At 41.6% G+C, this 72,089-nt stretch overlaps 2 protein-coding genes across 6 annotated transcripts in view; one reads left to right on the top strand and one right to left on the bottom strand.

Moving 5' to 3' along the window:
• Positions 1-6,869, bottom strand: part of ormdl1 (ORMDL sphingolipid biosynthesis regulator 1) — a 7,280-nt gene extending 411 nt beyond the window's left edge. Inside the window, exons 1-4 of one of the 4 annotated variants that reach the window (XM_071340365.1) lie at positions 6,766-6,869; positions 1,823-2,003; positions 870-1,021; positions 1-566 (exon numbers count right to left, since the gene is read on the bottom strand). The exon at positions 1-566 is cut by the window's left edge and continues 411 nt beyond it. In XM_071340365.1, the coding sequence (XP_071196466.1) occupies positions 431-566; positions 870-1,021; positions 1,823-1,996 (462 nt within the window). In that variant the 5' untranslated portion in view covers positions 1,997-2,003; positions 6,766-6,869 and the 3' untranslated portion in view covers positions 1-430. Of the gene's footprint in view, positions 567-838; positions 1,022-1,822; positions 2,004-6,765 lie in introns of all 4 variants that reach the window. The other 3 variants (XM_071340363.1, XM_071340364.1, XM_071340366.1) reach the window with 3 other exon arrangements.
• A 4,640-nt stretch (positions 6,870-11,509) lies between these two features.
• Positions 11,510-69,764, top strand: pms1 (PMS1 homolog 1, mismatch repair system component). Of its 2 annotated transcripts, none has more exons than XM_071340361.1 (13): positions 11,510-11,595; positions 12,348-12,502; positions 16,218-16,400; positions 16,496-16,598; positions 16,719-16,882; positions 20,423-20,533; positions 28,936-29,058; positions 29,807-29,953; positions 30,488-31,302; positions 46,103-46,579; positions 47,632-47,762; positions 64,380-64,540; positions 67,024-69,764. In XM_071340361.1, the coding sequence occupies exons 2-13, from the start codon at positions 12,371-12,373 to the stop codon at positions 67,219-67,221; spliced, it is 2,745 nt and encodes a 914-aa protein (XP_071196462.1). In that variant the 5' UTR covers positions 11,510-11,595; positions 12,348-12,370; the 3' UTR covers positions 67,222-69,764. The 2 variants fall into 2 exon arrangements, with proteins under 2 accessions (XP_071196462.1, XP_071196463.1); XM_071340362.1 differs by having other exon boundaries at positions 11,516-11,640.
• The last annotated feature ends 2,325 nt before the right edge of the window (positions 69,765-72,089 follow it).

Raw genomic sequence — 72,089 nt, 5'->3', positions numbered from 1 at the left:
GGCCCCTACTTTTATGGAGAAATTATCTTTAAAAATGCATCTGATATTTCCAAGGCTTTCGGTTACGATGAGAAACATTTATTGTAACAAGGAGGAACGCAATCTTTGTGTCACTGTGTGAAGTGGGGGCAAACAAAAACAGAACAAAAAAAGCTCCACTTTTTAAACATGGGCCAGCCCAGGTCTATGTAGATAAAAAAAAAAAATTAAATATAAGTTAGTAATGCACATGGAATTATCGGCGCTCTCTATGTCTCCCACTATAGTTTAACCTGGCGTATCTAAACAATGAGTGACAATTACACATACTGTACAAAACTGCTCAGTACAAACTCCAGTGGTACAGAGTAAATAGGGTTAACTATTCATCTTGCTATGAGCCAATAGCTCCTTTGAGCGTTTGTCCAACCACTGACCCTCAACACTCAGCTTAATACTTGTTGATGCCAAAGATGCGGACTCCGTGTAGTTGTGGCAATTTGGGGATCAGCACACTCAAAAGGGAAGCAGTGTTTATGACAAAGTGTGTTGTGTCGTACTTCGTGTAGAAACTTGCAAGAAAATATCTAGGGGGAGAAACAAAATAAGACAAGTTAGCAAACATGTCAGCTAAAAAAAGCTCTGCAACATGGTCAACAGTTGGAATTTATAGGGCCGGTTTCCCCAGACACAGATTAAGCCTATCCTGGACTAAAACGCATTTTCAATGGAGAATTGAAGTGTTTTTTAGTCCAGGACTAGGATTGATCTGTGTCCGGGAAACCGTCCCATACAGTTTGCAATTATTTCTGCATTGGATGCTAAATGGGTATCTAAAGACAATGGACAAAAATGTAACCTCTTGTTCTAAATGACGGGAGGCGACGTACAAAATGATTGGGGAGATGGTGAAGAATTTTCTGGATGATGTGAACTGCACGCCGTAGTCCAACTGTTCCCAATGTGTCAGGAGCCGGGCTTTGCCTTGGTCTGGGGTCTCAAACGGAGTGCCTTTCACTGCATGCATGAAGACATACATCCCCTGCAAGACAGACACATAGTGAATGAGTCCAAATCTTGATGGCGAGAGACAGTCCACTAAGACAAGACAAACTAATCATAAAGTAGAAAATGGTGCCTGAGACTGAGGGTAGATGTTGCAGCACAACTACGTGTCCTTTTGGTTCATTTAAATGAAATATTTATTTTAATTCATTCATCCTTTCTTGGAAGGAGCTGGGATAGAATCGGAACTGTATTTATGATAAGAAGCGGAGTGCGTGTGAAATCTGCTTACTGGTGCAAAGCTGACCAAAGCCTCACAATTACCTCAACTGATACTTTATTAACTACTAGGTCATACGTGGGACATTGGAGTGAGTATGTTCTGGTTAATCACCTCCTAAGTTCCTTCACAACACTTGGCGCTGAGAACATCAGGTCATTTGAATGAGAATGCTACATTCGATGAAATAACAGGGTCTGTGAAAAGTCTTCATATACCAGCTGAACTAGCAGTTAAATGGCAAGCAAAAGATACAGTAAACAATAAGCTGTTGAACTAAAATAGCAGGATATTGTGGTTGCCTTTTAATGGCCATGATACAGAAGACTTTTCCAATATGGGGACCACAGTTAAACTTAGTGAGTTGTCATGTCAGTGACCTTGTTTCTTTATTCAACAGATTGCGCAAGGAACAATGAGAGGCCAGTGCATTGAGGAAGCAACAATTGTCTAGGCACCAACTTTGAGGGGGGGGGGGGGGGTTCCCATGAAATGGCTGAAAGAAAGAACAACAAACTGGTAATAGGTTATTAAAGCGTGAGAAGAAAAATGACTTACAAAATTGTGTATAACATTTGTGAGAGTCCACACCACAGGTACACTGAAGAAGGGTATGCTCAAGAGCACAATGTGAAGCATTCCAACACCAAGGGCATAGGTGAGCCAGATCCCTCGACTGTTCATGACCCGAGTGTTGGGGTTCACCTCACTGTGCGCTACGCCAACATTCATTTTGTTTCTGTGAACGAGAGGAGTATGAGGATTGTGTTACTGATGAATACAATTTATTCCTTTGAAAACATCACAAAAATGTGTCACTCATAAATGATCCCAACAGGGAGCCAATTACTACTGCAATACACAAAGTTCATAGCCTGCAGGTACAAGAGAGATTACGCAAATAAAATGAACATGATCTGCTTAGGCTATGTAGTACACTTTCACCTTTCTTGCACAACAATACCTCTTGCTGTTGTTCAAATCATTAAATTACGCTTTCCACAACATGACATATGTAACCTATTTGGACTTTAATTGTCTGAGAGTAGCTTTTCAGAGCATTGGTTGGCTTGAGATTGAAAGTTTGAAGTTGAGTCGTAAATTCTCAAGATTTCAAGCTCTTGATAATGGTGATGTCGAAAAACTTAACTGTGGGCAAGTAGCTATCCTTGTTTATATACCAGTATGCTTGGAATAGGGTTAGCTGGTATCGCAGCCATTTGGAGAAAGTGTGTAGCATTTTCGCTTTCAAGCATCAAAAGGGGAAACACCAACCTATTCACTTGCAAATGTCCCATGAGGGTCATGCATTCAAAAGCAGCTGCACTGAGGCTTTTCATTTGAAAAGTGCAGCAACAATGCTATGGCAGACACTTGCTTGCTCTGATGACCTTCCCACTGATTCTTATTACACTGTTAAATGGGTTCTGATCTGTTCCCTAGAGCACCAAACAATATTCCCTAAAATGTTCCCTAAAACCCGTAATATTATAAGCTAAGATGGACTCTATAAAGCACATAGTGCATTCAGAAATTATTCAGAACCCTTTACTTCTTTCAAGTTTTGTTACATTACAGCCTTGTTCTAAAATTGATTCAATTGTATTTTTTCCCCTCAATCTACACACAATACCTCATAATGACAAATCGATTACAGCCTTGATTTTTTTGAAATTTTTGCAAATGTAAAAAATAAATAAAAATGAAATCACATTTACATAGGTATTCAGACCCTTTACTCAGTACTTTGTTGAAGCACCTTAGGCAGCGATTACAGCCTTGATTGTTCTTGGGTATGACGCTACAAGCTTGGCACACCTGTATTTGGGGAGTTTCTCCCATTCTCTGCAGATCCTCTCAAGCTCTGTTAGGTTGGAAGGGGAGCATTGATGCACAGCTATTTTCAGGTCTCGCCAGAGATGTTTGATCGGGTTCAAGTCCGGGCTCTGTCTAGGCCACTCAAGAACATTCAGAGATTTGTTCCGAAGCCACTCCAGCGTTGTCTTGGCTGTGTGCTTAGGGTCGTCCTGTTGGAAGATGAACCTTCGCCCCCAGTCGGAGTTCCTTAGCGCTCTGGAGCAGGTTTTCATCAAGGATCTCTGTACATTGCTCCGTTCATCTTTCCCTCGATCCTGACTAGTCTCCCAGTCCCTGTCGCTGAAAAACATCCCCACAGCATGATGCTGCCACCACGCTTCACCGTAAGGATGGTGCCAGGTTTCCTCCAGACGTGATGCTTGGCACTCATGCCAAAGAGTTCAATCTTCGTTTCATCAGACCAGAGAATCTTGTTTCTTTAGGTGCCTTTTGGCAAACTCCAAGCGGGCTGTCGTGTATTTTACTGAGGAGTGGCTTCCGTCTGACACTCTACCATAAAGGCCTGATTGTTGGAGTGCTGCAGAGATGGTTGTCCTTCTGGAAGGTTATCCCATCCCCACAGAGGAACTCTGGAGCTCTGTCAGAGTGACCATGGGGTTCCCGGGACCAAAGCCCTTCACTCCCGATTGCTCAGTTTGGCCGGGCGGCCAGCTCTAGGAAGAGTCTTGGTGGTCCCAAACTTCTTCCAGTTAAGAATGGAGGCCACTGTGTTCTTGGGGACCTTCAATCCATTTTTTTGGTACCCTTCCCCAAATCTGTGCCGACACAATCCTGTCTCGGAGCTCTGCAGATAATTCCTTTGACCTCATGGCTTGGTTGTTGCTCTGACATGCACTGTCAACTGTGGGACTTTATATAGACAGGTGTGTGCCTTTCCAAATCATGTCCAATCAATTGAATTTACCACAGGTGGACTCCAATCAAGTTGTAGAAACAGCTCAAGGATGATCAATGGAAACAGGATGCACCTGAGCTCAATTTCAAGTCTCATAGCAAAGGGTCTGAATACTTATGTAAATAAGGTATCTGTTTATTTTTAATAGATTTGCAAAAATGTCTAAACCTGTTTTTGCTTTGTCATTATGGGGTATTGTGTGTAGATTTGAGGGGGGGATTATGTAATCCATTTTAGAATAAGGCTATAATGTAACAAAATGTGGAAAAAGTCAAGGGGTCTGAATACTTCCCAAATGCACTGCATAAAATGCTTGGAGGATTGATTGTACATTAAACTTCCTCCATTTCCATAGAAATAACAGGCATTGATGACATTGAGTGAATGTGTTCAATGTTTCTTTTGAAGGAGAGCTAACTTGTTGCCAATGATGGTTCCTAGGAATTTGTAGTCCTCCATTCGCTCAATGATCTGTCTGTTAATCTCCAGTGGTGGGGATGGTAGGTTGGTGTCTTCTGTAGTCAATGACCAGGTCTTTGGTTTTGGTTGCATTGAGGTCCAGGTAGTTCTGTATACACCACAGTAAAAACCTGTCCATTTCAGCCTGGAGGTGCCCCTCTGAGTTGCCTGCTGTGTCCATAATTACTGTGTCATCTGAATACTTGATGAACATCATCTCTGGGTCTGAGCTCCTAAAACAGGTGAGATGACGGAGCCTTGTGGTGATCCTATAAAGATGGTTCTGGACAAGCTGCAATGAGACAATTGAATCTGACCAGCTGTTCTCTATTTGTCAGAAAGGAGAGGACCCAGAGAATCAGATGTCAATTGACATTCATGTTCTGGAGCTTTTAACCCATTAAGTGAGGACTATATTAAAAGGCACTTGAGAAATCCACAAATACCATCCTGACGCATGTCTTGGGTTTCTCCAGGTTGGTGTAGACAGTGCAGTAGGGACAGAACTGCATCATCAACACCCCTGTGCCGCTTGTAAGCAAACTTGAGTGGGTTTGTATAAGAGCATACCTCCTTTTGTAGCTGAGGGAGAATCAGCCGTTCAAAGCTCTTCATCACCAAATATGTTAAAGTTACAGGGCGGTAGTCATTGTTGCAGTAGGGGTTGCTCTTGTTAGGTACTGGGTATATGGTGGATGATTTCCATATTGAGTGTTCTGCCAGAGTGCGGTTAAAAATCTCCGAAAACACCTGACAGTTGCTTATGGCAAAGCTTTAGTAGGCAACCACTAATGTTGTCTGGCCAAGGTACTTTGTCCTTTTAAATACAGCGTCTTCATCTTTTGGTTGAAGCTCAACATTTGTTACAGTGTGTGACATGTTAGATAGGTCAAGAGATCAGCTCCTTCTTTTCCATTGCAAAGTCATATTGGTCAAATCTACAAAGAATCTTGAGATTCTCTGCAAAGTCAACACAATCTTTTTATTTTGGAGCAGGGGACAGTTGGGTGTTGTTAAGGCCTGCCAGTGTTTTCACACCGCTCCAAGCACCTCTGGCTTTACCTTCCTGAAAGAGCCTTCCACCATCTCCTTGTACACTCTCTTGGCCCGATTCAGCTGTTTATTTAATTTGGATTGAATTAGTTTACCTTAAATCTTGTTGCCAGTGGTAAATGCTATTTTCTTTTCATTTAGAGTCATTTTCAGATCCTTTATGATCATGGGTTTGTTGTTAGAAAATAACTTTTAAGTTTTGGAAGCAACAATAATATCCTCACAGAATTTCTGGCCTCAAGACTTGCTCCCTCTGAACACACTCCAGTCTGCACAGTCAAAGCAGCCATCTAAGGTCTCACTGGCATCATTCTCCCATTTTCTGACCACTTTCTTAACCACATCTTCCCGTTGTAGTTTGGTGCAATAGGCTAGGATTAGATGTATTGTGATCTGCTGTACTAAGGGGTGTTTTTTTTAATCGCTTTGTACGCACTCTTTTTTTCTTTCTTTACATTTTCCATAAACATATTAAGTCTTATGTATTATAAGTATATATGTCCCTCATATTTCATCGGCGATAAACAAAATCCTTCAAATAAAAGATATTGTAGCAGTTTTGCACAGATCCATACAGCTATGGGTGCCTCCATCCGATCATGCTAACATTAGATAGCGAATTAGCACAAGTGGTGCCTAAACAAGCGCTGTAACATGGAAATATGGCCATGTGGGAACAATAACCATATAAAAAGGTGTGTATCAACTTAAATACTTTTCAAAAAAACTAAAGGTTCTCACTGATATGAAAGATAAGATCCGTATGCTTCCAAAACCGTAGCGCAAGCAATGCGTGTTACTGTTCAGACCGAGCGTCGGGGCTCTTAACAAAACGCCCCCGTACAGAAGATGCCTTCATTCAATGACTTATGTTTAATGCAATGGAACTGAGAGTCGCGATCAATGGCCAATTTCTAGTTAGCTTAGCTAGCGAAGCCGCGCTAGGTAACTACCATTACTTTCACCTTTCTTTAAGTGCCTAATGATTCAGCTGAAAACTAAGTAGCTAGCTTACGTTAGCCAACAGCCAAGCTCCAGCTACTTTCAACAAGTCAAGTGAAGTATTGTATGCTTGAAACAACACCAGTTGAATTGCTAACTTGCTAGCTAGCTATTTTTCGTGAAAATAGGAATACATAAGTCACAATATTTGCATATCAATAGTGTTATCAAATATTTTAACAAACAGTCAACACAGATATGGCCATGTACTTACTGGAGTACCTTGTTATGAATCGGTTTTTAAACGTGGCAGTAAGAACGACAGAAGGCCAAGCTCCCCTTCACTAGCGGCACAAACGATGACGTCACTTTTGAGTTGAAATTAGGAATCCTAAAATAAAATAAAAGCCAGCCTTTCAAAACATTGCAATGTGGATAACTCATTAAAAGATATTACATTTTAATCAATGTCAATTTTTTATTGTTCGTATAAGCAAATGCAAGAAACAATTATACAAATATGCTCCTAAATAAAATTAAAATAAGACCACTATCGAAAAATACAATGTTCAGATTGGTATGTTCAAAACATTGGGCTGTAGAGAAAAAACGATTCTATGTGCTGAGGTAAAAGTGGTGTTGGGAATACTTAGTTGGGTCTGTAGTATCTATATATGCAGTTCTTTCATGGGGACTGAGGTCTAAATACCCAGCAGCACTTTCTACTCCACTCACTCCATTGGTCCCAATGCAATACACTTTGGGCCTATAAATTACATATTGGCTTATAGAGAAAAAAAACTATTCTATGTGCCGAAGTAAAGGTGGGGTTGGGATTACACAGTAGGGTCTGTAGAATATATATATGGTGTTATTACTTGGGGGACTGAGGTCTAAATACCTAGCAGCACTTTCTATTCCACTCACTCCATTGGTCCCAAGCGAAACACTATGGGGCCGATTCCGACCCTTGTTAAGCAGTGCATAAATGGAACATAATTCACTTTTTATGCACTTTTCTCTATGGCCCTGATTCCGACCCGAGTTAAGCGCACGTAAATGGAACGTTATTCCCTTTTATGCACTTTTCTCTCTGAGTATTCTGCCCTTGAATTTAAGTATGAGTTATTCACCCGCTATTCATTCGTGGTGGAGATCTAAGAATTTAAGGTGTGGTGGATGTGTCTTCAGATAAGTCGTATTCTGACCTTGACTTAATACCCTCATAATTCCACCACCTTTACACGCAAGGAAACCATGAATAAGGTAGAGGGAACCATCCGGTTCCAAGTGGGAAAAGGTATCTACTTTTTTTTTCCTGATATAAATAACAGCATTCTCCATGCACCTTAAGAGCTATTGATAAGAGCTAGGTAAGTTAGTAAGGTAAAGGGGGTTGTAAATACACATAGCAATTGTTTTAGAGAATTATTCCTTATAATTTCTGGAGACGAATGGGAAACCAGCCATATGGAAGCAAATTTAAAATAATATCAACATTGCAGCCCCTTTTCCACAGTGAAATAGGCTGTAAATAGCTGTGCCGTTATTCTGAATTTTAATTGTGTGCCCTCATAATTTGCCTGGATAAAATTTGGACACCCAAGCTATAGGCTTCTGTTGGGCTGAACCTGATGAGAGGATGTATGCACATTAGAATGTTTTAATTATAGCCTATGCCCAGGCTTTTCTCTATTTTATGTGACAAATTGTATCATGTTAAATGTTAGCCACTTTCGGAAGCCACCGTCAGTAATACCCACATACATTTATAACTGTCACTTGAGTGTTTGTTTTCTTCAATTTGTAGCTTATCTTTTTGCATCATTCTATTCTATTCCATTTACCTGTCTTTGTTTAACCTGAGGGTCGCTAGCGTTAATGGATCATATTATGCTAACAGTGTGCAATAATTTGGGACATGCAGCCAATTTGAATCATTATGGAATCATTATGAAACCTGGTGCATGGTTCACAACTACACCGTTGTCATACAGTTCTATGATTAGTGACAGATAGGTTAGATTTATAGGACTATTGTTCAACCCCTATTGTACACTTTTATCCACCTTCCAATGTTCCATGGATTGAACTTGAATATGACAAAAGTCTGGATGAATTCAAACCACTGTATTTTTTATTCCTCAATATATTATAGTGTATAAAGGCTCTCCAAATATTTCCTAACCCTTAAATTTGCCTAAATAATCTACAAGATCAGAGTATTTTTAAATCTACCAGTTGGTACTGAGGCGGAGACAAAATGCATATATTTAGATGGCTTTCTTTCATTGATCCCTATATTCTGACACTGTTCTCTCAATGTATTCTAGTGTCTGTTGACAAACTTCAAATTAAAGGTACACCATATTTATAGGGATGGCTTAAGATAAATGTACTGAAAACCCTATTGAATGAAAATGCCACAAGAAAATCTGTTGGCCAGCAAGTGGGGGGTTTTCAGTGATGAATGAAATGTCTTCAGCGCTGAAGGGAACCACGCCTGCAAAGCCCGTTAAGCACCTGCATAAGGTGTCTGAATACTAACTACTGAGAAGTGCTGAGGAAAGGCGTGCATAGAAAAGGCTTACATTTCCTTAGTCGGAATCAGGCCTATAAATTACACATTGGCTGAAAAAATAAACTACTATTATATGTGCCAAAGTAAAAGTGGGGTTGGGAGTACTTAGTAGGTGCTACAGAATCTATGTATGGTATAAATGACATATATAGAAGTGCTCCTGAGTAGAATGGACCACCCCACAGGCAATGATGTAATTGTGTATGGTGAAATATGTATGTTCAATATGAAAAAAAGTACTGCATTTAAACTGATTGGCAAAATCAATGTAGGTGCAATAAATTATAGAAAATACACACACACACACACAAAAAAACATTGTGACCATTTAGGCTTGAAAAAATATACAAATGAATCACATCATATCTTATGGAAATACTTTCAATTATTCTTTGTATGATAGCTATTATAAAATATATCAGTAATTGTGCATATTTGTCATTTTATTAATTTACAACGTATACAGGTCATAACTCTTACTCTGAAGGAGTTCAAAAATCCATGACCCGGATGTACTTAGGTATCCTTGCTTCCTTCACAGTGGGGATGCAACGAACTTTCCAAACAGCCAATCACATGCCGAAGGTGTGAAGGCGCTAATTTGATCTCTTCCACCAGCAAGAATAAGGCCGTGACCTCCGCGATTTCCCTTCAAAATAAAAGTCCCGCAATGAAGATCGTAAAAAATTGATAAAAATGGTCGAATTTCATTACATTTTATGTGGAAATGTTAGCAAACTTAGAATTTTGTTTAACAATATGAAAAAAAGGGAAAAGCGAATTGCCTTTATAGCACAAATAATATTATAGCATTGATTTTATTGTTAACAGCTTTAAAAGTAATCATCCATTGCAACATCCATTTGACTTAATTGTGTGTGCAAACGCCCATTTTGATTCTTGACGATTAACTTATACATACGGCATGTGTCTACTCCAATGTTTAAACACTGTCTCAACGCTGTGCGTTACAAGGAAGACATCCTCCTCCCTCATGTGGTACCCTTCCTGCAGGCCCATCCTGACATGACCCTCCAGCATGACAATGCCACCAGCCATAATACTCGTTCTGTGCATGATTTCCTGCAAGACAGGAATGTCAGTGTTCTGCCATGGCCAGCGAAGAGCCCGGATCTCAATCCCATTGAGCACGTCTGGGACCTGTTGGATCGGAGGGTGAGGGCTAGGACCATTCCCCCCAGAAATGTCCGGGAACTTGCAGGTGCCTTGGTGGAAGAGTGGGGTAACATCTCACAGCAAGAACTGGCAAATCTGGTGCAGTCCATGAGGAGGAGATGCACTGCAGTACTTAATGCAGCTGGTGGCCACACCAGATACTGTCTGTTACTTTTGATTTTGACCCCCCCTTTGTTCAGGGACACATTATTAAATTTCTGTTAGTCACATGACTGTGGAACTTGTTCAGTTTATGTCTCAGTTGCTGAATCTTATGTTCTTACAAATATTTGCACATGTTAAGTTTGCTGAAAATAAACGCAGTTGACATTGAGAGGACTTTTGAGTTCATTTAAGAACCGCAAAATGAGCAGCACGCTCCTCTGGGTGAAACTCTGTGGATTTGGAAACTACAAGTGCACTGAGTAGAATGGAACCCCCTTTTACTGTGACAAAATGTACAGAAAATTGTGTACATGGTGCAATAAATTATAGGGGTACACACACAAAAAACATTGTTGGTGATTTAGGCTTGAAAAAAACCAACTAATCAATCACATAATATCTTATAGAAATAATTTGTATCATTCTTTGTATGATAACTATACTGAAAAAAATATAAATGCAACATGCAACTATTTCAATGATTTACTGAGTTACAGTTCATATAAGGAAATCAGTAAATTGAAATAAATTCATTAAGCCCTAATCTATGGATTTCACATGACTGGGCAGGGGGGCAGCCATGAGTGGGCCTTGAAGGGCATAGGCAACAGCTCTGGTGGATATTCCGGCAGTCAGTTTGCCAATTGCATGCTCCCTCAACTCGAGACATCAGTGGCATTGTGCTGTGATAAAACTGCACATTTTAAAGTGGTCTTTTATTGTCCCCAGCTCAAGGTGCACCTGTATAATGATCATGCTGTTCAATTAGCTTCTTCATAAGCCACACCTGTCAAGTGGATGGATTATCTTTGCAAAGGAGAAATTCTCATTAACAGGGATGTAACCAAATTTGTCCACCGAATTTGAGAGAAATACACTTTTTGTACGTATGGAACATTTCTGGGATTTTTTAATTCAGCTCATGAAACCAACACTTTACGTATTTTTGTTCAGTGTAGTATAAAATATATCGATAATTGTGCACATTTTCCATAATGTTCATCCTAACTATTATTTACTAAGTATACTGGACGGGACTCTTATTCTGAATGATTCCAAAAATTCGTGACCTGGAAATACTTAATTATTCTTGCCTGCTTTACACACTGAGCGACTTCACAGCGTCTAATTTTTTAGCACGTGTATTTGCGTTATTGTTATTGAACCAGACCGGACGCGGAGGTAGGAGACAGTTGTCTTTCAAATAAATAACTACACAGTCCACCAGTGAGTCACTATTGTGTTAAAATGTATTGTAAATGTATTAATCGTTTCGAGAGTTCATGGCTGTCAGGTAAGGTTAGTTAACTAGCTAATGTTATTCACTCAGCCAACCATGTGTATAATAATTAGCTGCAACTAAAACGAGAGTTTATATTGGACAAATTAATTTAAGTGCCCCTCCGTTCCGTTTAACATTTAGCAACAGAATCTGCGGAATGAATACACCCTTATCAGCCAACCAGTTAGCTAGCAATTGTGTTGTGAGTGACATCTCATTGCACTACAATCAAAGATTGTTATAACTAAACCAAGATAGACCACAGCCTGTCGTTACCAATTGAAATAGATGAGTCATAGTGGCAGAACAAGCAAGGAGGTGTGCAGAGCCAAGCGAGATCCTATTGGCCCGTTCTAGCATACACTGCATATTTCCGTTCGGGAACGCCTACTCGTGAAATGTGCGTGTGCAATAAGTCAATTCGACTTTACACTCCTAAACAATGTGATTTTTTAAAAAACGTTCATCGATGAAAACATTTGCAGGTTGTAGGCCAAAATCAATCTCGTTTCATCTTCTCCCACTGCCCGCCATATTTGGTAGTGGGTGGAAACGCCAAGCGGATGCTTCATATTTTATATTCCAGTGAAATATCTCTCATTGTTCTATGTGTGCTACAATGTCATATCAGTTTTTTTGCTCCGTATTGCAGGTGTCCATAAACAGTAACAAATCATGAAACAGCTGCCTGCAGACACCGTGAGGCTTCTGTCCAGCTGTCAGGTCATCACCTCTGTGGTAAACGTGGTGAAGGAGCTGCTGGAGAATTCCTTGGATGCTGGTGCCTTGAGTATTGACATTAAACTGGTAAAATATTATTTTAACCATTACTGTGGCCAGGGAAGCACATGAAAATCACTAATGGCATGTTGAAATTGTCACATTGTAAAGCACATATTTGACTTGTTTTCCCTGGTGAGAATTAGGCATACTTAAAGGGCAATTGCACCACTTATCAAATCCAATTTTCATTATCTCCAGCACAATAAGTGTCTTCATATGTGAAATGTTTTTCTACATGGGGTGGCAGGTAGCCTAGTGGTCCACAGTGTGCACAGTTCCTAAGCAGTTTTAATGAACTTTTATGACTAGAAGGAACTTTTTTAGTTTGGAACACAACCCAGCATCCCTGCCATCGCAAAATTTATGTTTACGCAATCCAAAAACAGTCCATTATAAATTGCAATCTATCATGATTTGAAAGCTTGTTCTATTGCCAACTTGACTAGCTAAGTTATAAAATACGATCTTATAGTGTTAGGCTTTCACAATGCAATTCAGAAAATAGATCGTCATTTTGGTGCACATAGAAAGGAGTTATGAGTTCATTCAGGTAGGTTTGCCGTGGTAAATTTAAAAAAAAAAAACAGGGTCATTCTGTTCAGAACAACCCAGGGTATGACACCATGTCATCTTGTAACTGTACATCAAACATAGTCTTCATAAAAGTTGACACTGTATATGACATGAGTTTGATGATTTGGAAATATGAAGTGCACATTTGGACTCATGGCTTGCTTTTATGACATCAAAGCAGTATTTATTATAATATTCAACGTCTCATCTGTCAAAATACACAGTCATCTTAATTTACAGCATTTCATTCTTGCAGACAACAAAAAATTTGCAAAAATTCCTAGGAGGGATGGGGGTAACTTCTTGTTGCTCGCAGTGTTCAAATTCAGAACGGCTGTCAGTCAACCATACAGCACTGTGAAGCGCAGAGCCAGAGCTCTGACGTCATGTATAGCATGTTACTGTACAGCCACTACGTTCCGATTTAGGAGGCTTATAATTGCCCAAATCTGCCATTTTCAAACCGTATACGAGAACGAGCGTTAAGGGTTACTCCTACCCTGCAGTTTTTTTAGTAACTTGTCTTTTTAACCACAGATCATAGAAACGTTTTCACATACAGTGCAATCGGAAAGTATTCAGACCCCTTGACTTTTTCCACATTTTGTTAAGTTACATCCTTATTCTAAAATGTATTAAATGTTTTTCCCCCCATCAATCTACACACAATACCTCGTAATGACAAAGCAAAAAACATTTTGGGGAAATTTGTGCAAATTTTTACAAAATGGAAATATAACATTTACATAAGTATTCAGACCCTTTACTAAGTACTTTCTTGAAGCACCTTAGGCTCGCTCCAGCCTCCAATCTTCTTGGGTGTGACACTACAAGCTTGGCACAAGCTCTGTAAAGCTGGATGAGGATCGTTGTTGCACAGCTACAGTACCAGTCAAAGTTTGGACACTACTCATTCAAGGGGTTTTCTTTATTTGTACTATTTTCTACATAGTAGAGTTTAGTGAAGACATCAAAACTATGAAATAACACATATGGAATCATTTAGTAAGCAAAAAAGTGTTAAACAAATCAAAATATATATTTCAGGTTCTTCACAGTAGCCACCCTTTGCCTTGATGACAGCTTTACACAGTCTTGGCATTCTCTCAACCAGCTTCATGAGGTAGTCACCTGGAATGCATTTCAATTAACAGGTGTGCCTTGTTAAAAGTTAATTTGTGGAATTTCTTTCCTTAATGCATTTGACCCAATCAGTTGTGTTGTGGAAGGTAGGGGTGGTATACAGAAGATAGCCCTATTTGGTAAAAGACCAAGTCCATATTGTGGCAAGAGCAGCTCAAATAAGCAAAGAGAAACAACGGCGCCCCGGAGCAGGTTTTCATCAAGGATCTCTCTGTACTTTGCTCTGTTCATCTTTGCCTCATCCTGACTAGTCTCCCAGTCCCTGTCGCTGAAAAACATCCCCAATGCATGATGCTGCCACCACCATGCTTCACTGTGGTGATGGGGCCAGGTTTCCTCCAGACATGACGCTTGGCATTCAGGCCAAAGAGTTCAATCTTGGTTTCAACAGACCAGCGAATCTTGTTTCTCATGTCTGAGAGTCTTTAGGTGCCTTTTGGCAAACTTCAAGCGGGCTCTCATGTGCCTTTTACTGAGGAGTGGCTTCTGTCTGGCCCTCTACCATAAAGGCATGATTGGTGGAGTGCTGCAGAGATGGTTATCCTTCTGTAAAGTTTTCTCATCTCCACAGAGGAACTCTATAGCTCTGTCAGAGTGACCATCTAGTTCTTGTTCACCTCCCTGCCAAGGCCCTTTTCCCCCTATTGCTCAGTTTGGCTTGGCGGCCAGCTCTAGGAAGAGTCTTGGTGGCTCCAAACTTCTTCCATTTAGGAGTGATGGAGGCTATTGGGTTTTTGGGGACCTTCAATGCTGCAGACATTTTTTTTGGTACCCTCCCCAAGATCTGTGCCTCGACACAATCCTGTCTCGGAGCTCTGTGGACAGTTCCTTTGACCTCATGGCTAGGTTTTTGCACTGACATTTACTGTCAACTGTGAGACTTTATTTAGACGTGTGTGTCTTTCCAAATCATGTCCAGTCAATTGAATTTACAACAGGTGGACAATCACTTTGTAGAAACAGCTCAAGGATGATCATTGGAAACAGGGTGCACCTGAGCTTAATTTTGAGTCTCATTGCAAAGGGTCTGAATACTTATGTAAATAATGTATTTCTGTTTTTTATTTTTAATACATTTGCAAAAATGTCTAAACCTGTTTTCACTTTGTCATTATGGGGTATTGAGTGTAGATTGCTGAGGAAAATAAAATATTTTATCCATTTTAGAATAAGGCTATAATGTAACAATGTGGGAAAAGTCAAGGGGTATGAGTACTTTCCGAAGGCACTGTATGTAGACAATGGTTTTGTGTTGGAGATAATGAAAATGAGGTTGAAAAGTGGCAGAATTGCCCTTTTTTTAAGGTATGATGTTTAACCTGTCATGATAAAATGAAAGTGTGTATTGCTAGCTACAGTCTCCAACTCCCAATTACTGTCTGAAATGGTTGTAGTGTACTCCTGGTCGTGTCATCTGAATTCCTAAGATATTTTCCCATTTCGAGTGGGCTCAGCTCACCTGCTCTCAGTGTGAGCTTGTTTTTCTTGGCATGGCGGAATACTTGAGTTCACTCTCATCAATGCAGTCTTTGCCCACTTCAAAGCCATTTCTTAATGAGCTGTCAGCAGTAATACTTTCTAGCAGCACAGCCAGCCTCTGAGGACATCGTGAAGCTTTTTGATTGGACTAATATTTCTAACTCTTCTCCTATATTGCCAAGAGGAAAGCAAATCCACTTATGGAGAGGAAAACATTTTCCTGGAACTGTGAACACCACATCATCAATATCAAAAGCCTCCAAGCATCTAGCACATACACCTGCCTGTATGGAAGGAAGCTATTGTTTTATTGAAGCACAATTGATCATTTTCTTGTACTTCCTCCTCTTGAATTGGAAACTAAGCTGCAGTGGACACTAAAATATTATCAGATCACCCCACAAAAGGTACTTTTAAGAACTTAGCTGTTAATAGGACACAAAACTAAATCTGCATTTGAGACTCTTTTGAAGGGACTACACTGAACTGACTTCAATTTCGTATGAACCGCATTCTCTGTTTTTTTGTTTATGTCATGTCTTAGGAGAATTATGGTTTTGATCGAATAGAAATCAGAGACAATGGCTCTGGCATCAAAGCTGCTGATACTGCTGTGATGGCTGTGCAACACTATACCTCTAAGATCTGCAGCCACGATGACCTGGAGCACCTGGCGACATATGGCTTCAGAGGAGAGGCCCTGGGCTCCATCTGCGCTGTGGCAGAGGTCAGATACATCTGTCTTTTAGACAATTCTGCTCCAAAAAGTCCAAAGTGGAACTAAGTTAGCTGTGATAGATTTGTCCCGTTGACTCCCACCAGGTAGCTGTCACGACAAAGACGTCAGAGGACGACGTCGGGACCCAATACACGCTTGACCTCACGGGAAGTGTTGTTTCCCAGAAGCCCTCTCACCTAGGGCAAGGTTTGGCTTTTTCCTTTTTACTGAAACAGACGATCCAGTCCGTCCGTTTCCAACAATATTTATTATGTATACTTGACAGAGAAATGTTATGGGTAGACATGAGCTTTGATGTCTTTTCAGGTACCACAGTCTGTGCGCTGAAGCTTTTTAAGAATCTCCCAGTGAGGAGGCAGTACTATGCCAACACGAAGAAGTGCAAGGAGGAGTTGAAGAAGGTGCAGGACCTGCTCATGGCCTATGCCATTTTAAAACCAGAGCTGAGACTCACCCTCATTCACAATAAGGTACAACTTCTTTCTCATTATTTATGAATCTTATACTTCTTACCACAAGGTGTCCTCATCTGTCTGTATATTCCATGAAACCAATCCCTGCATACCATCTCCAATAATCACTGTTTAGAGTGTTGTTAATGCTGTGTATGATTTGATACGTTAGTGGTGTCTTGATGGGACTTAAAATGGTAGATCATCTTATTTCAGGGATGTGTTTCTCTCCTTACAAACACAATTCGATACACATCTAGTTACATGGGCTCCGATACTATACAGGAACGATACTTTTAGTTTGAAATGATTGGATCTGTCTCAGCTGACTTCTGAGCTGTGTGTGTGTTTGTATGATGTAGTGTGTGAGCTGAGCCATAGGGCAGACTGAGCATCTACCACAATCAGATGAGGGGGGGGCAATTGATCTGAAATTCTCATCACCCAGTGATTAACTTGTCATATATAAGATACAATTGTTTTGAGCTAGTAATATGTCAATATTTATCTTTAGAAATGAGCAATGACATACATAGCCAATTAATATAACACAGCTTTGGATTTCACCCCTGTCACAAAAGCAAATGTTTTTGACCGTTTGGAACTTTATGGAGGAGAGCTGCTCTCTTCTCCCGTTCAGACCAGTGCAGCTCACCAAAAAATATTGCTGTCCTTGTTATGAAACAACAGTTTTACCCTGTTCATGTAATGACCGAAAACCCCCAATTAGCAATAACATGTTCAATCAGCAAGATGTGAGTTGTGTCCACCCCGGTAGCCCACACAGCTCTGCCGGTAAAAACACAATTTTCTACAGTGCATTTGGTAACAATGACCCAGCAAATTACATTGGTTGTCCCGCATTAAAGCCTATGATTTTAATATTGCGAAAGCCATTTTACATCTGAATGCTGAAGGTGCAGCACAGGTGTAGCCTACGAATATTAGAACAGGGATAGGGTAGGCCTAGCTACCTCACAGCTGCTCACGCCAATGAGTCTCCCGCACTGTGTGCACGTCTGACTTGTAGATCAGTGTCATACGCAGGTACAGTGTCTTAAGAAACTATTCATACCGCTTGACTTATTCCATATTTTGTTGTTACAGCCAGAATTCAAAATGGATTACATTTAGTTTTTTCTCACCCATCTACATACAATACCCCATAATGACAAAGTAAAAACAAGTTTCTTGACATTTGTGCAAATTTATTGAAAATGGAAAACAGAAATGTAACTGACACTGAATGAAAATATAAATGCAGCATTCAACAATTTCAAAGATTTTACTGAGTTACAGTTCATATAAGGAATCAGTCAATTGAAATAAGGTCATTAGACCATAATCTATGGATTTCACATGACTGGGAAGATAGATATGCATGTGTTGGTCACAGATGCCTTTTAAAAGGTAGGGGTGTAGATCAGAAAAACCGTTTGCATCTGGTGTGTCGTGCTGCATTGGTCACATCTCCTTTGCATAGAGTTGATCAGGCTGTTGATTGTGGCCTGATTGCCGCCTCCAACGTCATTTTAGAGAATTTGACAGTACGTCTAACCGGCATCCCAACCGCAGACCACGTGTAACCAGGATCTCCACATCCGGCTTCTTCACCTGCGGGACCGTCTGAGACCAGTCACCCGGACAGCTGATGAAACTGGGTTTGCACAGCAGAATATTTTTTGCAGAAACCGTCTCCGGGAAGCTCATCTGTGTGCTCATTGTCCTCACCAGGGTCTTGACTGCAGACCGTGTGTATGGTGTCGTGGGCAAGCGGTTTGCTGATGTCAACATTGTGAACAGTGCCCCATGGTGGCGTTGGGGCTATGGTATGGGCAGGCATAAGCTACGGACAACAAAAACAATTGCATTTTATTGATGGCAATTTAAATGCGCAGAGATACCGTGACGAGATCCTGAGGCCCACTGTTGTGCCATTCATCCGTCGCCACCACCTCCTGTTTCAGCATGATAATGCATGGCCCCATGTCACAAGGATCTGTACACAATTCCTGGAAGCTGAAAATGGCCCAGTTCTTCCATGGCCTATATACTCTCCAGGTGTGACCCAATGAGCATGTTTGGGATGCTCTGGATCAACATGTAAGACCAGTTCCCACCAATGTCCAGCAACTTCACACAGCCATTGAAGAGGAGTGGGACAACATTCCACAGGCCACAATCAACAGCCTGGTGCTGGTCCAATTTGTAAGTCGCACTGGATAAGAGCGTCTGCTAAATGACTTAAATGTAAATGGTGCACTTTATGCAAAGGATATGTCTCGCTGCATGTGGCAAATGGTGGTCACACCAGATACTGACTGGTTTTCTGATCCACGCCTCTACTTTTTTTAAGGTATCTGTGATCAACAGATGCATATCTGTATGTAAAATCCATAAATTAGGGCCTAATGAACGTATTTCAATTGACTGATTTCCTTTATATGAACTGTAACTCAATAAAATCTTTGAAATTGTTGCATGTTTAGTTTTTTAAATATATATTTTTCAGTGTGTGTGTATATTTATATTCCAGACTCTGACATTGCTCAGTCTTTTGGGGTTTGTGTGTGTTTTGTTAGGTATTACTGCACTGTTGGAGCTAGATACACTATTTGCAGATGCTCAGTGAAATGCTTTTGTATGCCGCCAATACAATTTGATTTGAGATTCAGTTTGTCAGTGTCCACTTGGAATAAAATATTAGGGTAGGGAGTCAGAGGAGTTACTCGACCGCCGTTTACTTTTCATTGAAATCACTCGGAGATCATCAAGGGAGGAGCGTGCCCCCATTTCATGGCATTAGCACTTGGGAGACATATCCCGTATCCCGAACTTTGCACTTCAGCCTGTGTTGGGTTTCATGGCTTCTCCAAGTGCTTTTTACGGGAGTGATCCGTTTACAGTCACTAAATTGCATATTTCATTGCATAGACGTGTGCTGCTGCGGGCAGCATGCTTACAGAAATCAACACCCTGGAGATGTACTCGCTGGTGGACACCAATGACAGGGCCACCCGTGGGTGTGAATGTGTTCGCTTTTTCTCCTGGACTACTTTCCTCTCATACATCTGACACGAAGGAAAATCTGAGGAATCCATGCCTCGGTGGAGGTTGCACAGTGATGAGGAAGATTGTGTAACCTTGTGGCCACTGTGGTCAACTTTCATTATGCAGTGCACATTGATCCATTGGGTTGAATAATATGCTCAGACAACATGCTGATTTGAGAATGTGAACTAGTGTCTGTTTTACAAGCTCCAAGGTGCTAGCACAGACTCGCTGATTCAGTAGAACTGCTCTCACAGTATGTGACCTGACAAATGCACCAGTGTTCACTAACTTGTTCTCGAGCCTTCCCCAAACCCCCTGGTCTGGTTCAGGTCTAGAACAGTTGACACAGTAAACCTCTCTCTTTGCTCCTCTTGTGCCGCCACACAGGTAAGGGAAGTGCTACAGGATTTGATTGGTGGTCAGCGTCTACTGTCTTGATTTCGAGATCTGGCAGGTGGTCTTTTTTTAGCCAGACTGAAAATAAGCTGCTGCGTGTTGTTGCAGGTGGTGGTGTGGCAGAAGGCCAAGGTGTCCGATCACAGGATGGCTCTCATGGCTACACTGGGGCCCAACGCTGTGGCCCACCTGCTCCCCGTCCACCATCAACAACCAGAGGTCAGTCAAACACTCACACCAGCATCACTCTGTCATGGGACTGATCCAACCAAACCTGTAATCATAGATAAAACGCTTCTGTCGTACTGCAATAATGCAATTTAACTATGCTAAATAAGTAAAAAACAGAAATTGGATATGAGTTTTACAACACTGCTTAGGACCAATGTAGTTGGCCTTACCCCAGAAACCCCCCATCTGTTTTGATTGAACCCTCTTTCGAGTGGCTATTATAATGTAGTCTCATGCACCACATGGAATTGTATCAAGCAAGGCTACACATTAGCCACAGTCAAGGGCTTAAATGTTATACCTCAGTCCTGAAATATGTGAGCAGGTGGCTGTTCTTGGAGGTGTCCACACAGAGCTTGACTTAAACATTGCTGGTTTTGCAGTACTGTCCCCTCCTGCAGTGCTCAATGGCACCAATTACTATTTTATTGACTTCTGTATCTCCCAAAAGTACACATCAGTCACTTTAAAAAACATTTGTATATTTTTTTTTTACAATAAGTGCCCTGCCTTCAAAATAGAAAAAGAGGACATGTAAAGAGCACCATTTGACTCGAATGACGTGTGATGCAAGTGGAAGGGGCAATCATGAAACGATACACCATAACTGTCTTTACAAGAAAAAGCCATTCGAACCCTTGTGACAAATGTGGCACTGAACTCAATTAGAAGAGATTGTGTGACCCGTAGTGCACGTGGCCCAGTGTCATAGAGAGACATGGCATGGCTGCGTTGGCACCCAGCCACTCGTCCTCCCACTGCCAACACCAGGTTTCCCAGAGACCCTCTTTCCATATCCTGGGTTCCACAGTGCATGGACCTTGCGCTGGATGGTGGTGGTTCAGCTGCAGAACGGACAGGTCCACTGTGTGTGTGACTGACTGCAAGTGAGAAACCCAAGAGAAATACTAGACAGCAAGCTTGGTAAATGACTGCACCAAGAACTCCTGATTTCAAGCCAGTATATGATGTTGGTTGGTTGTTCGGCAGCTACGTCTATGCCCTTTTCTCCTTGTGTGAGATTTGCTTTGTTGCTGGTAATTGAGTTGGCTATGGAGCGTTAAGTTTCTGCTTGGTCATGCTAGGTGTTGTGTGGCTGCTACCTGCCGTGCATCTCTCGGCTAATGTGGCCCGACAGATACGGAGCACAAGTTCCTTTTCCTTGTTTGCTTTGTTGTTATTTTTCAGCAGGACTCTGGGTCCTAGTTATGAGAAGGACCGTTGGCCTTTGTCCACCCGGTAGCAATGAAAGAACACTTATTGGCTCCCCCTTCATTTGCCGAAGCTTAGCGATCACGGAATCCAGTTCAAAGATTCCACACGCAATTCTGGAAAGTTGATGTAGGGGCCATGCCTTTTGTGGAACAAAATGTGACGCTCATTTTGGCAACGTGACAACACACAACCATGCCCTTTGGTGCAAAGGTACCATTGGTGCTCCCATAACTTATTAGATAATGAGCAGAACAAGAGGAAACCACATGTACACTACAGTTCAAAAGTTTGGGTTCACTTAGAAATGTCCTTGTTTTTGAAAGAACTTTTTTTGTCCATTAAAATAACATAAAATTGATCAGAAATACAGTGTAGACATTGTTAATGTTGTAAATGACTACGGTATTGTAGCTGGAAACGACAGATTTGATTTTTTAATGGAATATCTACATAGGCGCACAGAGGCCCATTATCAGCAACCATCACTCCTGTGTTCCAATGGCATTTTGTGTTAGCTAATCCAAGTTTAGCATTTTAAAAGGCTAATTGATCATTAGAAAACCCTTTTGCAATTATGTTAGCACAGCTGAAAACTGTTGTGCTGATTTTTAAAGAAGCAATAACACTGGCCTTCTTCAGACTAGTTGAGTATCTGGAGCATCAGCATTTGTGGGTTCGATTACAGGCTCAAAATGGCCAGAAACAAATAACTTTCTTCTGAAACTCGTCAATCTATTCTTGTTCTGGGATGCTGGCCTTCTAGGCAGAGTTGCAAAGAAAAAGCCATATCTCAGACTGGCCAATAAAAATAAAAGATTAAGATGGGCAAAAGAACAGACACTGGACAGAGGAACTCTGCCTAGAAAGCCAGCATGCTGAAGTCGCCTTTTCACTGTTGACGTTGAGACTGGTGTTTTGTGGGTACTATTTAATGAAGCTGCCAGTTGAGGACTTGTGAGGCGTCTGTTTCTCAAACTAGACACTAATGTACTTGTCCTCTTGCTCAGTTATGCTCCGGGGCCTCCCACTCCTCTTTCTGTTCTGGTTAGAGACAGTTTGCTCTGTTCTGTGAAGGGAGTAGTACACAGCGTTGTATGAGATCTTCAGTTTCTTGGCAATTTCTCACATGGAATAGCCTTCATTTCTCAGAACAAGAATAGACTGACGAGTTTCAGAAGAAAGTTATTTGTTTCTGGCCATTTTGAGCCTGTAATTGAACCCACAAATGCTGATGCCCCAGATACTCAACTAGTCTAAAGAAGGCCAGTTTTATTGCTTCTTTTAATCAGGGCATTTTTCAGCTGTGCTAACATAATTACAAAAGGGTTTTCTAATGATCAATTTTTGTTTTTACAATGCTAAATGTGGATTAGCTAACACAACGTGCCATTGGAACACGGGAGTGATGGTTGCTGATAATGGGCCTATGTATATATTCCATTAATAATCCGCCGTTTCCAGCTACAATAGTCATTTACAACATTAACAATGTCTACACTGTATTTCTGATCAATTTGATGTTATTTTAATGGACAGTAAGTGCTTTTCCTTCAAAAACAAGGACATTTCTAAGTGACCCCAAACTTGTGAAAGGTAGTGTACGTGCAAATCCTCAAACAGCGTTGCATCGATGAACTGGCTTTTCATTTACTATGTGTTAAGTTATGAGAAGTTTTGCGTTGCTCATTTAAAATGATCAGTGTGCCAATCTAAAACCAAAACAATGTGTCCCTGGAACTACATCTTCCATGTGTGAGGATAGTGTGTTCTTTTGTTTTGTGGTACCGCATTACATATAGCCCAGCTACATCGATAGCTTTGCAATAACATTAGCCTTAGGTCTGGCTCATGAAACTCATTATCCAGATAAGGAAATGTTTTTGTCTACCAATTTTGTTTTTTTCTCTCAACATTCTTAGAATGTCCTATAGACCCACCCTTTTAATTTATGCGGTGCGAGGTCTGCTTGAGTAATCAGTCATTAGCCAGGGAGAGATGATCACTCATCGGGTAGGACACCAAGCCAAGATGTGTTCCAGTTCCGCGCTCATGGGTGTGACACGTGAAGATGTGTGCAGACAGACTGGGGAACACAGCCAGGCCTGCTGCTCAGGTCACCTGAGAAAAGTTTGACTCAATCTTAGGACCCTGGCCTGTGTCAATCCTAGGACCTCTGTTTTTCAGATTTAGGTAGGTTGTCTTGCAGATTTCATATCTCAGACAGGTCTCACTTGGTTTGTTTAGTTATTTTCCTTTAACTTTGGTGCCTACTAATATAAGTATTTCATCATCTTTGGCAAGACATTTTTTGACATTTTGTATAAAAATATACTCGCGGTCACTCCTTGATTGAGTGGACGCATCAAGAGTTTTTTTTTCAGGAGGCTTAGCTGCAAGTGTGTCAACGAGTATCTGCGGGGAACCTGGGTCAGTTTTGTTTCTGTACTGCTTTTGTAATTACAAGAGCGGGGTCCTGTGGCAGTGAACACTGCTGCCAATGAGGCCCAGATTACCTCTACACGACTCAGCCTCGAATAATCAAGCTCATTTATGGCCAGGTAGTCAGTGGGCAGGATCACCTGCATCACAGTAATTGACAAATATTTTAATGGGAAAGTATATGTAATATACATGGCTGTTGTCAAGGTTTCAATGCCAGTAATTAGAGTTAGTTTAAACTCCAATTATATGGCCCTAATGCTTGTCAACTGCGGAGCTTGTTATTTTAGAATTGTTTGCCTGAGTTATGCAGTACACAGTGGATAATTTGAGTAATTTGGAGCTGGTTCTCTTTTCACCAACACTTTTGTCTATCACATGCCGCCAACAGAAATTGTTTCCTAGAATTAAGAATCTTGGAAACAGCAGTTTGATGTCATTGGTTGTCCAAACAGTTTTCAAGTGTGAACACGTGTGATGTTTCTGTTGAAAAAAAACATGTGAATCCTTAAAGGGATATTTTACCCAAATTACATAAGGACTTTGGTTTCCTTACCCTGTAAGCAGTCTATGGACCAGGTATGGCAGCAATCCATGCTTTTGTTTAGTTTCCCTTAGCACTGTTTCCGCTTTCTAATGTTTTAGCATTTGTGGCAAAAATCCCATTCAAGTCATGGGACCGATATGGGCATTTTTCAAGCATTATGTCCAAATCATCCGAAATTATCTAAAATTGATTGTGAAGCTCAACAAAGGCACTTAGATGATTTGAACATGTGAGAAAATGTTAATATCAGTCCCATGACTTGAATGGGATTTGTGCCACAAATGCCAAAAAGTTAGCATATGGAAACCGTGCCAGGGGAACTAAACCAAAGTATGGATTGCTGTCATGCCTTGTTCATAGACAAAGGAAACCAATATGTAATTTGGCTGAACTATCCCTTTAAAGATGTGAAATCGTTAAGGATCCGGCATGAATCGTTTTGATAGTGTACTTTTTGAAATCTCAAAGTCCCTGAGACTAGATTGTTCAAAGACTTGGTTTGAAGTTATTTTTAAGATTTTGGCGAGAGATGTATAACATTCTAATGTTGGGTAACTGATTTTTGGTTCGAAAACACTAATGTAAGCTGTATTTGTTTTTGCCCTAGCACTACACTGCTGATTCAAGTAATCAACAAGCTTTGATTATTTGAATCGGCTGTGTAGTGCTAGGGCAAAAACCAAAACGTGCTGGGAAGTGCTGGCCTAGGTAAACAAAAAAAGCATAGACTACTGTCTCTCCTTGTCCATAGAAGGAAACAAATAAGTATGTTTTTAATTTGGGTGAACTGTACCTTTTTTTTATTTTACCTTATTTTTACATGGTATTTAAATTACAGATGCATTGTAAGTACAGTATCGGTACATATTGTTACAAATTTTACAAAAAGCATGTTTGTTACATAGCTGCTGTAGTTAATGCGTACATCACATCATGAGGATGATGATGATAGAAAAACAAATTAAATGAGTACTACTAACAGATTTAAATTACTTTTGCCCAAGGGATCCATGGAATATGTTTAAACTGTGTAATACAATGTACTATTACTCATCTACAATTTATGTTCATATCACTGGCCAACATGGGCCTGGGAGGCTCAGAGATATTGGTATCCACAGTACTCCACCAATTATATATTTTTCAACTCAGTACTATAAATGCACTGTAATATAACCTTTAAAACAGCAATCTTTTCTGCCTCATGGCAAAATGTGTAGAATTGCAGGATATTAACTTGAAAAATGCAACATTTTCTTTGCGATGCTGAGGCTAGCATTTGTAAGTGTTATTAACCCAGGGGGCGAGACTTGGTTCGTCCAACCGTGCACTGCAGACGTTATAGTAAAACTCCTCTTTGAGCTGGGCGATATATTGAGTTAATTAGATTGTATTAAAACAAATTTGAATGAATGTTCCAAATGCCTGTATCGCAAGAATCTAGTAATTTTTTTTCTACTTCTGTTTGTGAGTGTTTGTCTTTTTGGTCTCGTCTCCTTCATTCCTTCTGTACTGTGCATGTTCCCACACGCACACAGACACCAAGCCCCTCCCCCACAATAACAATGCAAAGAAATATAACTTATTTCTCTCTGAATACAAGCAGTTTCAACTTGCTATTTGCATTTGAGGTTTGGTTCAACGTAATCAGTCATATGGACCCTCACCCTCCATTTGGAAAATCCAACCATAATTCTATCCTGATTACTGCCTACAAGCAAAAACTAAAGCAGGAAGTACCAGTGACTCGCTTAGTACGGAAGTGGTCAGATGACGCGGATGCTACACTACAGGACTGTTTTGCTAGCACAGACTGGAATATGTTCCAGGATTCATCCAATGGCATTGAGGAGTATACCACCTCAGTCTCCGGCTTCATCAATAAGTGCATCGACGATGTTGTCCCCACAGTGACCGTACATACATTTCCCAACCAGAAGCCATGGATTACAGGCAATATCCGCACTGAGCTAAAGGCTAGAGCTGCCGCTTTCAAGGAGCAGGACACTAATCCGGACGCTTATAAGAACTCCCACTATGCCTTCGGATGAACCATCATACAGGCAAAGCGTCAATAAAAGACTAAGATTGAATCCTGCTACACCGGCTCTGATGCTCGTCGGATGTGGCAGGGCTTGAAAAATATTACCGACTACAAAGAGAAACCCAGCCGCGAGCTGCCCAATGACGCGAGCCTACCAGACGAGCTAAATGCCATTTATGCTCGCTTCGAGGCAAGCAACACTGAAGCATGCATGAGAGCACCAGCTGTTCCGGACGACTGTGTGATCACGCTCTTTGTAGCCGATGTGAGCAAGACATTTAAACAGTTCAACATTCACAAAGCCGTGGGGCCAGATGGATTACCAGGACGTGTACTCAAAGCATGCGAGGACCAACTGGCAAGTGTCTTCACTGATATTTTCAACCTCTTCCTGACCGAGTCTGTAATACCTGCATGTTTCAAACAGACCACCATAGTCCCTGTGCCCAAGAAAGCGAAGGTAACCTGCCTAAATGATTATCGCCCCGTAGCACTCACGTCGGTAGCCACAAAGTGCTTTGAAAGGTTGGTCATGGCTCACATCAACACTATCGTGCCGGAAAACCTAGACCACTCCAATTCGCATACCGCCCCAACAGATCCACAGATGACGCAATCACACTCCACACTTCCCTTTCCCACCTGGACAAAAGGAACACATATTTGAGAATGCTCTTCATTGACTACAGCTCAGCGTTCAACACCATAGTGCCCACAAAGCTCATCACTAAGCTAAGGACCCTGGGACTAAAAACATCCCTCTGCAACTGGATTCTGGAATTTCTGACGGGCTGCCCCAAGGTGGTAAGGGTAGGCAACAACACATCTGCCACACTGATCCTCAACACTGGGACCCCTCAGGGGTGCGTGCTTCGTCTCCTCCTGTACTCCCTATTCACCCACGACTGCATGGCCAAGTATGACTCCAACACCATCATTAAGTTTGCTGACGACATAAGTGGTAGGCCTGATCACCGACAACAATGAGACAGCCTATAGGGAGGAGGTTCGAGATCTGGCAGTGTGGTGCCAGGACAATAACCTCTCCCTCAACATGAGCAAGACAAAGGAGATGATCATGGGCTACAGGAAAAGCCCATAAAATTGTCAGACTCCAGTCTGTGTTACTTTTTCTTTTACTATGTTTACTTAAGAAAATATTTACTAAATACATTAAACTCTTTCTTGAACTGCATTGTAGGTTGAGGGCTTGTAAGTAAGCATTTCACGGTAAGATCTACACCTGTTGTATTCGGAGTATGTGACAAATAAAATTATTATTTGTAAGGTCCCTCAGGTGACCCAGGAATTTCAAATACAGATTCAACCACAAAGACCAGGGAGGTTTTTCAATGCCTTGCAAAGAAGGGCACCTATTGGTAGATGGGTAAAAAAATAAAATAAAGCAGACATCGAATATCCATTTGAGCATAGTGATGTTATGAATTACTCTTTGGATGGTGTATCAATATACCCAGTAACTACTCAGTTGCCGGAGCCGAAGGAAACCGCTCAGGGATGAGGCCAATGGTGACTTTAAAACAGCTGTAATCGCTGCCAAAGGTGCTTCTACAAAGTATTGACTCGGGTGTGAATACCTTATAGAATGTAAATGAGATATTTCTGTATTTTATTTTCAATACATGTGAAAACATTTGTAAAATAAGTTTTCACTTTGTCATTATGGGGTATTTTGTGTAGATGGGTGAGAAACAAAATGAATTTAATCAATTTTGAATTCAGGCTGTAATGCAACAAAATGTGGATTGAGTCAAGTGCTATGAATTCTTTCTGAGGGCATTGTAATTGTGCGACAAAGCTTATTTAGAGAGGTTTTAAAAATCGATGTGAATCACCCATAAGTAGGAAAAAATCTAGATATTATTTTTAGGCCATATCGCCGAGCCCTAACTCCCTGTAATACATTTTTATCGCACGAGAGTTGTTCTGATTATGAGGGGGGTCCCTGATGAATTTGCTATCACAAAAGGGAACCGCTGTATTACATTCTACCTGCCTGTGTAATATGCATGTTAATAGGCAGGGCCACTTGGTATGAAGTGAGATCAAAATATAACTGTAAAAAATGTTTTGCACTGATAAATTATTCCCCAGTTATTATGTTGATTTTATTTATTTTAACAGATCGTAATTGATGGATTCTTTCCCAGACCTGGTATGGATTGCTCTTTAGCAAGCTCCAGTAACCCCGACAAAACATTTATCTTTGTGAATGATCGACCTGTCCACCAGAAGGATATCCTGAAGGTAAAAACATTTTTTGTGTTAATGAAATGTACATATGTTTGTTTTTGTTTGGCTGACGGTTTTCTTTACCTAAACCAATGGGATCGAGGTGTTCTATAAACAAGAGCTTTTGAAGTTGCTTGGACAAAAATATTTGATGTCTTACTGTAATTGAACAGTGCGTATTCACTAGACCTGGGAGGATAAACCAAACATCATTGATCATACCGATCACTTATCGGTGGCATTTTGCTGATTTTAGTTCATGATGTTAAGTAGCCTATACTAGAGAAATGTGAAGTTTGAAAATAAATAATTGTTGTAATATGGGTGATTGTTAATGGGACAATTGGTGGCTACAACCAGCAAACTATTACTAGTAGTTTCAAGGATAATATATATATTTTTAAACAGTGGTTCATATTAGTGTTATAAACCTATCGTTATATTTATCTTTATCACATCAATTCAGGCACTAGAAGCACACCCAGTAGTATTTTTATTTAACCGAAGATTTAAAAAAATTAAAATAAATACAAAGTCGCTCCAGCTGAAGACAATGCGTACAGAATAAAACCCAAAAGCTTATTTCCATTACGGTCCTCTAAATTATCACTTTGTCATCGTATAGGCCTGTCTATTATCCCCAATGTAGCTCTCTGTCATTGATACTGTCACTTTGACAGTGTTGTAGCGTTTACATAACAAAGTGAAGCATTGCTCATAGTATCATTGCAGTTCATATACCTTCTCTCTGCTTGACCATCAGGTGGTCCGGCAGCACTTCCTGGCTCAGTACCCGGCAGACTCTGCCCTCAATCGTTATCCCACTATGATGCTCAATATCACTGTTCCCGCATCCACTGTAGACGTCAACCTGACACCCGACAAGACCCAGATTCTGTTCCAGAACAAGGTGCCGTTTTCTATTCTTTTATCCATTTCCTTGCAGACAGGTTGAAGGATTAGAGAACTAAGGGGAAACCGAATATGATGGGGGGGTAGCTGCAGAACCAGTTACCAGTCAATTTAGACATTTCGGCTTTCAGACTGATTCAACTGCAAATGTGCAATGCAAGCAAATTCCATTTAGCAAATTCACGATTTCCTTACGTGTAACCTACGGTACAGCAAGGAATCCATGTACTTGGTTTGGCTAGTAAACGTTAGTCTCTTAACTTTAACTTCTCTTAAATGTAACTCCTCAAAACAACTTGATTTTCTTTTATAAAAATAGAAAGTGCTGCCCGTAAACAGTAAGTTGACAATCAGTTCTGCACCCACCACCATTTGAAGTAAGAGGAGCTGACCAGTGCTGTAATTAACCACAGAAATGAAATTAACAGTTACCTGGTTGCACAGCCATTTCCTGTAAAACAGAAAGGGAAAAGTGAACAGCATGGGCATTAGTGTGTGTGGTGTTATTTCTCACTGAGACTTTGACTCTCAGGTGGCTGTGCTGGCTGCAGTGGAGACGCTGTTGGTTTCCTTCTATGGCCCTGGGTTGGGGTCTGCCGCTGAGGCTCCACCAGTCACTGAAGAATATGATGGAGGCAGCGGCCTGCATGCTGGCCCATCACTGGGCGACTGTAGGGGAAACGCTGACTTAGAGGACAGTCTTGCGGAGCACAGTGTCAGAGTGGCCAAAGCTCCATCTGACTGCAGTGATGGCCCTCCATCCAGGGTAGTGGCTGGTGACCAGACAGCAAACACTAGCTCCTCCTCTTCCTCTGAAGACTGGATAGTCAACCTAAATCCAGGGGACTTTGACCTGGAATTTCCACAGTTGGAAGATTACATGGCTTCGACTGGCACCGGGACAACAAATCCAGGCACGGCCAAAGGCCTGGAGAGGCTCGACAACCACGACCAAGGTCATGACAAAGGCAAAGACGTCGAGCAGTTATCAGCAGTGAGTTGGAGCCGAGGAACGGCTCTGACGGACCCCTCCACAGGCGAGCCGTTGCAGCCCGTCAAGGTCCACCTGGCCACCGGATGGAGCAGTGACCTTGGCCAGGTCAAGGCCAAGGGTCAGAGCAGCCCTGGCAAAAAGGTGTCCAACGCTATAACGGAGAAACGGGCGGCGCTGACGGCCTACGATTTGATCAATAACCGTGCCATGAGGACCCCCCTGTCCCCTGCCGCCCTGTTTGAGAGGGAGACCCGGGCATCGATTCTCCAGGAGAAGCCCACAGCCAGCCTCCAGGACATCACCACTGCCGTGCAGGAGAGATGGAAAAACCTGGGGGAGGAGGACCGAAAGAAGTGGGTTTCCAGACTTCACTTTCGAAGCAGTTGTTTCCATTTGTTATTATTAGCAAGGCAAAAAAAAGAAAGGTTGACCTGTCACTTGCATGTGTAAAATATGGCCCAGGAAATTTTGCTTGGCATATTCATGTTGCTACCCAGACAGAGAATTGTTGAGATGAGCTATGTTAATATTTTCCAGACAACTGAATCTGATTACTAGGTTACATGGTCAATATTTTCCACTGTAAAACAGGTATTCTGCATGATGAAATATCTCCCCTTTTTCCAAAGTATGCCATGCATCTTAGGCACTCAAAAGTATTTTGCTAGTCAGACGCATTTAACTTAATATTCTGTAGATACATTTAACTTAATATTCTGTATGTGGACACGCACTAACTCTCTCCTCTGTCTCGCCCGTCTGGTGCGGCTTGTTCCTAGTTGAAGACGTTGTCAGAAAGATCTTAATCAGCAAGTGCAAAAGATGGGCCACATTTCAGATGCATCAAAAATGTCTTGATTTATGAATATGTTCTAGTATTTCGATTTGTTGCATTTTCGACAAATAATAAGATGTAGGCGAACGAAACGGATGATATACACTGTGTATACAAAACAGTAAGAACACCTGCTCTTTCCATGACATAGACTGACCAGGTGAATCCAGGTGAAAGCTTTGATTCCTTATTGATGTCACTTGCTAAATCCATTTCAACCCGTGTAGATGAAGGGGAGGAGAGACAGGTTAAAGAATGACTTTTAAGCTTTTAGAGAATTGAGACGTGGATTGCTGTGTATGTGTGCAATTCAGAGGGTGAATGGGCAAGACAACTTATTTAAGTGCCTTTTGAACAGGGTATGTTAGTAGGTGCCAGGCACCTTTGTCAAGAACTGCAACGCTGCTGGGTATTTCACGCTCAACAGTTTCTCTTGTGTATCAAGAATGGTCCACCACCCAAAGGACATCCAGCCAACTTGACACAACTGTGGGAAGCATTGAAGTCAACATGGGCCAGCATCCTTGTGGGACATTTCAGCACCTTGTAGAGTCCATGCGCCGACGAATTGAGGCTCTTCTGAGGGCAAAATCAGGTGTTCCTAATGTTTGGTGTATGAATATAGTTTCAGAAAATATAGTGGATCATTTTGTTAGCACTTTATAATAACACCACGTAATAAAGCATTTATAATGGATTAGTTAAATAGTTTACTCATTTACCAATCATTACTCCATTCATACGATGTTTAATATGGGTCCTTTATAAACCATTTACTAATCATTAGTTAAGTATTTTTGCTTGGCCTCAAGTGTGGGCTATTTATGCTTTATAAATACTTTATAAGCTGATGCTCCTTAAGTTCTCAAAATAGCCAAGAGCATAACCAATGGTTAAAGAATATGCATACAACACAGAATGTTAAAGGAAATATATCAACCATTTTATTCACAAACAGTGAAACTGTTGCAAGGACTTGAGGGAGAGTTGTAAATGTAACTGTTTTGGTAATGTGAACCTAGTGAGTGCTAATTAATCATAAAATTACAACTAGTGAACTTTTTATTCTTTCACTACTGATATGTGATTGAGGTAGAAATGTTACATGTACAATGCATGACCAAAAGTATGTGGACACCTGCTTGTCGAACATCTCATTCCAAAATCATGGCCATTAATATGAAGTTGGTCCCCCCTTTTGCTGCTATAGTATATTTGTTTACATCGCCAGCGAACAAGATGCTTGTTTTTTCCCTTTTTCTACCGATGCAATTCATTTGGAAACTGGCCCAGCTTCGTAACTAATCAGCTAACATTGTCAAACTCTGTAGTTAGTCTGTCAGGCAAGAGTTGATTGGAGGAAACTGAGTTTGTGTGTGTGGAATGGGATGGAACCCCTTATTAGGATGAGAGTATGTGTATGGTTGAGGAAAAATAAAGAGCAGAAGGAAGAGGGAGATTATGTTCCTAACCACAATTGTATCCTATTTGTTGCTCCTCTCCCTCTGTTACTCTATTGTCAGTGTTAGCCCTGAATCTCCACATCACTTCCTTCTCTAAGCAGCCAAAGGCAGGGAGGAAGAGGCGTTAGAGATGATGGGAGGGATAGAGATGTGGAAGGAGGAGTGGATGGAGAAAGGAAGAGGAGAGTGAAAAGGAGGGGAGGAAGAGGAGAGTGAAAAGGAGGGGGGGAGAGGAGGGCACACATGAGAGGGGAGCCTATGTTTTCATGGAGTGTGTCTGACCCAGGTCCAACCATTCACCCTTGTACCACACAGCCTGGGCCTGAAGTGACAGTGGCAGGGGTTTTGGAGTGATCTTTAAGTGGTAGGAACTTATATCGGTCGCGTGGACCAGGTTGTAACTCTTTTGAAAGCAGGTGAAGTTTTAAGGGTGCAAGAGGGTGTGTGGTGTGCATCCTGAGTGGACATGGGGCATAAAGTGTGAGATGTGTAGAAACCTCTTTTAAGGTGTTCTGTGCCACTGCTGGATGGGGCCGTGCTTCCAGAAGTTCCATGACATGTTGTAGACTAGATGGAAACACTAAAGTGACCGTGTGAAATATGAATTGTCCTACAAATCTTTAATATGGAGTTGGTCCCCCCTTTGCTCCAATAACAGCCTCCACTCTTCTGTTAAGGCTTTCCATTAGATGTTGGAACATTGCTGCGTGGACTTGCTTCCATTCAGCCACAAGCAATAGTGAAGTCGGACACTGATGTTGGGTGATTAGGCTTGTCTTGCAGTCACCGTTCCAATTCATCTCAAAAGTGTTCGATGGGGTTGGTCAGGGCTCAAGTTCTTCCACACCAATCTCGACAAACCATATCTGTATGGACCTCGCTTTGTGCACGGGGGCATTGTCATGCTGAAACAGGAAAGGGCCTTCCCCAAACTGTTGCCACAATGTTGGAAGCACAGAATCGTCTAGAATGTAATTGTATGCTGTAGCATTAAGATTTCCCTTCACTGGAGGACCATGGAAAAACAGCCCCAGACCATTATTCATCCTCTACCTAACTTTACAGTTAAAATAAATAAATATGTATTTCACCTTTATTTAACCAGGTAGGCCAGGTGAAAACAAGTTCTCATTTACAACTGCGACCTGGCCAAGATAAAGCAAAGCAGTAGACAAAAACAACAGTTACACATGGGATAAACAAACATATATGTACAGTGTGTGCAAATGTAGTAAGGTAAGGGAGGTAAGGCAATAAATAGGCCATAGTGGTGAAATAATTACAATTTAGCATTAACACTGGAGTGATAGATGTGCAGATGATGATGTGCAAGTAGAGATACTGGGGAACAAAAGAGCAAAACAAATGAAGAATATGGGGATGAGGTAGTTGGGTGTGCTATTTACAGATGGGCTGTGTACAGGTACAGTGATCGGTAAGCTACTCTGACAGCTTATGCTTAAAGTTAGAGAGGGAGATAAGTCTCCAGCTTCAGTGATTTTTGCAATTTGTTCCAGTCATTGGCAGCAAAGAACTGGAAGGAAAGGCGGCCAAAGGAGGTGTTGGTTTTGGACATGACCAGTGAAATATACCTGCTGGAGCGCGTGCTACGGGTGGGTGTTGCTATGGTGACCAGTGAGCTGAGATAAGGCGGGAATTTACCTAGCAAAGACTTATAGATGACCTGGAGCTAGTGGGTTTGGCGACGAATATGTAGCGGGGGCCAGCCAACAAGAGAATACAGGTCGCAGTGGTGGGTAGTATATGGGGCTTTGGTGACAAAATGGATGGCACTGTGATAGACTACATCCAATTTGCTGAGTAGAGTGTTGTAGGCTATTTTGTCAATTACAAAATAGTTGGCATAGTTGGCACTATGCATTGGGGCAGGTAGCCCTCTCCTGGCATTTGCCAAAAACTGATTTGTCCGTCGGACTGCCAGAGGGTGAAGCGTGGTTAATCATTACAGAGAACGCGTTTCCACTGATCCAGAGTTGAATGGCGGCGAGCTTTACACCACTCCAGCCGGCTGCTCGGCCATGGAAACCCATTTTCTGAAGCTCCAGACGAACAGTTCTTGCGCTGACGTTTCTTCCCGGAGGCAGTTTGGAACTCGTTCTGTGAGCTTGTGTGGCCTACCACTTTGTGGCTGAGCTGTTGTTGCTGCTAGATGTTTCCACTTCACATTAACAGCACTTACAGTTGACCAGGGCAGACATTTTACGAACTGACTTGTTGGAAATGCGGCATCCTATGACGGTGGCACGTTGAATGTCACTGAACTCTTCAATAAGGCCATTCTACTGCCAATGTTTGTCTATGAAGATGGCATGGCTGTGTGCTCGATTTTATTCACCTGTCAGAAACGGGTGTGGCTGAAATAGCAGAATCTCCTAATTTGAAGGCGTGTCCGTATACAGTTGAAGTCGGAAGTTTACATACACTTAGGTTGGAGTCATTAAAACTAGTTTTTCAACAACTCCACAAATTTCTTGTTAACAAACTATAGTTTTGGCAAGTCGGTTAGGACATCTACTTTGTGCATGACAAGTCATTTTTCCAACAATTGTTTACAGACAGATTATTTCACTTATAATTCACTGTATCACAATTCCAGTGGGTCAGAAGTTTACATGCACAAAGTTGACTGTGCCTTTTTAAACAGCTTGGAAAATTCCTGAAAATGATGTCATGGCTTTAGAAGCTTCTGATAGGCTAATTGACATCATTTGAGTCAATTGGAGGTGTACCTGTGGATGTATTTCAAGGCCTACCTTCAAACTCAGTGCCTCTTTGCTTGACATCATGGGAAAATCAAAGGAAATCAGCCAAGACCTCAGAAAAAGAATTGTAGACCTCCACAGGTCTGGTTCATCCTTGGCAGCAATTTCCAAACGCCTGAAGTTACCATGTTCATCTGTACAAATAATAGTACGCAAGTAAAAACACCATGTGACCACGCAGCCACCACGCAGCCATCATACCTCTCAGGAAGGAGACGTGTTCTGTCTCCTAGAGATGAACGTACTTTGGTGCAAAAAGTGCAAATCAATCCCAGAACAACAGCAAAGAACCCTGTGAAGATGCTGGAGGAAACGGGTACAAAAGTATCTATATCCACAGTAAAACGGGTCCTATATCGACATAACCTGAAAGGCTGCTCAGCAAGGAAGAAGCCACTGCTCCAAAACCGCCATAAAAAAGCCAGACTACGGTTTGCAACTGCACATGTGGACAAAGATCGTACTTTTTGGAGAAATGTCCTCTGGTCTGATGAAGCAAAAATAGAACTGTTTGGCCATAATGACCATCGTTATGTTTGGAGGAAAAAGGGGGAGTCTTGCAAGCCGAAGAACACCATCCCAACCGTGAAGCACAGGGGTGGCAGCATCATGTTGTGGGGGTGCTTTGCTGCAGGAGGGGCTGGTGCACTTCACAAAATAGATGGCATCATGATGCAGGAAAATTATGTGGATATATTGAAGCAACATCTCAAGACATCGGTCAGGAAGTTAAAGCTTGGTCGCAAATGGGTCTTCCAAATGGACATTGACCCCAAGCATACTTCCAAAGTTGTGGCAAAATGGCTTAAGGACAACAAAATCAAGGTATTGGAGTGGCCATCACAAAGCCCTGACCTCAATCCAATAGAACATTTGTGGGCAGAGCTGAAAAAGCGTGTGCGAGCAAGGAGGCCTACTGACTCAGTTACACCAGCTCTGTCAGGAGGAATGAGCCAAAAATCACCCAACTTATTGCGGGAAGCTTGTGGAAGGCTACCTGAAACGTTTGACCCAAGTTAAACAATTTAAAGGCAATGCTACCAAATACTAATTGAGTGTATGTAAACTTCTGACCCACTGGGAATGTGATGAAAGAAATAAAATCTGGAATAAATCATTCTCTCTACTATTATTCTGACATTTCACATTCTTAAAATAAAGTGGTGATCCTAACTGACCGAAGACAGGGAATTTGTACTTGGATTAAATGTCAGGAATTGTGAAACTGAGTTTAAATGTATTTGGTTAAGGTGTATGTAAACTTCCGACATCAACTGTATATGTGTGTGTGATTTGCGGGTAGAGATGTTCACATGTTTAACCTTTTTATTGTCTCCATTGCTTCAGTCTTTTAATTGCGGACTTTGGCTAAGAGTTTCCTTTTGCGAGGGCAAACCGGAACTCCCAATTTCTAACACTTATGGACCCAGAACTTAATCGCACACCTGACCAAATTATGTGAGATTCTAGTTCTTGGTTGATTGCAATCCACACTTAGTTTTTGTAGAAAAGTCACTGCCAAGAAACACTTGTGTTAGTATTTATAAAGTATAAATAGCCCACACTTTAGATGAGACCACACAAAAATAATGATTAGTAAATGTTTTATAAGGAACAATATTAAACATCTTATTAAATACTTTAAAAGTTGTTTATAAACGTGGGAATAACTAGGTTACTAACATTTACAAATGAGTAATGATTAATCATTTGTATATAAATGATTTACTAATTATAAATATTTTATTATGTGGAGTTATTATAAAGTGCTACCAATATTTTGAACATTTTGCAACTTTGGGGAATTACACGTTGCATATCTTAGATTTTGTGTCCTTTGTTTAATTGCCTTTCCACAACTGAGAGGATATGATTTTTCAGCAGTATCTATACCACAGCACACTGTAATAGGGTCTGCATGACTCATGATTCAGCACAAGGCAACTCACCTTTGTGCTTTCCTAACAGTGTAGAATTATTTTAATCGGACGGATCAAAGATGAGCAATACATGTCGTACTACCATTCTCTGGACTTCTAACAACATCCAGATACGCTTTCACAGGCCAGTAAAACCATACATAAACGGCGTTATCTTCTGATCTCAATCCACCGAGACCGAACAACATGGAATAACATCATTACCCTCTACTGAATTTATCGTAGATTACTGCATACCAATTGAAAGGACGGAAAATGTGTATCAGCATTAGCCTACGTGTGGAACCTATGTACGGTATGGACGAGTCTATGGAAAAAGACATCTGTTTAGAATCCCGCCTTGTGTTAGTGCTGTCTTATACATGAAATAAGAGGAGGCAAATATTTGGCTCCTTTCGACGCTGCTGTTAAGTGGCACACCACTTCTAGGAATCGTTATCGCTCTCACATGAACTTTAGTAACACAGGTCAGTTGCATGTGTGGATGCAGTACCATAAACCCATAGGATTATTTACATGGAAGCGTGTAGGAGTGGAAGTTAGCAGACCCCCCCCCACGTTTGATGTAGCTCTTGCAATGTTTTATTTGTTGTGATTATATGAAGCAATAGACTGAGGAAAGATAACAAAAACCCTGGCTGTCTTCCAGCTAAATGTATAGACCTGATCCTCCTCCAGAATCCCTGTGCTAGAGAAGCACTGACTTCTTATTGCACGCAGTATATACTTTTGATCCTCTTATGAAAGCCAGGCTCTAAATGCAAACATTGTGTCACCTAATAATGCAGTAGCTTGAAACATTGAGTATAGCACGGTCCACTGTAGTCGGTCTTAGTGGACACTGCAGCTGCTGGGAGGATTTTTGAAGATCTCTCTCTTATTTCCCATCTGTGCACTGCACAACCAACACCTGGCTGGAATCTGAAAACACACACTTTATCCAGAGAGACTTAAATTGCCTTACTGCTTTACACAGGCTTTGCATTGCTGATGTGTAGGTGGACCTTTGTCTTAAGGCTGTACTGTTTGGACTTCCAGAAGGTACGGCGTTGGTAGAAGGCGATTTACAGTATAGATGGACACTTTTTTATATAGCAACGCTGGCAATATTACTCCAGAATTTTGGGAGCACCCCAAAATTTTCTCGGTCCCCTGAGCTCCCCACAAATGCTCCTTTGGAGCCTTTCACATCAGAATACTGGCATCGCTTCTGCACTTCACAAAAGTTTACAAACTTTGAAAGGATAGTTAACTTTTTTTGACCGTTTTTAGCTTATTTTTAATATACTTTCCCAGAAACGGAGACGTGTCCCTCTGACAATGATTTGCGCATTCTGAATTGGGTTCAATTACTTTTTTATTCTGTCACCCTGGACTGCTGTTTCCTGTTTCACTTGCGACTGTTTCCTTAAATTTAAACGTGGCGTTTCAGGGCATAAACGACTCAGATTGACAGTAAAACGGGATGGGTTTCTTTATTTGCCGAATCAATACATTAACACAACTTGTGAAAGGATGTGCCAAATAGATGCCATACGTAATGCGGAGAAAGATGTGTGTTTTTGTGAATGGGGTTTGTGGAGCTAAACTCTTATTTTAGTGTATTGAACCAATGTCTGATCATACTTGGATACAAGCAGTAGTTATTGCTTTCAAGCATGTTATAGCTACTTTAGCCCTAACCCCTAGCCTTGAGGTGACTCAAAAAGCTTCTGTATTTACAGCAGCTAGCAAACCTCAACATACTGCCGCTGATGTTAATTGGCAGGAATGTGGAACAATTCCAAGTGGAAGGTCAAGACTGGATATTTTAACAGTCCCCCACTTCCATTTTGAGTGATTCACCTCCCACCCCCATCTGGCTACTAGTAGCAGATGTTTTTTTATCTTGACGTTTTCTGCACATTTTCTAAGCTATGATTTACTGCATGTCACTGGGACCCACTTAGATTCACTAGAGTAAATTGAATCAAGATTCCATATGTGAATTTAGAATATTTAAGTGGTCACAACTTGTGACACCTTCAGTAAACCTGCACTACCGGTCAAAAGTTTTAGAACACCTACTCATTCAAGGGTTTTTCTTTATTTTTACTATTTTCTACATTGTAGAATAATAGTGAAGACATCAACATTATTATATAACACATATGAAATCATGTGGTAACCAAAAGTGTTATAAAATATATTTAGATTTGTTTATTTCAGATTCTTCAAATAACCACCTTTGCCTTGATGACAGCTTTGCACACTCTTGGCATTCTCTCAACCAGCTTCACGAGGAATGCTTTTCCAACCGTCTTGAAGGAGTTGCTGAGCACTTGTTGGCTACTTTTCCTTCACTGCAGTCTGACTCATCACAAACCATTTCAATTTAGTTGAGGTTGAAGGATTGTGGAGGCCAGGTCATCTGATGCAGCACTCCATCACTGTCCTCCTTGGTCAAATAGTTCTTACACAGCCTGGAGGTGTGTTGGGTCATTGTCCTGTTGAAAAACAAATGATAGTCCCACTAAGCGCAAACCAGATGGGATGGCGTATCGCTGCAGAATGCTATGGTAGCCATGCTGGTTAAGTGTGCCTTGAATTCTAAATAAATCTGACAGTGTCACCAGCAAAGCACCTCCACACCATAACACCACCACCTCCATGCTTCATGGTGGGAAATACACATGCAGAGATCATCCGTTCACCAACACCACATCTCACAAAGACACGGCGGTTGGAACCAAAAATCTCAAATTTGGACTCCAGACCAAAGGATAGATTTCCACCGGTCCATTGCTCATGTTTCTTGGCCCAAGCAAGTCTTCTTATTGGTGTCCTTTAGTAGTGTTTTCTTTGCAGCAATTCGACCATGAAGGCCTGATTCACGCAGTCTCCTCTGAACAGTTGATGTGTCTGTTACTTGAACTCTGAAGCATTTATTTGGGCTGCAATTTCTGAGGCTGGTAACTCTAATGAAATTATCCTCTGCAGCAAAGGTAACTCTGGGTCTTCCATTCCTGAGGCGTTGCTCATGAGATCCAGTTTCATCATCACGCTTGATGGTTTTTGCGACTGCACTTGAAGAAACTTTCAAAGTTCTTGACATGTTCTGCATTGACTGTCTTAAAGTCTTAAAGTCTGTCTTCATGTCTTAAAGTAATGATGGACTGTCGTTTCTCTTTGCTTATTTGAGCTGTTCTTGACATAATATGAACTTGTTTTTTTACCAAATAGGGCTGTCTTCTCTATACCCCCCTACCTTGTCACAGCACAACTGATTGGCTCAAACGCATTAAGGAAAGAAATTCCACAAATTAACTTTTAAGAAGGCACACCTGTTAATTTAAATGGATTCCAGGTGACTACCTCATGAAGCTGGTTGAGAGAATGCCAAGTGTGTGCAAAGCTGTCATCAAGGCAAAGTGGCTATTTGAAGAATCTCAAATATAAAATATATTTTGATTTGTTTGACACTTTTTTTGTTGTTGGTTACTACATGATTCCATATGTGTTATTTCATAGGTTTGATGTCTTCACTATTATTCTACAATGTAGAAAGTAGTAAAAATAAAGAGAAACCGTTGAATGAGTAGGTGTTCTAAAACCTTTGACCGGTAGTGTATTAACATCATTCCCGTAGATTAATTGGTTCTGACTGAATAAATCAGAATTTATTGTAAAAGATTTGGGCTTTACGACTAATAATAAGCTGAGTTTGCAAACTGATATGCAGTGTGTAATTAAGTAATTAAGTATTTGGACCAACTAGCTCGATTCGGCCTTATGTAGCAACGTTTTAAATTGTGTTTTTTTAGATTGGATAAAAGTACACTCAGAGCTAGACAATTATATATCATACACTACAGTTGAGGAACAATGGGAAAGTAATTCTGCTTTGAAAATTGATTTAATCTCACTTCTGAGAAAAATCCAATCTGTAGTGTCAGTGCGCTCTCGGCATTTGTAAACGCAGAGCACTTTCAGATTGTCCATTCGTAAATTCAAATTTGGAGCGTTCAGAGCGCACACTGTACGCTCTCGTTGAGGATTAGGGTTGATCCGAGTGTTCTGACCTAACAGCAGTCAAGCACCCAAGCTAACTGGCTAACGTTGGCTAACTTGCTAGCTACTTCCAGACACAAATGAGAGAACAGCTCAGTCAGACCATTTTACTCGCCCTCTCAGAGCTGGTTAGGCTGTTTTTATGTTATCCAGCGCGTTGGTGACTAACTGTGCTGCTGGCAACAATTTAATTGCGCTTTTTTTGCCAACATTTACTGACAGTGGCCATATTCAACGGGTGCTGAGCGTTCAAAAATGTGTCAGTTATTCTGCGCTCTGGCGCTCTCAGATGAGTGCTCTGAATTCGGGGTAGATAGCCAGTTGTCGCAGTGACATCATGAACATTCTATTGAAATGGTTACTTGCATAGTGGAGTCTTTTTGTTTAGACATGTAACTAGCTAAACAATGAACCATAACCCCAATTGTCAGGACGCTGTTGTTCAGAGGGTTACAACACAGCTAACACAATCACTTCAAACTGAAGCTGGAAAGACTGCAAACTAGCTGCTCTTCGTTTGATCTTTTTTTAAATTGACATTTCTTTGTATTGTTAGGGTTGCGTCAATTCAATCCGGTATAAGGATAAGTATGACAATGAGTCACCAATTGTATGCTATGTATTTTTGATTAACTAAGTAATAAATGGCAAATGCAATTTTCGTATATACGGGTTCAATGTATCATCACGCAGGATAAGACAGAGAACTGACTTGTTCCTGACAAAGACATTATAATATACTCTGACAGAGTTAGTTCCTGCTTCCGAGCCGGCCTGTCACAGAGTAGAGACTGGGCGTGGTTTAGACTCACCCAGCCTATCGCCGGCGCTCAGGCTAGTCCTAGCCTCTTTGCGCTCTTTGGTGTCCCGGCGCTGTTGCTGTGTAGATTACGCTCCCTCACCCCAGAGACTGAGGTCAGACAGCTCTGCAACATTGTCTGCGCTATTTGCACCTGCATACAAAGCCCACTGTTCTCGCTCAAGGCTAACCACAGCTTCCCAGCACACTTATCTGGGGCTAACTGTTACTTCCAGCACAGACACCCAGGCGCCCAGGCCAACAGTTGCTAATATTCAATCACATGTGATATAGTAAGGGCTATAATGTATAACTCAGAACCTCACAGTATATATCCATATAAATGATGCCAGCTGATTCATGATTTCAACTGGCTGAGAAACGCTGCCTGCCTGTCAATAATGTATTGTCCCGACTCCCGACACGTTCATTACTATGGGACAGCTGGAGATCGAATTTGAATATTGAAACGATGTTGCAAATGTTGGCGAGACAAACCGCAAGGTTTATACAAATCTCTGCTGTTAGTCTAAAAGAAATGTGAGATATCTAGATGCTTTTTATAGTGGAGATCAAGTTTATAAATTGTTTGGCTGGGCTGATGAGACAGTGGATTGTGCAGTGAGATGGAACAAAGTAAATTGAAATTTTAACGTCAAAGATTTAGACGGTGGTAACTTGTGGAATAGACACTGGCTGGAATGCGTTTTTAACCAATCAGCATTAAGGATTAGACCCACCCGTTGTATAATGCACAGTAGCTTACAATAACTACCTTTCTGACGCTTGCTCAAATTTGTAGATAGTTCTGAATTCTCAGATTGACAATTTAAAGGGTATATTAGTGTTTAAAAAGCACTTTCTCATTGATTTGAACAACTAAAAAAAATCCTAGGAATAAGCATTTTTGAGTGCAGTACTCCTTTTAACATCTTAAAGATGGTTTATAACCCAGTGCAACTTTGTGCTGCGTCTAGTGAGGTGAAGTAGGAGGAATCCTGAATGTGATTGCTGACCAGATCTGGGATAACTATAGTTTTAACTCTGCTTTGTGGAAAGTAACTATTTTTTCAGGGGCGACCAAATGGTTACTTTGGAGGTGACTACAACTATTTGAATACAGATCCCCAAAAATTACTTGAATACAGAGCTGAGAAAGCAACTAGTTTTCTAAAACTATTAAATCGAATGCTACCGTCAACTAAAGGCAGGACTGTATCTTTATCAGGACTCCCGAGTGGCGCAACAGTCTAAGGCGCTGCATCTCAGTGCAAAAGGCGTCACTAGTCCCTGTGTCGAATCCAGGCTGTATCACATTCGGCCGTGATTGGGAGTCCCAAAGGGCGGCGCACAATTGGTCCAGCGTCGTCCAGGTCTGCCCGGGGTAGGCCGTCATTGTAAATAAGAATTTGTTCTTAACTGACTTGCCTAGTTAAATAAAAATGTATACAAATCTGGAACTGCATGTTGAAGATCGAATGAATAGAGCACACACAATCTCCTGACAGTCATATTTGATGAACACAATACATTTCTATCTGAACATTTTGTAAATGTCCATTCTCCTGACTGTCCATAGCCCCAGGTGTACAGAATCAATTCAAACCAATGATCTTTTGTAAAGATAAGTATAAATAAGTTGTTATGCTCAGCTACTGTATGACTCTTTCAACATGCCGCAAACAATGTTTTGATACCTAAAAATGCTGCAGAGTAATTGAAAGCCATTTGCAAACAGCACATTGGATGCTTAGCGAAAACAACTTCGATCCTCTGTCCATCTGAGGGTAAGTGTTCTTGTCGTCTTTCTTGTCATCTGTCGTCTTTTTTAAAGGGATAGTTTCATCAGATTACAAACTAACAATTGTCAACATACCTTGGATGTAGTTTATTCAAGAAGGCAGTTTTGAGTGTTTCCTTTTGACACTTAATAGCCATATTTTGTTACTGTTAGCATTCTCAGTAACACTTAACATTAAACAGTTCTTATAATAAAATGACTTCTGGAGCAATATTTTATTTTATATTAGCAAGTTGTTACATAATACTTTCATAATTGCGTTTTAATTGCATAGCAATGAGCTGAGAGTTAACTAATGTACACGAGGAATAGGTTCTGTTCCTTGTTCTGCTTATATTATGCATTACAAATCAATTTCCAAAGTACTATGTAAGGAAAATGTTGCTATAGTAATAATCAGTTACTACACATGCATAAGAACTTGATGCCAAGTGTTAGTTTATTACCTTATGTCTCATTCATTATGAAAATGTATTCCATATCCCTTATGTATTTAAGTCTAGGCTATAGACAGTTGATTGTTTAGCAACAAAACTGACACGTGTGCAAATGTGGGCCAAAACAGACTGGGTTGGCAAAGATTGTTGATAACATGTAAACTATATTTTATCTCCAAATGTTTATTGAAAGCATAAATACATTTGCACAATGAGCACCCTTTGTCTCTCAAATACATGGTTACCCTTACAACAACAACATTTTTTTTTTGAAACTGCAGTGACTGTAGTCGACTGGTATTTTAGGTGCAGTAATTGCAGAATAACTGCAGTGTAAAAAATATTGTTATTTTGGATAACTGCAATCTTTTTTAGTAAGGGTAGAGTTGTTGCTTAGATAGCTAGCTAATTTTAGCCATATTAGCATAGACATGACATCAATCAAAAGACCTCAAAACAAGACAGTATCAATGGCAGCTTCTTGTCATTGTTGCGAGCCATCTGTCAGTTAAGAATCTTAACCCACGCCTTCCGGCCACATCGATGCGCTTGAGTCATTTTCGTGACAGTCTGCCAACCCGTCGATATGGGTACACTAAGATTAATCTCTAAGAGCCCTCCAAACCATGTGTTTATGATAATATGCAGTATTTAGACTAATTCAACTAACTGTTGTAGTTTTTGGTTAATCAAATATTTGGCAGCCATAAAATATATATTTTTTGTTTTCAAATAACTTGCATATATTCAAATACCTTCAAATATTATTTGGTTTTCTGAGAGTTATTCAAAGTACTTTATAAATAGTTTTTCTTAGATCTGTATTTGAATGTCAAAGAAAATAGTTTTAGTTGAAACTCTATATAAACTATATTCGACTACCTCGAGTATTTGAAAAGTTGGCATTTTCAAATAAACTACTAAATGCAATTATGTCCTGTCCAGGTCTGTTGCTACATTTTTACAGAGACCTTGAGTGAGATACCTTTGTGTTATGTTGTAGATGATAATATACCATTTCTTAATTGGTTTCTGGTCCTTGCAGGTATGAGGATAAGGCAAAGAAACACCTGGAACGCTACGACCTCCAGACCAAGCTGGCCTCTGATCGAGATGTGAGAGAGCCCGAGAGGCGGCTCTGTCTGGCCTCCCCGCTGAGTCGGCCCCAGGGCCAGAAACGCAAGGTCCTGCCTTCTAACCAGCCGGTCCTAGACCAGCTCTTCTTTTCCCAGCCCCAGAAAAAGAGGAGCCCTGGGCCAAAGCCCTCACAACCCCTACCGTTCAGTGTGGTTACCCTCAGGCAGCGGCTTCATCGCCTCTCGTTCCAGAGCAGCCCAAGACCTCAGGGCCTCCGGCTTGTAAACCGCTTGGCCTCTCAAAGCGCCTGGGTCGTTTTATGTGGTAGAAAGCTCATGTTGTTAAATCCATTTCGGGTGGAGGAGGCCTTGCTGTTTAAGAGACTTCTGGAGAATAATATACTTCCAGCAGCGAGCCTGCAGAACCCTATACAGTTAACAGATAGGTGAGAAATCTGAGTGATACGTTACCCAACAGTGAAATGTGAACATTGACACAATCTGGTTCTTAGCTCATAAGTTCAGAGTGATTTCATAATGCATTATATAATCTAGTCATTATGTAACACCATATGTTACACTTCATTTTACAGCTTTCTATTTATCTGTTACCTGCTATACAGTACTTATAAATTACTGGGTAGAATGGTAATTTTATAATTATACTGAACAAAAATATAAACACAACATGCAACAATTTCAAAGATTTTACTGAGTTACAATTCATGTAAGGAAATCAGTCAATTGAAATAAATAAATAATGTCCAAATCTATTAATTAAACATGACTGGGCAGGGGCATGGCCTGGGAGGGCATTGGCCCACCCACTTGGGAGCCAGTCACACCCACTGGGGAGCTAGGCCCAGCCAATGAGAATTCGTTTTTCCCCACAAAAGGGCTTCATTACAGACAGAAATACTCCTCAGCATCCTGCAGGTGAAGAGCCCGGGTGTGGGCCGGGTGTGGGCTGGCAAGGTTACACGTGTTGTGAGGTTGGTTGGATGTACTTCCAAATTCTCTGGAGAGACATTGGAGTTGGCTTATGGTAGATAAATTAACATTACATTATCTGGCAACAGCTCTGGTGGACATTCCTGCAGTCAGCATGCCAATTGCACGCTCCCTCAAAACTTGAGACATCTGTGGAATTGTGTTGTGTGACAAAACTGCACATTTGCTTGTAGATTTGTATTGTCCCCAGCACAAGGTGCACCTGTGTAATGATTATGCTGTTTAATCAGCTTATCTTGGTAAAGGATAAATGCTCACTAACAGGGATGTAAACAAATTTGTGCACAAAATTTGAGCGAAATAAGCATTCTGTGCGTATGGAACATTTCTGGGATCTTTTGTTCCAGAACATGGGACCAACACTTTACATGTTGCGTTTATATTTTTGTACAGTGTACATAATTACTTTTTGGATCACTGTCCCATGTGGTACCAGGTATAGATTTGGTGTCCTTTGTTAATGCAATATGTGCTTGTCTTTTTTTAGTGTCCTAGGGGGTGCAGAGTATACTCAGGCTCTCTGTACAATGGAGAAGGGAAGTCCTGAGCTGAGAGGAATGGCCATCTTCTCTGATCCCAGGCTTGTGGCCAACGGGTTTCAAATCACACTCACTCCAGGTAGGGTAGAATATGAATTAAAAAGATTTTTCATTATCATTGGTTGGTTAGTTAGTTGAGCCATATTTAAGTAGGACATGTAATCTTGAGTTGATAAAGACAAATGTAAAACATTCACAACAATACATGGGACCCTGCACTGAGCCCTGAGGGACACCTGTTGCTTTCATTAGCGGTGTGTGGCTAAAATCATTGGGGAAGACAAGCCAGGGAAAAAATGACATATTACAACCTTGTGTTGTGATAATTGCGTTGTGTGTGCTGTAACCTGTTAGTTCATATGCCTTGTGACCGTGATATAGGCCTAAGGCTGAGACAATAAGAAGACGGTGACAGAAAAAATTCAGCCACACCTTTGTTTCATCACAACCTGAGAGAAATCTCTGTCCAGTGAAGTCCACAGCATATTGCATGTAACACAGTTAAATTACCTACAACATGGTCAAGCAAGATAATGTTTCTGACATTTTCAGACTACTAAACAACTATTTGCAAAGAAAGCAGGAGCTGCATCCACTGTTCCAGCACCATTTCAACTTCAACATTATCAAATCACCTATGCTTAATCTAAATACAGTGACAACAAAAAGATACAAAACACAATTTAGTATAAATATTATGTAGCTGACCATGGTTCTGATTTCTCAGTGTGTGTGTGCAAGTAAAAAAAAAAAAAAACATGTTGACTCACCCTACTAGTAGAGAAACGCCAATGCCATCCTCTATTTCATGTTGACGAAAAGGTCTATGACTGTCATACAGTACACGCTTTTATTTTTTGATATCCTAGGCTACCTGGCTAAAATGCTTGCTCGCTAGCCTAACTTCATTTCATGGGCAACATTAGCTAGCCTTCTTCAATAAGGATGTATTGAACTTCCATCCTCTCAGGCCAGGGGCACAATGTATGAATTTTCAGTGCATTCTGAAAATATTCAGACCCCTTGATTTTTTTTTCACATTTTGTTACGTTACATCCTTATTCTAAAATGTATTAAATAAAACATTTTCCACATCAATCTTCCAACAATACCAATAATGACAAAGCGAATACGGGTTTTTAGATTTTTTTGTCTTGAGACTCGAAATTGAACTCCGGTGTATACTGTTTCCATTGGTCATCCTTGATGTTTCTACAACTTAATTGGAGTCCACCTGTGGTAAATTCAATTGATTGGACATGATTTGGAAAGGCACACACCTGTCCACAGTTGAAGTCGGAAGTTTACAGTCATTAAAACTCGTTTTTCAACCACTCCACAAATTTCTTGTTAACAAACTATAGTTTTGGCAAGTCGGTTAGGAACATCTACTTTGTGCATTTACATTTAACATTTACATTTAAGTCATTTAGCAGACGCTCTTATCCAGAGCGACTTACAAATTGGTGCATTCACCTTATGATATCCAGTGGATCAACCACTTTACAATAGTGCATCTAACTCTTTTAAGGGGGGGGGGGGGGGTTAGAAGGATTACTTTATCCTATCCTAGGTATTCCTTAAAGAGGTGGGGTTTCAGGTGTCTCCGGAAGGTGGTGATTGACTCCGCTGACCTGGCGTCGTGAGGGAGTTTGTTCCACCATTGGGGTGCCAGAGCAGCGAACAGTTTTGACTGGGCTGAGCGGGAACTGTACTTCCTCAGAGGTAGGGAGGCGAGCAGGCCAAAGGTGGATGAACGCAGTGCCCTTGTTTGGGTGTAGGGCCTGATCAGAGCCTGAAGGTACGGAGGTGCCGTTCCCCTCACAGCTCCGTAGGCAAGCACCATGGTCTTGTAACGGATGCGAGCTTCAACTGGAAGCCAGTGGAGAGAGCGGAGGAGCGGGGTGACGTGAGAGAACTTGGGAAAGTTGAACACCAGACGGGCTGCGGCGTTCTGGATGAGTTGTAGGGGTTTAATGGCACAGGCAGGGAGCCCAGCCAACAGCGAGTTGCAGTAATCCAGACGGGAGATGACAAGTGCCTGGATTAGGACCTGCGCCGCTTCCTGCGTGAGGCAGGGTCGTACTCTGCGAATGTTGTAGAGCATGAACCTACAGGAACGGGTCACCGCCTTGATGTTAGTTGAGAACGACAGGGTGTTGTCCAGGATCACGCCAAGGTTCTTAGCACTCTGGGAGGAGGACACAATGGAGTTGTCAACCGTGATGGCGAGATCATGGAACGGGCAGTCCTTCCCCGGGAGGAAGAGCAGCTCCGTCTTGCCGAGGTTCAGCTTGAGGTGGTGATCCGTCATCCACACTGATATGTCTGCCAGACATGCAGAGATGCGATTCACCACCTGGTTATCAGAGGGGGGAAAGGAGAAGATTAATTGTGTGTCGTCTGCATAGCAATGATAGGAGAGACCATGTGAGGATATGACAGAGCCAAGTGCATGACACAAGTAATTTTTCCAACAATTGTTAAGACAGATAATTTCACTTATAATTCACTGTATCACAATTCCAGTGGGTCAGAAGTTGACTGTGCCTTTAAACAGTTTGGAAAATTCCTGAAAATTATGTTATGGCTTTAGAAGCTTCTGATAGGCTAATTGACATCATTTGAGTCAATTGGAGGTGTACCTGTGGATGTATTTCAAGGCCTACCTTCAAACTCGGTCCCTCTTTGCTTGACATCATGGGAAAATCAAAAGAAATCAGCCAAGACCTCAGAAAAAAAATTGTAGACCTCCACAAGTCTGGTTCATCTTTGGGAGCAATTTCCAAACGCCTGAAGGTACCACGTTCATCTGACAAACAATAGTATGCAAGTATGAACACCATGGGACCACGCAGCCGTCATACTGCTCAGGAAGGAGACGCATTCTGTCTCCTAGAGATGAACGTACTTTGGTGCAAAAAGTGCAAATCAATCCCAGAACAACAGCGAAGGACCTTGTGAAGATGCTGGAGGAAACAGGTTCAAAAGTATCTATATCCACAGTAAAACGAGTCCTATATCGACATGACCTGAAAGGCCGCTCAGCAAGAAAGAAGCCACTGCACCAACAGTGCCATAAAAAAGCCAGACTACGGTTTGCAACTGCACATGGGGACAAAGATCGTACTTTTTGTAGAACTGTCCTCTGGTCTGATGAAGCAAAAATAGAACTGTTTGGCCATAATGACCATCGTTATGTTTGGAGGAAAAAGTGGGATGCTTGCAAGCTGAAGAACACCATCCCAACCGTGAAGCACGGGGGTGGCAGCATCATGTTGTGGGGGTGCTTTGCTGCAGGAGGGACTGGTGCACTTCACAAAATAGATGGCATCACGAGACAGGACAATTATGTGGATATATTGAAGCAACATCTCAAGACATCAGTCAGGAAGTTAAAGCTTGGTCGCAAATGGGTCTTTTAAATGGACAATGACCCCAAGCATACTTCCAAAGTTGTGGCAAAATGGCTTAAGGACAACAAAGTCAAGGTATTGGAGTGGCCATCACAAAGCCCTGACCTCAATCCATAGAAAATTTGTGAGCAAGGAGGCCTACAAACCTGACTCAGTTACACCAGCTCTGTCAGGAGGAATGGGCCACAAATCACCCAATTTTTTGGGAAGCTTGTGGAAGGCTACCTGAAACGTTTGACCCAAGTTAAACAATTTAAAGGCAATGCTACTAATTGAGTGTATGTAAACTTCTGACCCACTGGGAATGTGATGAAATAAATAAAAGCTGAAATAAATCATTCTCTCTACTATTTTTCTAACATTTCACATTCTTAAAATAAAGTGGTGATCCTAACTGACCTAAGACAGGGGATTTTTTCGAGGATTAAATGGCAGGAATTGTGAAGAACTGAGTTTAAATGTCTTTGGCTAAGGTGTATGTAAACTTCCGACTTCAACTGTATGTAAGGTCCCACAGTTGACAGAGAATGTCAGAGCAAAAACCAAGCCACGAGGAAGGAATTGTCTATAGAGCTCCGAGACAGTATTGTGTCGGCACAGATCTGGGGAAGGGAGGGTACCAAAAAATGTCCACAGCATTGAAGGTCCCCATCATTCTTAAATGGAAGAAGTTTGGAACCACCAAGACGCTTCCTAGAGCTGGCCGCCTGGCCAAACTGAGCAATCGGGGGAGAAAGGTCAGTCTGACAGAGCTCCACAGTTCCTCTGTGGAGATGGGAGAACCTTCCAGAAGGACAACCATCTCTGCAGCACTCCACCAATCAGGTCTTTATGGTAGAGTGGCCAGACGTAAGCTATTCCTCAGTAAAAGGCACAGCCCACTTGGAGTTTGCCAAAAGGCACCTAAAGGACTCTCAGACCAGGAGAAACAAGATTCGCTGCCAAAGCCTGAATGCCGAGCGTCACGTCTGGAGGAAACCTGGCTCGATCCCTACGGTGAAGCATGGTGGTGACGGCGTCATGCTGTGGGGATGTTCTTCAGGGACTGGGAGACTGGTCAGGATCGAGGAAAAGATTAACAGAGCAAAGTACAGAGATATCCTTGATGAAAACCTGCTTCAGAGCGCGCTCAGGACCTCCAACTAGGGTAAAGGTTCACCTTACAACAGGACAATCGCCCTAAGCACACAGCCAAGACAACGCAGGAGTGGCTGAATGTCCTTGAGTGGCCCAGCCAGAGCTCGGACTTGAACCCGATCGAATATCTCTGGAGAGACCTGAAAATAGCTGTGCAGTGACGCTTCCCATCCAACCTGACATAGCTTGAGAGGATCTGCAGAGAAAATGGGAGAAACTCGCCAGATAATTCAAATCAAATTTTGTTGGGCAAATACGTGTGATTAGCAGATGTTATTGCGGGTGTAGTGAAATGCTTGTGCTTCTAGCTCCCACAGTGCAATAATATCTAACAAGTAGTATCTAACAAATTACTCAACATATACCCAATACACACACATCTAAGTAGGAATGAATTAAGACTATATACACTACCGTTCAAAAGGGTCACTTAGAAATGGCCTTGTTTTTCTAAGAAAGCAAAAACATTGTCAATTAAAATAACATCAAATTGATCAGAAATACAATGTAGACATTGTTACTGTTGTAAAGGACTATTACAGCTTTTTTTTTTTCTCTTCACAGAACAGCGTAAACTGGCTCTAACCAGAATAGAAAGAGCGGGAGGTCCCTGTGCACAACTGAGCAAGAGGACAAGTACATTAGTGTCTAGTTTGAGAAACAAACGCCTCACAGGTCCTCAACTGGTAGCTTCATTAAATAGTACCCGCAAAACACCAGTCTCAACGTCAACAGTGAAGAGGTGTCTCCGGAATGCTGGCCTTCTAGGCATAGTTGCAAAGAAAAAGCCATCTCAGACTGGCCAATAAAAATAAAAGATTAAGATGGGCAAAAGAACAGACACTGGACAAAGGAACTCTGCCTAGTAGGCCAGTTTCTCAAACTAGACACTAATGTACTTGTCCTCTTGCTCAGTTGTACACAGGGGCCTCCCACTCCTCTTTCTATTCTGGTTAGAGACAGTTTGCGCTGTTCTGTGAAGGGAGTAGTACACAGCGTTGTACGCGATCTTCAGTTTCTTGGCAATTTCTCGCATAGAAGAGCCTTAGTTTCTCAGAACAAGAATAGACTGATGCATTTCAGAAGAAAGGTCTTTGTTTCTGGCCATTTTGAGCCTGTAATTGAACCCACAAATGCTGATGCTCCAGATACTCAACTAGTCTAAAGAAGGCCAATTTTATTCCTTCTTTAATGACCACAACAGTTTTCAGCTGTGCTAACATAATGGCAAAGGGTTTTCTAATGAGGAAATTGCCTTTTTACCATTTTAAACTTGGATTAGCTAACAACATGCCATTGGAACACAGGAGTGATGGTTGTTGATAAGGGGCCTCAGTACGCCCATGTAGATGTTCCATAAAAAATCAGCCGTTTCCAGCTACAATAGTCATTTACAACATTAACAATGTCTGCACTGTATTTCTGATCAATTTGGTGTTATTTTAATGGACAAAAAATTAGGTTCTTTAAAAAACAAGGACATTTCTAAGTGACCCCAAACTTGTGAACGGTAGTGTACATCTATGGATGGGCGATGTCAGAGCGGAACGGACTAAGATACAGTAGTATAGAATACATTATATACATATGAGATGAGTAATGCCAGATATGTAAACATTATTAAGTGACTAAGATACCATAGAATAGTAGAGATAGAGGTGTGCCAAGCTTGTAGTGTCATACCCAAGATGACTCGAGTCTGTAATCGCTGCCAAAGGTGCTTTAACAAAGTACTGAGTCAAGGGTCTGAATACTTACGTAAATGTAATAGTATTTTTTTGTTGCAAAAATGACAACTTTTGCTTTGTCATTATTGGGTATTGTGTGTAGATTGATGAGGGGGAAAAAATATTTTAATTACTTTCAGAATAAGGTTGTAATGTAACAAAATGTGGAGAAAGTCAAGGGGTCTGAATACTTTCCGAATGCTTTGTAAGTTTGGATCAGAATCGCTGTTATAATCATTGGCCAGTACGGAGAATTAAGTTAAACCACCAGTTCAAATCCCTATCTCCATCCTTGGCTAATTTAGGAAAGGGACAATTTTCGCTAGCTTCCAGAGGAAGACAACACGACGAGATGCAATAATTCAAGTTGTTTCTGTCAATGGCGTATTGCTCTCGATGTGATACGATTGGAGGGAAGCCAAATCCAATTTATTGGTCATGGCATATCAAAAAAGTGTCATTCACAGTTGAGCTCACTCAGTTTTGCTGAATGCTGATTGGCAATTTTATATTTTTAAATATTAAGGGAGGCCAAATTCTTGCTGGCTTCCATTGCATTCAATGCTACTGCACCAACAATGTCATACTCTTTTTGACCAGAGAGCATCAGATCGATGGCCTACACATACAGACAGAGGGGTGCTGTTTCACTCGCTCGAATGCTTTCTCCGGGGAGATACATTGAGCCTCATGCGAATTGAAAGAACATTTTGAAACGCGGAGAGACGAAAGATACAATTTAAAATGTTTGTAAAATATATTGGTCAGCATTTCCCTGGTCCTGGTGATGCAGTTGGACACAGTGAAAGTTTATTGACTTGTTAAAAAGGATTTAAGCTTTTTTTTTTTTTTTTTTTTACCTGTTCGATGACTTCACTGGTTTCCTGGTCTGGTCCTTTCATCTTACTTACCTTCTCTCGCTGGTACATAAAACAGTGCATTTTACAGCCCACCCTTTCCTTCTGTTAGAAAATGGGCCTTTATTATTCCTTGATTCAAGCTGTTTAAAGGTCTGAAGGATTGTGCAATTCGATTTAACAAAGGTTGGGCTCATTGGACGTCATTAATGTCATAGTTCACAAATAATTTAGAAATGTCAAATATAAGAGCTGGAGTAACAGGATTATGGTAAATTTATTTCTGACAGAGTTGCTGTGTCAGTATTGTTTTAGCAGTGGATGAGAGAAAAAAAAGATAACATTTTCCACCCAAAATGCTTCCATCATATGCAACATGTTTAAAGTTATTCAAGGTTCTGCATTACTTTGTATGAAGTGGGTTTTCAGTGTTCAACAATTTCAAGTACCTTGTCTAGGTGCTGACTTGGGACCGACCGAATTCCCTCTGGGGGGGAAATGATAAAAATTCATCCCATTATCATTAGTCGTAGTTGTAATCCCTAGCTTTTCAATGTTTCACTTTTCAGTCAGTATTTGTGTACGGGTATATTTTTGTTTTTCATATGACATCCACACAGATTATCTGCATTGTAATGTGTAAATGTGTTCACTATTAATGGTGTTTGGTGTTAGATGGTACTGAACAGTCTCAAATACCTTGAATGGCTGTGAAAGCTAAAGCAAACTACTCCCCATCCCCCTTGTCTTCAGTTGGTGTGACCTTATTTTTTCTTGCAGTTGAAAAGTGCAAAAGGCCTTCTCCAAATCCTGGTTGTTTTTAGTGCCGGTATGGGTCACCTTAGTTGACTTTGGCATTTTGCCAGGCACTGTGCCCTCACAGTGGGTTTGTACCACAGAGTGCAGGTGAAGATAATGGCTGCCCTTTAGAGAGGGAAGAATTTCCAAGTATTTTTGTTGCCAATCCCAGCAGGTGGGTGTGAATGTGAGACTAGGTAGCCAGGATGGAGCGATTGCCAACGGTAGTAGCAATATCAGATTTTTAACAGTAATGTAATATTGCTCACATTTCTGGTCATAGGGGAAATGAGAGCTGGTATTATAATGGTCACAGTGGTTGTCTCCGAGGTCTCTTAGAACTTAAGTTGTGCTATGTTTTATCCTACAGAATAGCTGAGTGGCGGCTTATTGGCCCAAATTTGATCCTTTACCAGTGCGGCCCCTATTACATTTGCTTTCCTTTCGCCAATGTTTTTCCTCATTACTGAGTGATTAATGCAGGGCGACTGTATTGTCTTGAGTCACCTGCCACTGCAAGTAGTTAACCCATATCATCTGGATGCAATAGAGAAATGTGTATCGTGATTATTTGTTCACAGGCAAGGGTTTTGCCTCATAATAGTAGCACACAGGGTTGGGGAGTAACTGATTACATGTGTTTAAAGTTACATGGGATCTGATGGAAAGATGGCGCCAACAGAGAAGGGCGACATCTTAAGACTTCCAACCCAACTTTGCTATTTATTGACTTTTTTTGTGTTCATTTTAACTTTTTGGACAAAGTTCATACTAGTATAACATATGACCGCCACACACTTCTTTACATCAGATTGACAGTTACTAACCTCGATTTCAACTTCAAATCCGACTCTGACTCAGCTGTTTCCTTGTTCATACTGGACCCCATTCCTTTGTTTCATGGGCTACCAAAACACAGAAGGCGTGGACACGATAGACGAGCCGGCATCCTGGTGAGATTGAGACGAAGAGAAAACCGACCGGCACGCTCTATTGGCAAATGTCCAGTCACTCGAGAATAAGATGGATGAGCTTCTTTCAAGAGTCTCCTATCAGAGAGACTTGAAAGAGACGTGGCTGGATGACTCTATGTACATAGAACTCAGTGGTTTCTCCATGCAGCGGCACGATCGGATGAAGGCGGCCTTGGGCAAGTCCAAAGGGGAAGAGGTGTGCCTCTTCATAAACAACTGGTGCACACCTCTGACACTCAACAAACTGAATGGGAGCAAAAACAAACAAGAAACCACTCAACCAGAGGCAGCTTTTCTGGTGGGCGGAGACATTAAAACCATTCAACCTAACTTTTACCAACACGTCTCCTGTGCCACTAGGGGCACAAACTTTAGACCACTTTTATTCTAGACACAGAAATGCACACAAGGCCCTCCTTCGTCCTCCCTTTGCCATATCTGACCACGACTTTATTCTCCTGCTTCCTGAATACAAACAAAAGCTCAAACAGGAAGTACCAGTGACACGCTCAATACGGAATTGGTCTGATGAAGCAGAAGCGAGGCTACAAGACTGTTTTGCTAGGGTCAATGCTATTCGAGATCCTTGGGACGTCACTACCCTAAACCTAACGTTAACCCCTACCCTAAACATAAAGATAAGGAAACCATTATTAAAAACATTTTGGCATGTATTTATCACCTTAGTTTAGTGCCTAAAATATCTCCATGTCTACTTCAATTCATTTTTTAAAACTGGTACCGGGGACCTTCAGACGAGTCTTGTGAGGCTTGTGGGCGTATTAGAGCAATAGATTTGTAAAATGTAATAACTTCACGAAAAAGGGAAGGGGTCTGAATACTTTCCGAATGCACTACATGGCCATTAAGGCAAAATCTTTCTTCAAGATGAAGTGAAAGCAGGGTCAAATAATAAGCACAGTGTTTGAGGGTGCAACAGGTCAGTACCTCAGCAGTGAATGTCAGTTGGCTTTTCATAACCAAGCATTCAGAGGTCGAGGCAGCAGGTGCAGTAGAGCGAGAGAGAGGGAGGTTGTCGAAACGGCAGGTCCGGGATAGGGTAGCACGTCCGGTGAACAGGTGCAGTGAGAACAGCAGAAACTGGATCAGCAGCACGACCAGATGGCCTGGTGATGAGGACAGCGAGGAGTTGTCAGGCCAGGTAGTCCTGAGGCATGTTCGTTGGGCTCAGGTCCAACGGGAGAGATAAGCGAAATGGGAGAATTAGAGGGAGCATACCTAAGATCATGCCTGACACCAAGTAAGACAGGAGAATTGCACCAGATAGGACAGACTCACCCTAGCTTCCCTGGCACATAGACTATTGCAGCATAGATATTGGAGACTGAGGCGGGGGGTTGGGGAAACTGTGGCCTCGTCCAAAGTTACCCCCAGACAGGAGATAACCCCACCCACTTTGCCAAAGCACAGTCCCCACATCACCAAAGGGATATCAACAGACCACTAACTTTACTACCCTGACACAAGGCTGAATATAGCCCACGAAGATATCGCCCTACTACACAAGCACGAGGGGGTGCAATGCCGGACAGGAAGATCATGTCAGTGACTCAACGCACTCAAGTCAAGTATAGTGAATAAAGCCTGGTACGTGATGCACCTCTCCTTGGGAGGGCATGGGAGAGTGCGAGCAAGCCAGTGACTCAGCTCCCTTAGGTTCAGAGGCAGATAATCGCAGTGGAGAGAGGGGAGCCGGCCAGCAGACACAGCAAAGGTGGTTCGTCATGAGCCAGACTACACTCAATCAATACTGAAGAGATCGGTCTTCAGTAAAGACTTAAAAGTTGAGACCCACTCGGTGTCTCACATGGATCGTCAGACCATTCCATAAAAATGGAGCTCTATAGGAGAAAGCCCTGCCACCAGCTGCCTCCAAATTCTAGGGCCTTGCGTCTTGTGACCGTAGCGTATGTGTAGGTATGTACAGCAGGACCAAATCGGAGAGCTAGGTAGGAGCAGGTTCATGTAATTCTTTGTAGGTTAGCAGTAAAACCTTTAAATCAGCCCTAACCTTAACAGGAAGCCAGAGTCTAGCACTGGAGTAATATGATTTTTTGGGGGGGTTCTAGTCGAGATTCTAGCAGCCATATTTAGCACTAGCTGAAGTTTATTTAGTGCCTTGTCCGGGTAGCGGAGAGTAGAGCATTGCAGTATTATAATATTGAAGTGACAAAAGCATGGATTAGCTTTTCTGCATAATTTGGACGAAAAGTTTCAGATTGTTGCAATGTTACGAAGCCGTAAAAAAGTGGGTCTTTAAATAATTTTGATATGTTAGTCAAAAGAGAGATCAGGGTCCAGAGTAACGCCGAGGTCCTTCAGTTTTTGAGAGCTGTACTATCTTCGAGATTCATTGTTAGATCCGACAGCAGACCTAGAAGTAGCATCTCTGTTTTGTCCGAGTTTAAAAGCCATCCACTTCCTTATGTCTGAAACACAGGCTTCCAGGGTTGGCAATTTTTGGGCTTCCACATGTTTCATTGAAATGTACAGCTCTTTTAAATGTTTTATTTCACCTTTATTTAACCAGGTAGCCCAGTTGAGAACATGTTCTCATTTACAACTGCGACCTGGCCAAGATTAAGCAAAGCAGTGCGACAAAAACAACAGTTACACATGGGATAATCAAACGTACAGTCAATAACACAATAGAAAAATCTGTATACAGTGTGTGAAGTAAGGAGGTAAGGCAATAAATAGGCCAATAGTGGCGAAGTAATTGCAATTTAGCAATTTACACTGGAGTGATGGATGTGCAAGTAGAAATACTGGTGTACAAAAGAGCAGAAAAACAAATATGGGGATGAGGTAGGTAGTTGTTTGGATGGGCAATTTACAAATGGGCTGTGTACAGCTGCAGCGATCGGTAAGCTGCTCTGACAGCTGACGCTTAAAGTTAGTGAGGGAGATATAAGTCTCCAACTTCAGTGATTTTTGCAATTCGTTCCAGTCATTGGCAGCAGAGAAGTGGAAGGAAAGGCGGCCAAAGTAGGTGTTGGCTTTGGGGGTGACCAGTAAAATATACCTGCTGGAGCGCGTGCTACGGGTGGGTGTTGCTATCGTAACCAGTGAGCTGAGATAAGGCGGGGCTTTACCTAGCAAAAACTTATAGTTGACCTGGAGCCAGTGGGTTTGGCGACGAATATGTAGCGAGGACCAGCCAACAAGAGCATACAGGTCGCAGTGGTGGGTAGTAGATGGGGCTTTGGCGACAAAACGGATTGCACTGTGATAGACTGCACCCAATTTGCTGAGTAGAGTGTTGGAGGCTATTTTGTAAATGACATCACCGAAGTCAAGGATCGGTAGGATAGTCAGTTATACGAGGGTATGTTTGGCAGCAGGAGTGAAGAAGGCTGTGTTGCAAAATGGAAGCCGATTCTAGATTTAACTTTGGATTGGAGATGCTTAATGTGAGTCTGGAAGAAGAGTTTACAGTCTAGCCAGACACCTAGGTATTTATAGTTGTCCACATATTCTAAGTCAGAACCGTCCAGGGTAGCGATCGGGCAGCGATCGGTTGAAGAGCATGCATTTAGTTTTACTAGCATTTAAGAGCAGTTGGAGGCCACGGAAGGAGTGTTGTATGGCATTGAAGCTCGTTTGGAGGCTTGTTAAAACATTGTCCAAAGAAGGGCCAGATGTGTACAGTATGGTGTCGTCTGCATAGAGGTAGATCAAAGAATCACCCGCAGCAAGAGCGACGACATTGATATATACAGAGAAAAGAGTTGGCCTGAGAATTGAACCCTGTGGCACCCCCAGAGACTGTCAGAGGTCCGGACAACAGGCCCTCCGATTTGACACACTGAACTCCATTTGAGAAGTACAGTGGAAGTCAGAAGTCTACATACACTTAGGTTGGAGTAATTAAAACTTGTTAACAAACTATAGTTTTGGCAAGGCGGTTAGAACATCTACTTTGTGCATGACACAAGTAATTTTTCCAACAATTGTTTACAGACAGATTATTTCACTTATAATTCACTGTATCACAATTCCAATGGGTCAGAAGTTTACATACACTAAGTTGACTGTGCCTTTAAACAGCTTGGAAAATTCCAGAAAATTATGTCAGAAGCTTCTGATATAGGCTAATCGACATCATTTGAGTCAATTGGAGGTGTACCTGTGGATGTATTTCAAGGCCTACCTTCAAACTCAGTACCTCTTTGCTTGACATCATGGGAAAATCAAAAGAAATCAGCCAAGACCTCAGAAAAAGAATTGTAGACCTCCACAAGTCTGGTTCGTCCTTGGGAGCAATTTCCAAACGCCGGAAGGTACCACGTTCATCTGTACAAACAATAGTACGCAAGTATAAACACCATGGGACCACGCAGCCATCATACCACTCAGGAAGGAGACGCGTTCTGTCTCCTAGAGATGAACGTACTTTGGTGCAAAAAGTGCAAATCAACCCCAGAACAACAGCGAAGGACCTTGTGATGATGCTGGAGGAAACCGGTACAAAAGTATCTATATCCACAGTAAAACGAGTCCTATTTCGACATAACCCGAAAGGCCGCTCAGCAAGGAAGAAGCCACTGCTCCAAAACTGCCATAAAAAGCCAGACTACAGTTTGCAACTGCACATGGGGAGAAAGATCGTACTTTTTGGACAAATGTCCTCTGGTCGGCAAAAATAGAAATGTTTGGCGATAATGACCATCGCTATATTTGGAGGAAAAAGGGGGAGGCTTGCAAGCTGAAGAACACCATCCCAACCGTGAAGCACGGGGGTGGCAGCATCATGTTGTGGGGGTGCTTTGCTGCAGGAGGGACTGGTGCACTTCACAGAATAGATGGCATCAGGAGGCAGGAAAATGATGTGGATATATTGAAGCAACATCTCAAGACATCAGTCAGGAAGTTAAAGCTTGGTCGCAAATGGGTCTTCCAAATGGACAATGACCACAAGCATATTTCCAAAGTTGTGGCAAAATGGCTTAAGGACAACAAAGTCAAGGTATTGGAGTGGCCATCACAAAGTCTTGACCCCCAATCCCATAGAACATTTGTGGGCAGAACTGAAAAAGCGTGTGCGAGCAAGGAGGCCTACAAACCTGACTCAGTTACACCAGCTCTGTCAGGAGGAATGGGCCAAAATTCACCCAACTTATTGTGGGAAGCTTGTGGAAGGCTACCCAAAACGTTTGACCCAAGTTAAACAACGACTTGCCAAAACTATAGTTTGTTAACAAGAAATGTGTGGAGTGGTTGAAAAACTAGTTTTAATGACTCCAACCTAAGTGTATGTACACTTCTGACTTCAACTCCAATACTTCGTACCCCTGCACATTGATCAGGCACTAGGAGTCCCTGTATATAGCTCCATTCCTGTGTATTTTAATTTATTCCTTGTGTTAGTATATCTTTTTTTCATATAATTTTTTAACTGCATCATTGGGAAGGGCTCATAAGCAAACAAGCGTTTCACAATAGTCTATACCCGTTGTATTCGGTACATATGTCCAATACAATTTGATTACAAAAAGACTAACTGTAATCAGTTACAAATCAAATGTTATTGGTCACATACACATGGTTATCAGATGTTATTGTGAGTGTAGCGAAATGCTTGTGCTTCTAGTTCCGACTGTGCAGCAATATCTAACAAGTAATATCAAACAATTCCACAACAGATACTTAATACACACAAATCTAAGTAAAGGACTGGAACAATATATGGATGAGCAATGACAGAGCGACATAGGCTAAGATGGTATAGAATACAGTATATACCTATGAGATGAGTATTGCAAATATATAAACATTAAAGTGATTAGTGTTCCATTTATTATTGGGGCCAATCATCTCAAGTCTGTATGAAGGCAGCAGCCTCTCTGTGTTAGTAATGGCTGTTTTAACAGTCTGATGGCCTTGCGATAGAAGATATTTTTCAGTCTCCCTGTCCCAGCTTTGATGCACCTGTACTGACCTCGCCTTCTGGATGGTAGCGGGGTGAACAGGCAGTGGCTCGGGTGGTTGTTGTCCTTGATGATCTTTTTGGCCTTCCTGTGACATTGGGTGCTGTAGGTGTCTGGAGGGCAGATAGTTTGCCCCCCTGGTGATGCGTTGTGCAGACCGCACCACCCTCTGGAGAGCCCTGCGGTTGAGGGTGGTGCAGTTGCCGTACCAGGCGGGTGATACAGCCCCGACAGGATGCTCTCAATTGTGCATCTGTAAAAGTTTGTGAGGGTTTTAGATGACAAGCCAAATTTCTTCAGCCTCCTGAGGTTGAAGAGGCGCTGTTGCGCCTTCTTCACCACACTGTCTGTGTGGGTGGACCATTTCAGTTTGTCCGCGATGTTACACTTTTGGACAGGTGACTAGTAACTAATGGATTACATTTAGAAAGTAACCTACCCAAGCCTAGTAGCACATTGTTTGGTGTATGCAAAACATTTCTCTCCACTGTGGTAATATTTTTCATATATACTGAACAAAAATATAAATTCAACATTCAACAATTTCATAAATTGCAAATAAATTCATTAGGCCGTAATCTATTGATTTCACATAAATGGGAATGCAAATATGCATCTGTTGGTCACAGATACCTTTTTTTTTCTTTTGAAAAAAAAGTAGGTGCGTGGATATGAAAACCAGTCAGAATCTGGTGTGATCACCATTTGACTCATGCGGCGTGACACATCTCCTTCACATAGAGTTGATCAGGCTGTTGATTGTGGCCTGTGGCATGTTGTCCCACTCCTCTTCAATGGCTGTGCGAAGTTGCTAGATATTGTCGGGAACTGGAACACGCTGTCGTACTCGTCGATCCAGAGCATCCCAAATGTTTGTTTCACTCCTGCACGGTCTTAGCAGCTTACAGGAAATGTGTACAGATCTTTCCCACATGGGGCTGTGTATTATCATGCTGAAACATGAGGTGATGGCGGCGGATGAATGGCATGACAATGGGCCTAAGGATCTCGTGACGGTATCTCTGTGCATTCAAATTGCCATAGATAAAATGCAATTGTGTTCGTTTTCCGTAGCTTATGCCTGCCCTTACCATTACCCCATCGCCACCATGGGCACTCTGTTCACAATGTTGATATCAGCAAACCGCTCGCCCACATGACGCCATACACATGGTATGCGGTTGTGAGGCCGGTTGGAGATACTGGCAAATTCTCTAAAACAACGTTGGAGGCTGCTTATGGTAGAGAAATGAACGTTACATTTTCTGGCAACTGCTCTGGTGGACATTCCTGCAGTCAGCATGCAAATTGCACACTCCCTCAACTTGACATCTGTGATATTGTTGTGTGACAAAACTGCGCATTTTAGAATGGCCTTTTTATTTTCCCTAGCACAAGGAGTACTTGTGTAATGATCATGTGGTTTAATCAGCTTCTTGATATGCCACACCTGTCACGTGGATAGATTATCTTGGCAAATGAGAAATGCTCACTAACAGGGATGTAAACAAATTTGTGCACAAAATTATACAAGCTTTTTGTGCGTATGGAACATTTCTGTTATCTTTTATTTCAGCTCATTAAACATGGGACCAACACTGTATACTTTTTATTCAACAACATTGTATGCCATTAGGATCATTTTCCGCCTCAATATTTTGTTTCCAGTCTGCAAAGACATCGTAATAGTCATTTAGCACTCTATTTGGCCCCTTGGTTGTTTTACTTGGACCCCAGTATGGGTGTAAATCACAATATTTATTTATTATTCTTTCCTGGAGATAGTTGTTAGTGTCTGGAGTATATTAATCCTTGTTTTCTGCTTTCTTTGGCCAGGGTCCTCGTCCACTGAGAGACATCTGGAAGTGACAGCGATGGCCGAGTGCGTGCCTTTCCTCGGTATGGAGGACCTCAGGGAGATCCTTACAGCTGTTCTGCACAGGAATGCTAAGACCGTGCAGGAGTGCCGGCCGCTAAAAGTCACCAACTACCTTCAGGTAAGAAATAAACATTGATTCATGTACCTGAAAATAAGGCTCACTTACACAATAACAAATATATGTGTGAATATGCAGTGCCTTCAGAAAGTATTCACACCCGTTGACTCTTTCCACATTTTGCTGTTAAAGCCTGAATTTAAAATGTATTCCATTTAGATTTTTTTTTGTCACTGGCCTAAACAAATACCCCATAATATTAAAGTGGAAATATGTTTTTAGAAATGTTTACATATGAATTAAATATCAAAATCTGAAATGTCTTGAGTCATTCAACCCATTTTGTAATGGCAAGCCTAAATAAGTTCAGGAGTAAACATTTGCTTAACAAGTCACATAATAAGTTGCAATAATAGTGTTTAACATGATTTTTGAATGATTACCTCATCTCTATACTCCACACATACAAGTATCTGTAAGGTCCCTCAGTCGAGTAGTGAATTTCAAACACAGGTTCAACCACAAAGACCAGGGAGGTTTTCCAATGCCTCGCAAAAAAGGGCACCTATTGGTAGATGGGTAAAACAAAACAAAAAGCAGACATCGAATATCCCTTTGAGCATGGTGAAGTTATTAATTACACTTTGGATGGTGTATCAATACACCCAGTCACTAGAAAGGTACATATGTCCTTAACTCAGTTGCCGGAGAGGAAGGATACCACTCAGGGATTTCACCATGAGTCCAACTGTGACTTTAAACCCGCTACAGAGTTTAATGGCTGTGATAGAAGACAACTGAAGATGGATCAACAACATTGTAGTTACTCCACAATACTAACCTAATTGACAGAGAGAAAAGAAGCCTGTACAGAATACAAATATTCCCAAACATGCATCCTTTTTGCAACAAGGCACTAAAGTTATACTGCCCCCCCAAAAAGTTTTTAAGGATAAAAAACTTACGGAAAGGAGCTAAGCACGGGTAAAATCCTAGAGGAAACCTGGTTGTCTGCTTCCCCCCCAGGCACTGGGTGACGAATTCAACTTTCAGCAGGACAATAACCTAAAACACAAGGCCAAATCTACACTGGAGTTGCTTACCAAGAAGACAGTGAATGTTCCTGAGTGGCCGAGTTACAGTTTTGACTTAAATCTACTTGTAAATCTATGGCAAGACCTTAAATGGTTTTCTAGCAATGATCAACAACCAGTTTGACAGAACTTGAAGAATTTTTAAAAGAATAATGGGCAAATTTTGCACAATCCAGGTGTGGAATGCTCTTAGAGACTTACCCAGAAAGACTCAGTTGCAATCGCTGCCAAAGGTGCTTCTTCAAGGTATTGACGTGTGTGTTTGTGTGTTTGTGTGTTTGTGTGTTTGTGTGTGTGTGTGTGTGTGTGTGTGTGTGTGTGTGTGTGTGTGAATACTTATGTAAATGAAATGTTTCTGTATTTCATTTTCAATAGATGAGCAAAATGTCTAAACATGTTTTCACTTTCACTGTCATAGAGCAGGGGTGGGCAACTCCAGTCTTCGAGGGCCGGATTGGTGTCACTTTTCCTCCATCCCTAGCAAACGCAGTTGATTAATCAAATTGCATTCTAAACTGAAGATCATGATTAGGTGATTATTGTTCGCTGGAGCTGGGGGAAAACTGTGACACCAATCCGGCCCTCTAGGACTGGAATTGCCCACCTCTGTTATAGAGTATTGTGTGTAGATGGGTGAGAAAAAACATTGATTTAATGCATTTTGAATTCAGGCTATAACACAACAAAATGTGGAATAAGTCGAGGGGTATGAATACTTTCTGAAGGCACTGTGTGTGTATGTGTAAGGTTCCTATGCTGTACTTTCCTGTGGGTAAATGTATGATGGTTAAATTGATGTGAAGGTCTTGAAAGCCCTTTATCATGTGATGAAAGTGGAGATGGAGTCAAGACTGGAACACTCAGCCAGAGACCCATTGAGACCTAGACCCTGTATATTGACATCATGAGACCAAGACCAATTCATTGTGATGAAACGAGACCCAGAGAAATAATACATTCTCTCTAAACATTTTGGTATCCGGCTTCCACGTTTAAGAAGCAAGGTAAGTAAGAGTAGCCATGTCCAAACCAGAATGGCCCATAGGGCAAAAGCGTACCTCTTGTTTGTATCATAAAACAGCTTGATGTACAAGTACACACCCTGGACAGGTTGCTAGTCTATCACAGGGCCTTACCACAAATCCATCTCCCCAACACCCAACCTTCCAATCTCAGGGCAGATACTCTTACCCCAAGGCCACTGAGTTGGTCAGAAAGCAAGGTGGTGCATCTTGACCACATGAGTTTAGAGACTACAAAAAACAATGGTATTTTCTGATACTAGGAGCCGAGATCAAGACCCAGACCAGGATAGTGGTGCCAAGAAGCAGACACCTTTCCAAGACCCAATGTCGACATCAAGACCACTAGATCAAGACTATCTCTAGGTGAAAGCCAAATATACTGATTATGTTGCCTTTAATGCATGATGGTGTGTTCCACTTGAAGGGAGAAGCTGTTCGACTGGCCCGTCAGCTGCCTGTGACCCTTGCCAAAGAGGATGTGGAGGACACACTTTTGCGGATGCAACAGCAGCTAGAGGAGACCAGCCAAGCCTGCATCCATGGACAAGCCTTTTTCCACCACCTTTCTGACATTCCTGACACCGAACAAGAGGCGCTGAAGATCATGTCCAATATTTTGTAGCTTTCTTACCTTTTTGTTACCTTTTTGTTACCTTTTCCATGGAAGTATAGAGCTAGTTAAAACAAACCCTGGATAAAGTGCATTTGGAAAGTAATCGGACCCCTTGACTTTTTCCGCATTTTGTTACGTTACAGTCTTACTCTAAAAGGGCTTAAATTGTTTTTTGTTCATCAATCTACACACAATTCCCCATAATGACGACGCAAAAACAGGTGTTTAGACATTTTTGCAAATGTATTCAAAATAAAACATTTACGTAAGTATTCAGACCCTTACTCAGTACTTTGTTGATGCACCTTTGGCAGCGATTACAGCCTCGAGTCTTCTTGGGTATGACGCTACAAGCTTGGCACACCTGAATTCGGGGAGTTTCTCCCATTCTTCTCTGAAGATCCTCTCAAGCTCTGTCAGGTTGGATGGGGAGCGTTGCTGCACAGCTATTTTCAGGTCTCCAGAGATGTTAGATTGGGTTTGGGTTCTGGCTGGCTGACATTCAGAGACTTGTCCCGAAGTCACTCCTGCATTGTCTTGGCTGTGTGCTTTGGGTCGTTGTCCTGTTAGTAGGTGAACCTTCGCCCCAGTCTGAGGTCTGAGTGCTCTGGAGCAGGTTTTCATCAAGCATCTCTCTGTACTTTGCTCCGTTCAGCTTTCCCTCGATCCTGACTAGTCTCACAGTCCCTGCCTCTGGAAAAACATGGTGCCAGGTTTCCTCCAGACGTGACGCTTGGCATTCAAGCCAAATAGTTCAATCTTGGTTTTATCAGACCAGAGAATACTGTTCCTCATGGTCTGAGAGTCCTTTAGGTGCATTTTGGCAAACTCCAAGTGGGCTGTCGTGCCTTTCACTAATGAGTGTCTTCTGTCTGCCCACTCTACCATAAAGGCCTGATTGGTGGAGAGCTGTAGAGATGGTTGTCCTTCTGGAAGGTTCTCCCATCTCCACAGAGGAACTGTGGAGCTCTGTCAGACTGACCATCGGGTTCAATGTCACCTCCCTGACCAAGTCTCTTTTCTCCCAATTGCTCAGTTTGGCCGGGCATCCAGCTCTTGGAAGAGTCTTGGTGGTGCCAAACTTCTTCCTTTTAAGAATGATTGAGGCCACTGTGTTCTTGGGGACTTTCCTTGCTGCATAATTTTTTTGGGCACCCTTCCCCAGATCTGTGCCTCGACACAACCCTGTGTCGGAACTCTACGGACAATTCCTTCCTCATGACTTGGTTTTTGCTCTGACATGGACTGTCAACTGTGGGACCTTATATAGACTGGTGATGTTACCACAGGTGGACTCCAATCAAGTTGTAGAAACATCTCAAGGATGATCAATGGAAACAGGATGCACCTGAGCTCAATTTCAAGTTTTATAGCAAAGGGGCTGAATACTTATGTAAATAAGGTCTTTCTGTTTTTTATTTTTAATACATTTGCAAAAATGTCAAATCTATTTTCTCTTCGTCATTATTGGGTATTGTGTGTAGATTGCTGAGATTTTTTATTTATTTAACCCGTATTTGAAGATCTGCTTATAATTAAGATGTGGTGTTCCTGATTTATAAAAAAAAAAATGCAGGTCTTCATAATAAATGGTTTTATGTGTGTATTTACTAATGTTAATGAAAGTGAATAAATGCATGTTATACAATTAATTATTATTTTTTACATAGTTTAGTTAAGCAGGTCTTATAAGGTTACAAGAAATGTCCATATTCAGCTTATCGACTATCTAATATATGCATTATATTTCGATTTTGCACAACACTTTTAATTCAGTCTACAAAGTAATAATAATTATGCTGAATAAGTTTTTGTTAATGGATGAATTGGTCATCAAATTTGATCTGATCTTCATCTAAGTCACAACAATAGACACAGTGTGCTTCAACTAATAACACACAAATGATTGTATTTTTCTTGTATATATTGAATAGATCATTTAAACATTCACAGTGTAGATTGGAAAAAGTATGTGAACCCCTAGGCTAATGACTTCTCCAAAAGCTAATTGGAGTCAGCTAACCTGGAGTCCAATCAATGAGACGAGATTGGAGATGTTGGTTAGAGCTGCCCTGCAATATAAAAAAACACTCACAAAATGTAGGTTTGCTATTCACATGAAGCATTTCCTGATGTGAACCATGCCTCGAACAAAAGAGATCTCAGAAGACCTAAGATTAATAATTGTTGACTTGCATAAAGCTGGAATGGGTTACAAAAGTATCTCTTAAAGCCTTGATGTCCATCAGTCCACGGTAAGACAAATTGTCTATAAATGGAGAAAGTTCAGCACTGTTGCTACTCTCCCTAGGAGTGGCCATCCTGCAAAGATGACTGCAAGAGCACAGTGCAGAATGCTCAATGAGGTTAAGAAGAATCCTAGACTGTCAGTTCCCGTGGTCCCTATGGTCCCGTGTGGCTCAGTTGGTAGAGCATGGCGCTTGCAACGCCAGGGTTGTGGGTTCATTCCCCACGGGGGACCAGGATGAATATGTATGAACTTTCCAATTTGTAAGTCGCTCTGGATAAGAGCGTCTGCTAAATGATGTAAATGTAATGTAAATGTAGTTAGACTTACAGAAATCTCTGGAACATGCAAACATCTCTGTTGACAATTCTACGATACGCAAAACACTAAACAAAAATGGTGTTCATGGGAGGACACCATGGAAGAAGCCACTGCTTTCCAAAAAAAACATTGCTGCATGTCTGAAGTTTGCAGAAGTGCACCTGGAAGTTCCACAGCGCTACTGGCAAAATATTCTGTGGACAGATTAAACTGAAGTTGAGTTGTTTGGAAGGAACACAACACTATGTGTGGAGAAAAAAAGGCACAGCACACATCAAAACCTCATCCCAACTGTAAAGTATGGTGGAAGAGCATCATGGTTTGGGGCTGCTTTGCTACCTCAGGGCCTGAACAGCTTGCTATCATTGACGGAAAAATGAATTCCCAAGTTTATCAAGACATTTTGCAGGAGAATGTTAGGCCCTCTGTCCGCCAATTGAAGCTCAACAGAAGTTGGGTGATGCAACAGGACAACGACTCAAAACACAGAAGTAAATCAACAACAGAATGGCTTCAACAGAAGGAAATGGCTCAGTCAGAGTCCTGACCTCAACCCGATTTGAGATGCTGTGGCATGACTGTGGCATCACACCAGACATCCCAAGAATATGTCTGAACTGAAACAGTTTTGTAAAGAGGAATGGTCAAAAATTCCTCCTGACCATTGTGCAGGTCTGATCCTCAAATACAGAAAACTTTTGGTTTAGGTTATTGCTGCCAAAGTAGGGTCAACCAGTTATTAAATCCAAGGGTTCACATTTCCCACCCTGCACTGTGAATGTTTACACTGTGTTCAATAAAGACATGAAAACGTCTAATCTTTGTGTATTATTAGTTTAAGCGAACTGTGTTTGTCTATTGTTGTGACCTAGATGAAAATCAGATCAAATTTTATGACCAATTTATTTATTTATTTAAAATCATGTGTTGAATAATCTGTGTCATCATGGGTGTAGTACTTATGCTTATCTGCAGAGCTCTTCAGAATTTTGGGGGGAGACAACAAACACTCTTAGGCGTTTGAGTATGTTGGCCACAAAGTAGAGAACAATATTCATCACACATCCCCCAACTCAACTCTACCCATCAGGAACTCACATTCTTATGCAGTGTGCTAGCCTACTTCTAAGAACTGGGTCAGCCTGAGTTGCTGGGCTGTAACCATTCAGCATGATCATGCTCCCGCTGATAGCTGTGATTACTTGAATGGGAGCCAACTATATCTTCACGTCCCGGATTCTTCATGGTACGCACCTCACTTGGCCCTGTGCTGGACTTTTTTGTGTTTGAGTGTGAAACAATTCCTTCATGAGCAAAAAAACACAGCCTTGTCCTGTGTTACATGTAGGCACCGACAGTTGAAGTCGGAAGTTTATATACACCGTAGCCAAATACATTTAAACTCAGTTTTTCACAATTCCTGACATTTAATCCGAGTAAAAATTGCCTGTTTTAGGTCAGTTAGGATCACCACTTTATTTTAAGAATGTGAAATGTCAGAATAATAGTAGAGAATGATTTCAGCTTTTATTTCTTTCATCACATTACCAGTGGGTCAGAAGTTTACATACACTCAATTAGTATTTGGTAGCGTTGCCTTTAAATTGTTTAACTTGGGTCAAACGTTTCATGTAGCCTTCCACAATAAGTTGGGTGAATTTTGGCCCATTCCTCCTGACAGAGCTGGTGTAACTGAGTCAGGTTTGTAGGCCTCCTTGCTCGCAAACGCTTTTTCAATTCTGCCCACAAATTTTATTTTTGGATTGAGGTCAGGGCTTTGTGATGGCCACTCCAATACCTTGACTTTGTTGTCCTTAAGCCATTTTGCAACAACTTTGGAAGTATTTTTATATTTGACCTTTATTTAACTAGGCAAGTCAGTTAAGAACAAATTCGTATTATCAATGACAGCCTATGAACAGTGGGTGAACTGTCTTGTTCAGAACAGCAGATTTTTACCTTATCAGCTCGGGGATTCGATCTTGTAACCTTTTGTTTACTAGTCCAACGCTCTAACCAATAGGCCACCTGCCGCCCCATATGCTTGGGGTCATTGTCCATTTGGAAGACCCATTTGCGACCAAGCTTTAACTTCCTGATTGATGTCTTGAGATGTTGCTTCAATATATCCACATAATTGTCCTGCCTCATGATGCCATCTATTTTGTGAAGTGCACCAGTCCCTCCTGCAGCAAAGCACCCACACAACATGATGCTGCCACCCCCATGCTTCACAGTTGGGATGCTGTTCTTCAGCTTGCAAGCCTCCCCTTTTTCCTCCAAACATAACGATGGTCATTATGGCCAA

This window comes from Salvelinus alpinus, chromosome 14, assembly GCF_045679555.1.
Source record: "Salvelinus alpinus chromosome 14, SLU_Salpinus.1, whole genome shotgun sequence".
Taxonomy (NCBI): Eukaryota; Metazoa; Chordata; class Actinopteri; order Salmoniformes; family Salmonidae; genus Salvelinus; species Salvelinus alpinus.
Note: the sequence above shows the minus strand (reverse complement) of the source record. Positions and strands in the feature narration are given on the sequence as shown.

Bases quoted from the DNA above. Each gene is read 5' to 3' on its own strand.
- pms1 (XM_071340361.1), top strand. From the start codon at position 12,371: ATGAAACAGCTGCCTGCAGACACCGTGAGGCTTCTGTCCAGCTGTCAG. The intron at 29,954-30,487 runs GTGCCGTTTTCT...TTTGACTCTCAG, and splicing joins AGATTCTGTTCCAGAACAAG to GTGGCTGTGCTGGCTGCAGT. The intron at 47,763-64,379 runs GTAGGGTAGAAT...TTCTTTGGCCAG, and splicing joins TCAAATCACACTCACTCCAG to GGTCCTCGTCCACTGAGAGA.